This window comes from Elaeis guineensis, chromosome 9 (genome assembly GCF_000442705.2).
Source record: "Elaeis guineensis isolate ETL-2024a chromosome 9, EG11, whole genome shotgun sequence".
Classification (NCBI taxonomy): Eukaryota; Viridiplantae; Streptophyta; class Magnoliopsida; order Arecales; family Arecaceae; genus Elaeis; species Elaeis guineensis.
Window position 1 is genome coordinate 14,632,434 of NC_026001.2, and position 68,212 is coordinate 14,700,645.

The window sequence follows — 68,212 nt, forward strand, 5'->3', positions numbered from 1 at the left end:
TCACGAGCATATCGTCCACATAAACCTCCATATTTCGACCGATCTGCTCCTTGAAGATTTTGTTCACCAGTCGTTGATAGGTTGCTCCCGCGTTCTTGAGGCCGAACGGCATAACCCTGTAGCAGTAAAGGCCGCGATTAGTGATAAAAGCATTCTTCTCTTCATCTTTCGATGCCATTCTAATCTGGTTATAGCCGGAGAATGCGTCCATAAAAGTGAGGAGCTCGTGACCCGAGGTAGCATCCACCAGTTGGTCGATCCTGGAAAGGGGGTAGCTGTCCTTTGGGCAAGCCTTATTCAGCTTTTTGAAATCGATACACATCCTCCACTTGCCGTTTGCTTTCTTGACCAAGACAACATTGGAGATCCACTCTGGATAATTGACCTCCTTGATGAATCCGACCTTGAGAAGTTTATCCACTTCCTCGGCTATTGCCTTCTGCCTCTCCGGGGCATGACTCCGGATTTTTTCTTTTGTTGGCCGATGTTTAGGGTCGACCGCCAGATGATGTTCCATGACTTCTGTGTCAATCCCTGGCATATCCGCCGGGACCCATGCGAAAACGTCCGCATTCCTTCGGAGAAAATCCACAAGATGCGTTCGCACCTCCTCCTCCAGGTTGGAGCCAATTAACACCACATGCTCCGCATTCCCATCATTCAAAGGAATTGGTATTAGGTCCTCGATCGGACCGCCCCTCTCTTCAGTGAGGTCATCGCGCGCATCCAATCCGTCGACTGGACAGAGGTCCGCTTGATCGCTTTTTTGCAGGGCAATATTGTAGCAGTGCCTGGCCAGCGCTTGGTCTCCCCGAACTTCTCCAATCCCCTTGTCAGTGGGGAACTTCAACTTCAAATGGTAGGTTGAAACAACGGCTCTGAGGGCATTGAGGCCGGATCGGCCAAGAATTGCATTGTAGGCAGATGGCGCCTTTACCACCAGGAAATTCACCAAGGCTCTGGACTGCTTTGGATGTTGACCCACGGTCACAGTTAGAGCTATCATTCCTTCCGTCGGAACGGCATCACCAGTAAACCCTATCAAGGGGGAGCAAATCGGCCTTAGGCGACTGCCAAGAGTGGCCATTCTCGAAAAGGCACTGTAGAATAAGATGTCGGCCGAACTTTCATTGTCGACGAGAATGCGACGGACGTCATAATTTGCTATGTTCAAGGAAACTACAACCGCGTCGTTATGAGGGAATTGGATTCCCTGGGCGTCTTCTTCAGTGAAAGCTATGGGCTCTTCAACTTTTAACCGCTTGAGGGGTGCAGCTGACGTGCTGATTGTCCCCTGCCGGGATTCCTCCGAGATGACGTTGACGGAATCCGACGAAGACTGGTCATCCGGCCACCCTTTATCGGCAACCATAGCCGGAGGTAGTTGTGCAGAAACCTCGCGAGAGGGCATCGGATGGGAAAAAGAGGATTGGATGCCGGAAAAGATGGCCGGAAGCGGGTCCGTTGAGCGCTCCTTCAAGAACAAGGGTGCTGCGAAGACACAGGCCCCTTCCTCTAGTGCCAATCCTGTTGGTGTAAAAATCCGCTTGCGCCGGAGAAGCTGGAGTCGGGGAAGCCGCGGTCGCCGCCGGGACCTGCAAGGGAAGTCTAAACCGGAGGTGGGGTTGCTCCGGCAAGACCCTCCGACGCTCAAGTCAGTTCTCTGCCTCAACAAGAATGGAGTGCTCGAACGGAGAATTTAGCAGAGTTTTGAGATAAGGAAGAATGAGCTTAAAGAATAACGTATCTGGGTCCCCCTTTTATAGGCGGAGGAGGCAAATGGATTGATGGCGACGTTTGTAACCGTCTGGTAGTGGGCCGCCCATGGTCAGGAGAATTGATTGCGAAAGATAGCGGGGTAGACCCGTGGCCATCGTCACAGCCCGCCACGTAGGGCCTGCTGCAGGTAGTGGAGCGGCGTCCGTTGCTGCTAGTTGTCAGCGAGTAGTGGGATCGTGCAGCACCTGCCGCAGGGAGCGGAGCAGCATCATACCTGTTGACACAGCCTGTCAGAGAGTAATGGGTCCGCCGCAGGGGGTGATGGAGCCGCACGAAATCCGCTACAGGAAGTGGAACAGGATCATGGTTGTTATCATGATCTGCCAAGGGAAGCGGATCTGTTGATCGAGGCTCGACAGTGGTCGGAGTTCGGCCTTTGTAGGAGTCCGGGAGGAGTCCCCCTTTTGGTCGAGGTCGTGGGTGGAGTCCGGCTCCAGCAGCTGATACTGAGGTCGGAGACTGAGGACGGAGCTTGGCTCCCGTAGGGATCCGGACGGAGCCACCCTGCTGTCGATGGCAGAGTCCGGCTCCTGTAGGAGTCCGGGCGGAGCCGTTCCGCTGTCGATGGAGGAGCCCGGCTCTCGTAGGAGTCCGGGCGGAGCCGATCCGCTGTCGATGGAGGAGCCCGGCTCCCGTAGGAGTCCGGACGGAGCCGTTCTGCTGTTGATGGAGGAGCCCGGCTCCCGTAGGAGTCCGGGCGGAGCCGATCCGCTGTCGATGGAAGAGCCCGGCTCTCGTAGGAGTCCGGGCGGAGCCGTTCTGCTGTTGATGGAGGAGCCCGGCTCCCGTAGGAGTCCGGGCGGAGCCGTTCTGCTGTTGATGGAGGAGCCCGGCTCTCGTAGGAGTCTGGGTGGAGCCGATCCGCTGTCGGTGGAGGAGCCCGGCTCCCGTAGGAGTCCGGGCGGAGCCGATCCGCTGTCGATGGAGGAGCCCGACTCCCGTAGGAGTCCGGGCGGAGCCGTTCTGCTGTTGATGGAGGAGTCCGGCTCCCGTAGGAGTCCGGGCGGAGCCGATCCGCTGTCGATGGAGGAGTCCGGCTCCCGTAGGAGTCCGGGCGGAGCCGTTCTGCTGTTGATGGAGGAGTCCAGCTCCCGTAGGAGTCCGGGCGGAGCCGTTCTGCTGTTGATGGAGGAGCCCGACTCTCGGAGGAGTCCGGACGGAGCCGATCCGTTGTCGATGGAGGAGCCCGGCTCCCGTAGGAGTTCGGGCGGAGCCGTTCTGCTGTTGATGGAGGAGCCCGACTCCCGTAGGAGTCCGGGCGGAGCCGATCCGCTGTCGGTGGAGGAGCCCGACTCCCGTAGGAGTCCGAGCGGAGCCGTTCTGCTGTTGATGGAGGAGTCCGGCTCTCGTAGGAGTCCGGGCGGAGCCGTTCTGCTGTTGATGGAGGAGCTCGGCTCTCGTAGGAGTCCGGGCGGAGCCGATCCGCTGTTGATGGAGGAGCCCGGCTCCCGTAGGAGTCCGGGCGGAGCCGATCCACTGTCGATGGAGGAGCCCGGCTCCCGTAGGAGTTCGGGCGGAGCCGATCCACTGTCGATGGAGGAGCCCGGCTCCCGTAGGAGTCCGGGCGGAGCCGTTCTGCTGTTGATGGAGGAGCCCGGCTCCCGTAGGAGTCCGGGCGGAGCTGATCCGCTGTCGATGGAGGAGCCCGGCTCCCGTAGGAGTCCGGGCGGAGCCGTTCTGCTGTTGATGGAGGAGCCCGGCTCCCGTAGGAGTTCGGGCGGAGTCGTTCTGCTGTTGATGGAGGAGCCCGGCTCCCGTAGGAGTCTGGGCGGAGCCGATCCGCTGTCGGTGGAGGAGCCCGGCTCCCGTAGGAGTCCGGGCGGAGCCGATCCGCTGTCGATGGAGGAGCCCGGCTCCCGTAGGAGTCCGGGCGGAGCCGTTCTGCTGTCGATTTCGGCTGCGGGTATTTTATACCCAACAATAATACTCAAGGAGAAGAAGCTTTTACTGAACATCCTCAAAGAATTCCATACTTGATTGCTGCTGGAGAGTGGTTGGTAAAGTGATTAAATATTTTTTTTCTCTCTTTTAGGACTGAATGAGCTTTTCTCGAATTTGAAATTAAACACTTGCAAAATTTTATGATTTTCTACTTCAACAGAGTATTTATTTTCATCATTTATCCTTGAGAATATCTTAGAATTGGTTTAGAGCCGTTGGAGTATGTTTAATATGCATTAAATGCATCAAAAACAGACTGAAAACTAGTCGTTACGAACTCATCCAAAATGGATCATTCCAGGTGGGTCATCCTACTGTGACTGAAAAGTCCCATGGGATGCCTCATTTGGCTAGACAGAAAGTTCAGCTTTCTATTTTGGTCTCAGAGTCTCAGGGGTCATCCCAGGTGGATCGTCCCAAGTGGGTCATCCCACTGCGTGTCATGAGCCAAAATGAAATGTGCTGGCTATCCAATGAATGAAGTTGACTTAGATGGATCATCCCATTTTGTACCAACTCAATTTTTCATACATTTAAAGTCCGAAACTTAGCAGAACACTTTCAAACGCTTTCAAATGACTTAGACACTCTCAAAAATTTTTGAAAATCTCTCCATCTTATGGAAATTTTAACTTTGGCATGCTAGATGAGTTTTTTTAAACTCAATTTTTTGGACTATCTGAAATATCATAAAAATAATCTCTAAAGATAAGAAATACATTAATAGTCTCCTCAAATGGTTTGTGATAATCAAAATCAATTTTTGGAGCAACAGGGGTCATGGTGATGATTCTAATATCTTTGATGAGGCGATGTCTGATATCGATTTTGAAAAATGATTAGATGTGATGAAGTCAGAAATTGACTCGATATACTTGAACGAAGTTTGGACCTTAGTAGATCCACCTGAGGATATTGTATCATTGAGTGTAAATAAATCTGCAAAAGAAAAATAGATGCTGATGGTAAGGTAGAGACCTATAAGGCTAAGCTTGTGGCAAAAGGTTATAGTCAGCGTGAGAGCATTGACTATCAAAAAATTTTTTTATTCGTAGCCATGCTGAAATCCATCCGCACTATGCTTGCTGTTGCAGCTTAATATGATTATGAAATCTGACAGATGGATGTGAAAACTGCTTTTTTGAATGGATATTTTGAGGAAGATATCTATATGGAACAGTCTATGGGTTTCACGTCTAGTGATGGTAATCACAGAGTCTGCAAGTTACAAAGATCCATATATGGATTAAAATAAGCTTCTCAAAGTTGGAATCATTGTTTTGATGAGGCAATCAAATCGTTTGATTTTATCAAAAATCAAGAGGAACCATATGTATATAAAAGAGACAGTGGGAGCACGATAACATTCTTCATGCTGTACGTGAATGATATTTTCCTCATTGAGAATGATATTCCTATGCTGACCATGGTTAAAAGATGGTTGTCGAAAAAATTCTCTATAAAAGACCTAGGAGAAGCATCTTATATTTTTGAAATAAAGGTCTATAAGGATAGACCTAAACGGATGCTAGACCTATCACAAAAGCTGTACATGAAGAAAGTGCTGAAAAGGTTCAGCATGAAAAATTTTAAAAGAAGACTTCACCTCTTAGGCATGGTATTAATCTCTCCAAGATGATGTGTCCAACCACTTCTGAGGAAGTGCAGCGCATGAGTAGGATTTCTTATGCCTCGATCATAGGAAGCCTCATGTACGTCATGCTATGTACTCGATCTGATATTATCCTTGCTGTGAGTGTTACGAGCAGGTATCAGTCAAATCTAGATAAATAGCACTGGATAGCTGTGAAGAACATCCTTAAGTACTTAAGAAGGATTAAAGATTTGTTCTTGATCTTTGGAGGAGATTCTGAATTGCGAGTCGAGGGGTATACTGACTCAGACTTCATATCTGATCCTGATAATAAAAAATTTACATCAGGATGTATGTTCGTTTGTAATGGTGGCGCAGTCAGCTAAAAGAATTTCAAGCAACCCATCATAGCGGATTCGACCACAAAGGCTGAGTATATCGCTATTTTGGATGCTGCAAAGGAAGACTTTTGGTTTAAAAAGTTCATCGCAAAACTTGAAGTTATGACATCGAATGCCATATAATTTTACTGCAATAATAATGAAGCCATAGCACTTGCTAAGGAGCCAAGGTCTTATCAGAAATCAAAGCACATCGAGCGACGGTATTATATCATATGCTACTATCTCGAAAAGAAATATATCAAAGTACGAAGAGTAGACTCTGCGGACAACGTAGCAGATCTGCTGACAAAGCAATTGAGCCAACTGAAAATGAAAGTCCACTTTGAGAAGATGGGCCTTAGATTAGTGGTCAATTGGCTTTAGTCCAAGTAGAAGATTGTTAGATGTATGTCCAAAAAGTCAATATGGCTAAGATATTGTAATAAATCTAAGACACAATTTTATACTTAATATATTGATTTAATCAATAAAAAAGATAAATTTATTTTTCATTCAAGTGTGATGTATCCTTGAATTGTCTATGAAATTAACTTTCGATACATATTCTCAAAGTATTGAGAATTAGAGACATGCATTTAATTTCTAAATACTCCTGATCATAGAATCATCATGAGGATGGTGATCGATCTGGATAGACCGACACACAGATCGCTTCTTTTGAAATAGATGAGTCTCTGATCTATAGTGTAGAGATACTAAGCGACGAGTGTGGATAGTTGTTAGAGAAGAACTAGTACTAAGCGTGATCACATGATAAATCACTTAGATTTTTATTCATTCATCAATGATTATCTCGATGTTGTAGTTATATGACTGATTTTTTGACCTAAGATTGTACTACTGCTCGTAGTGAGGCTGCTGAAATTTGACTGACACATAAACATGGATCTCAATAAGTCGTTGTAGTGGATGTTGGCGACAGTTGGTCCATTGTAGGAGTAGGATGCACATCAAGATAGGATCTATCAACCTTGATAGAGAGTAGTCCTATGATATTTGAAAGGCTAAATCCAAGAATTTGTAGTTACAATAGTGTAATTGATGAAAAAAAGTTTCTATAGAAATCATAATTGGACTTGTGCTCATCGAATCTATCATATAACTGATGTTGAGGTTTGACGATTTATCCATGATTTGCCATCTAGTCGGGACTCACGATAGAGAGATTGAATCATATGTTAACTACACCTTGAGGTTCATTTTCGATTCTACTGGATTGTCACTATATACTGCTAGATATCACTGATGGATTATGAGAGCTCACTAGAGTTGTTCTGGATCGAAAATTCTTGATGAGTTAGAGTAAAATTATTCCGACCCATAGAAAAGAGTTTCAATGATACTTTGATAGAGATCATTGTATATCTTACTATCCGATAGAATTGAACCTATAGGGTCACACAACAAAGAAATTAAGCTTGAAATTAGCAATTGAGCTTATGAAGTATCAATTGAGTTTAGAGAAATCCGATTGGATTCAAGGTAACCTTGCTAACACATGATTGGATCCAATTTTTTTTTTTCATTTAGATTTTTTATTTGATAAGATAATTTAAACTTAATTATCTTCTAATAATCTAAATGAATAAGATTCATTAGATTCTAATTGTTGGGTATCGAAGGTTTTGGATCAATTGAATTTAAGGTATAAGTTCTTAATTAATTTCTTTGATAGTTATTCTTGGGCGCCACCTTGATTTGATCAAGTTGGACATATCCCATGATTAGAGGGTCTTTTGATTTTATATGGGACATCCCTTGGGTATAAAAGAGGATGTAAAATAATGGGTGCAAGGGCTCCAAGAGTTGGCGCCTAATAGAATTCCTAATGTAAGTTGAATAACTTAAGTTATTAGGAAACCTAATGCAAGTAGGACTTATATTATGAGATTGAATAGGATTTAATCCTCATATTTTTTTAAAGAGACCTCCTCTAAGGTCCCTAGAGCATCCATCCAGCAGCCTACATGCCTCAGAGGAAGTGCCCACACCCTCTCTTCCTCTCCCTTTCTATTTTTCCTTGACGTCCCACATGCCCCACCTTGTTGGGCATCCTACTTCTCTTCCATGCTTAAGCTGTTGGATGTCCCCTCCTTTGCTGGCTCCTGGTATTTAGTAGCAACATAAAGCAATAAAGAAAGGTAAGAGAAGAAGAGAAAAAGAAGATCAAGGAAAGAAATCAAGAGTTGATTGCGATCCAGATTTTGTTCAGATTCAGCAGGCTGAATTTTTTTAGAGAAAAAAATTTCAACTTGATGAGGGCTGTTCCAGATTGATTCTAAGTACATGTCCGTAGAGGTCGAACACTTGTATGGTCAAGAGAGAGCCTCTTCTCTTTTAGATCAAGAGTTGAAGAAAAAAATTATGAAACAGGTATGTGAGTTAATCACGTATTAAATTTTAGCATATGTATAATTTCAGCATATGAAGTAGATCCTTGTGGTTTATATTTTATACATGCATAATATAGATTAAAAATATTTTAATCTATTTTGCCACTGTGGTGTTTAGAAAATAAAATTTTGAAATACATATGCATATCCCAAACCTCAAATTCCAACAGTGGTATCAGAGCCATATGTTTCATATGCATAAAATTGACATATATATTTTGAAAAAAGTTTCAAAATCTGATTTTTTTTAATACATGAGTTGTATAGATGAATTTTTGAATCTAAAATTTTATTTTGGATTTGATTTTAGAACATATAATTGATATATTAAAGCATGCATAGATCTGAATTTTGATTTAGAATGATTTCTAGTTCATGTTCATATGATATGTAGATGCATGCATAAATCTGAAATTTTATATGATCTAATTTATGATTCATATATGAGATATGTGATTGCATATTTAGGTTATAAAATTACTTTCAATATGATTCATGATTAGTATATGAGATATATGATATCATGTATTGATCTGAATTTTATTTAGATCTGAATTTTACATGCATATATGAGATATATGTTTGTATGTTAAATTTGAAAATTATTTTCATGATTTAAAACTTATCTTACAAATAAAGAATTTAGATCTAAAATTTATGTTTGTGCTTGAGGATTTTGGTTATGAAAAAATAAAAAATTAGGTCATGTAATAGAATTGCATCTAGGATTTTTGATTTGAATTATATGGATCTAATTTGATTAAATAATTGATCAAACTGAGTTAAGTATTGATGTGGGTTAGATCAATTAAGTTATATGATCATACAATTATTATTGATCAAATTGATTGAGTCCCATATATAGAATCGATTAATCTAAAGACCAAATTTGGCTCGATGGTTTGAGCCCGATTCACTTGAGTTAACCTATTTGGACCAATTGACCTATTGGTGTCTCAGGCAAATAATTAAGATATGATTATTTAATTAGTTTCGTTAGCTTACCTGACTAATTTATTGGTATCTAAGAAAAGCAACGGGACCCCCATCGATCTCTACTTACCTGATCAATTTGAAAAATTAAGTCTTTAATAAGGTTGCTTAGCGGTTTGGCTTAGCCTTTGTCAATTAGATCGATCATATGATAACTGATTAGATGAGATTTAAATCTAAATCTCTCCATAAATATTAAGTCCATAGGTATTCCATCGTTGTAGATGTGCGAGCTTGCTACCGGTGTTGATTGTTTTCGATTGATCACAGTAGTTCAGTTACATCGAAAATACACAACTACTCTGTTAGCAAAGTGCATGTTGCTCTAGGGTAAAGATGGGGTTAGACCCAATAATTATTAGGTGAGGGACCCAATGGCGGCCTTGCACCTGCTTGTGAATAGTGGGTCAGACTTAACTAAGGAGTGTGGTCAATAACTGTTAGGTGAGCCCACATGATTTAGAGACCTAGTCGCTGCAACATGTTTAGAGAAGTATCTGGGCAAAAAATTGTTTATGCATCGGTGTATATATTATGAATAACTGTTAGGTGAGGTGCATGGCATCGGTGAGACCGCAGCATCCACTAAAAATCTTTTGTCGCATTAGGATTTTTATTTTTCATCCGGAGAGTAGAGGGATCCAAAAAATTAATAGGAGTCATTGTTTGCATCTTAAAATTTTTAGACACAAATATAATATTAAAGTATAAAAGTCTAACTTGAATCTCTACTCTCGTAGTTAAACAATGTCAGCCTCGAACCCTTTAGCCCACATCTTTGAAACCAATCGTTTGACCGAAACTCATTACAAAGACTAGCTTAAAAACTTCAGGATTGTTCTAACCTCAGAAAAATTAAGTTATGTACTCGACTAGAAACCCATAGTATTACCAAACCATCCTACTACCTAGAAAAAAACTTCTTTTGAAAAATAGATGGATGAAGATAGTTAGGTCAAGTGCTATGTGCTGGCATCTATGTCAAACGAGTTACAAAGTCAGCATGAGTATATGCCCATTGTCAGGGCTATGATCACTCACCTACAAGTGTTGTATGATGAGCAGAGCTGTACTGCACGCTTCGAAGTATCTAAAAAACTCTTCAACTTGAAGATGCACGAAGGACAGTCTGTCAATGAGCACTGTATGATAATGATCAAGGACATTGAGGAGCTTGGAAAGCTCGAGCTTGAAATACAAAAAAAATTATCGATGGATTTGATTCTTCAATCCCTTACGAGTTCATATAGCCAATTTATTATAAATTTTCATATGAATAAACTCTATTGCACTATATCTGAACTGATCAACATATTAGTCACTACGGAAGGAATCTTGAAGAGTTCAAGGGATACTGTTCTCGCTGTGGAGCGGACTTCTTTCAAGAGAAAGTCTACTAGGAAGAAGAAGACAAAATTCACTAAGAAGCAGAAGAAAGAGAGCAAGCCAAAGAAGGAAGTTTCTAAGAAGGCCGAAGCAAAGGAAAAGTATTTCCACTGTAATACTGAAGGCCACTGGAGGAGAAATTGTCCACTATACCTGGAGAGCCTAAAGACCAAAAAGAGTGATAAACCTTCGGAAGGTATGCTCGTAATTGAATCTAACTTTACCGTTTCTTCTACTTCTAGTTGGGTATTGGACTCTGATTCGAGTGCTCATATATGTATTTTAATGCAGGGTCTAATAGAAAGTAGGAGGTTGAGAGAAGGTAACACGATCCTTCGGATCGGCAATGGAGCAAAAGTTACGGTAGAAGTCTTTGTCATTTATCCTCTTCGATTACCATCTGATATTAGATTAGATTTAAAAGACTGTTATTATGTTCCTGTAGCTAGTCGAAATTTGATTTTCGTGTCTGTGCTAGCATAGAAAAGTTTTGAAATTAGTTTTAATAAAAACTTTTATTCTATTTATTTATGACATAAATTAGTTGCATGAGATCTTTTAATTGACAGTTTATATCACTTGCATGTGGATGTGAATGTGAATTTAAATGAGCAAATAGTAGGTGCCGTAGGTCAAAAGAGATCCAAAGATGAAATTAACCAGAAGTACTTATGGCATCATAGACTAGGCTATATTGGAGAGGATAGGATAAATAAACTGAAAAGAGATAGAATCCTTGACTCTTTTAACCCAGAGTCACATCCAGCTTGCGAATCTTGCTTTCGAGGAAAGATGGCCAAATTACTCTTTGTAGGATATGAAAAAAAGGCCACTGAGTTACTTATCCTGGTACACATCGATGTGTGTGGATCATTTGATGTGCAGATCAGGAGTTGTTACAGCTACTTCATTACTTTTGTCGATGATCTATCTAGGTATGGATACGTGTATCTAATGAAACACAAGTCTGAAGTTTTTGAAATGTTCAAAGAATTCAGAAGTGAAGTAGAAAAACAAACAGGCAAATTCATTAAGGTTCTTCGATTTAATTGAGGAGGTAAATATCTTAGTCGAAAATTTTTGAGATAACTTAAGGACAACGGCATAGTCTCTCAATGGACTCCCTTCGAAACACCTCAGCTCAACAAGGTATTTGAAAGGAGGAATAGGATCTTATTAGATATGGTCTGGTCCATGATGTTCTGATACTCTAGCTATCCACTTGGAGTTTGCATTGTTATTCTTCATAGGCCTCACACATATATGCTGCCATTGTAAACTTTTTATCATGAAAGTTCTACTATCATGAGTAATGGATGCATGAATTCTCTAATTATATCCTTGATCTAAGCAATGAGCAGTGATTTTTTCAGGTTCATTTTTCACTCTCTTAAGTTCTTACCCATCCAAAACTATATAATCCCTCAATGTATTTTTAAATTCATTCACATGTATAAATAGCTGTCCTTTCTCAAATATATTTGTCCTCCCTCTGCAACCTTAAATGGTTTCGAGCCCTTTATTTCTAATAAGGAGAAGTTTCTTTTTCTTATCTTACAACCGGGCTCCTTATAACTACTCAGGGGATCGATTAATTCCATAGAGTTCACATCACTCAACAGTTCATCACTACCTTCATCCTCAGATTTCTTATCATCACTCCCATCGGTTGAATCATTCCCATCCCCATCATTTGACTCTCCCTCCATCCAATCAGCATCATCTGAATCAGAAAAAGGATAAACCTCCTCTGTTAATTCAGGCACATCATCATCTTTCTTGCCCTCAACCTCTACTCCTACTTCACCTTCAACCATCCCTCCTATCACATCCCCTCCCACATCCCTTTCAGCTTCATCTTGAATTTCATCCTCACTTACATCCCATCCAGAAGGCATGACTATAGAAGGAGTTGAATCATTAACATTATCTTCAACAAACAATTGTATCTCCTCAACTCCTTGATGTGTACTAAACATATGCATCACATCGTTATCATTCTTAATTAAAAAGCCACTGCCACAAGAGATAGTAAGATTGACATCTCTCTTACCAATGAGTTTATAAATATCAGTCACTATTTCTAAATATGAATAAAGATCCTCATCAACATTGTTGATCCAACATCGGACATCCCTATAGTGCACCATCAGATTATGATATGCCATTGCACCCCTGCATGAATCGATCACAGTATTAGTCTATACAAATTTAGCCATTAGGCATTTAATCATCAGCTATTTTCTTGCATCATAAATAATTAACATAGTTACAAATAGATAAATGAGGAGAACTGATATTATAGTAAAATACATCAAAGTAAAATGTGCAGTCAATGGAGGTAAAATACATGAGCTCTTAATTTACCATCATAAGTCATCTAGTAAGTAATTTGTCAGCAAAAAAATACTGTTTTGGCACTATCTTTGACCCCTTACCCTGTATCCCAAATGCATAAGAGAAAAAATAAACATTTTGCCCTATGATATTGGACAATCACAGGGAGAAGGGGATCACAAATGGTGTTAATTTACAATACCGAACTTTATTTACCCATATCATGAAGGGGACCGCATACGGCTAGATTTTTAAAATACTAATCGACAATATTCTGTTTCTACCACTAAAACTATAAAATCGAAAAGAAAACAACAAAATCGAAAAAAAAATAATGCCACTCAAAAAGAATGTTAGGATGTGCATGCATGTAGTTGGAGAAAATGCATATATTATAATTAAAAAAAAATCAAGGCAACAATCTCAAAAAAATTTCTACCGTACACCAAAGAACAAGAAGCTGGCTCCCAGTCGCTTCCAAGATCTTTCTTTCTATAATTTTACGACAGTAATCGCACAAGATGGGTGGATTTTTTTTGAAGAAACCCTATTCTTCGAGAAAATGATGGAGATGAGTGGGAAAGAGGGGGAGAAGATGGTGAAAAGGGTTCTGATAAGTTTTTTTTATTGAGTTATAATGAAAGGTAGTTTTGTCATTTCAAATTTTTGAAATGGTTTGATTAATGATGTTAAATTTTGGGGTGTAAGTGTATCATTTGAAAAACTTTGGGTGTAATTGTAATAAATAGAAACCTAAGGGGGGTTTTTTGTAATTTATCTTAATTTATATTGTGGTATCAGTGATAATTTTCTCTTTTATTTGCTAGTGCTTCAAAACATTAAAACAATATAAGATGAAAAATTTAGGTTGGTTTTTTTGGTATTGGATATAATAATTTTATGTGCTATAATTATGAATGATAAATAACTTTTTAATACCCTGACCAATTATTCAGTGATAATTGCACTCTCTTTTTAGTGGACATATTTTTCATGAAACAAGTGAGAAAATAAAGTATGATTAAGATAAGTAGAATTAGTAAGGAAAGCATAAATACCTTTGAAATGTCAGGACAATTATGTTGAAAAATTTATCCTAAAATCAATCATATGACGATTGTGCTAACTATAATTGTATATGAATTGATAAATAATAAAAGTTATTTGACATTCTTTATCGCAAGGATACATCTTCTAACGAACTCCTATATTGTAATGAAGTCCTTAGGATTACTTTGATCGATAAAGAAGGATTTATCGTGCAGTCTTTAAATTGATTCGTGGTCTAATGATACGCTATTACTAGGATGATAGCGATATCAAGTTTAGGTCGTTGTGTGCCATATGCGTTGGTTGTCTTCATAACCAAATAGTATGAAGATACTGGTATGACATACAGGTGAGATGTAGGAGTACATTATCACTGAACGTGACCAACTGCGGAGCACTCTGCTATCAAGGGTAGCTCACGAAGGGTATAGGTATAAGTGTCCCTCCGATCTGAGATCACCATGATGACTTGCAAGCAACTCACTATACTTTGATATCGGACTAACTGAGTTTCTAATTCAGTGATGAAAGATTTCTGATGCAGTCAAGTACTTGTCAAGTCGGTGCGTGAGTCAAGATAGGATTGATCCCTCCGAATTAGTGAGAGATATGCATCAGTATATTTTAATTTAGCAAAATTTGGGCTCGAATAATCCATGTGATGGATTTGAAAAAGATTGAAATACAATATGAATGACTTATCTGGAATTGATAGTTAAGTCCTAGATCATTCTCGAGCATTAAGATCAAAGGGATGAATTATACAGTAACCATACGCCAATAAATTCTTGAATGTTGCTTCGTCTTCATTCTATCTATTCGGATATCGGGTCATCATTGCTAGATGATTACATCGATTGGTTCAGAAAGGTATTTATTTGCTACCGACTTAGGTTCGAACCTATGGGGTTACACTCAAAATAAATTTCTGACTGATCATGTGGCTGATCAACGATTGAAAATTATTCAAGAGCTTAATCGTCAATTCGATTGATGGTTAACCTTATGCAAAAGTTATAATAAATTAATTCATCAAGTGTTAGTAAATTAATGAAAGATTAATTAGTAATTAAATTATTGATTAGTTTAATTTGATTAAATAAAGAGAATTAAATAAAATCTAATTGAATTAGATTCAATTAGGTTTGATCTGATTAGGTTATGAGATGACCTAATCGCTAAGAAAGAATTATCCCTGATTTGATCAGAATTTTAGTTCAATCAATTTTTAATTTGATTAAAATTTGATTAAAAATTTATGAACCTAATTAGATTAGGTTTTATATTTTATTTGGGCTAAATCTGATGTGATTTGGTTTGGATTTAAATAAGAAAATTAAGAGTCCTTATTGGAATAAGACTCTTTTCCTTGTGCCAACCTAGTTTGCACGTCATATATCTTCACGCACAAAATTATTTTATTTGAGAGTTTTTCATATCAAAGAGTTCTTTTCCTTCTCTATCTCACATCCAAAAATCTAATTTGATTTTGATAAAAAAAAATTTTAAAATTAAATTTCAAAATATTCATTATCAGAAGAATCTGTTCTCATCCAGATCAACCTCTCCATGCCAATAAATTTTTTTCTCCTTATATGTATGACATTTTGAGGAAATTTTTTATGAAAGATCAGTTGGAGACTAATTTATCATAAAAAAATATGAGAAGGGGCATCCCATATTTTTTTTTTATGTGTTTTAGGATGTAGAATTGTAAAGGAAGGTGGAATCCTGTAAGAGTCCAAGATCACTAAGACTCTTCACCCCACCTCCTTTCATGCTTATAAAAAGGGATTTTGTGGTTTCTTTTGTGTGTGTAAGGTACTAGAAGAAGTGTTCTTCATGTGGAGGGATTTGGCGCATGGTTCATGGCTTGAAAAATAGAGAAGAGGGTCCTCTCTCTCGGGGTGTTTGCAAAAATCTGAATTTCAAATTTTTGATTCTAAGGGTTTGAAAAGAGAAAATAAATTAAAAAAAAATTATTTTCTTCTTCATCTTTTTTTCATCTCTTTATCTTCTCCAGAAGTTCATCTTTAATCTTTAAAAAAATTTTAAAGATTTGAAAAAAAGATTCAGATCAGGCAAAAAAAGGTCTTCGCATGAGCTAGACTCCCGAGAAGACTGATCGATCGAGGCTTCGAGTGAATTTTCGTAGAGGTCGGATGCATGTGCGGCTATAAGCAATTAGCAAAGATTCTCTCTATCATATCTCTCAGTAGTGATGATCATCGATCCATGCTCAAGTATCGAGTTTTGAACTCAGATTAGAAGTAGATATGATTTACTGCTCACATGCATGCATGCTGATTTTATCTTCAGTATTTTTTTAGATTTTATATGCAACATATCATGTCATAGATCCTAGAATAGGTTGATTTGATGATTAGATCATGTATATATTAGATTAATTTGATTAATCTAGTTATCTTCTGCTGTAATTTTTTTAAAAAAATTTTGAAATACATGCATGAAATTACCTACTTTCCCCAACAAATTGAACATGACAAAGAGATGACTATTTCATGGGTTTCATATATGAAAGTATATAAGACATATTAATCACAAATATTGGTAGCAAGTGAATCATCTAGGCCACTTAAATATTAGTTCTTATAAATAGATCTCCTCATTTTGAATTTCTATTATCCATTGCAAGCATTATACAATTAGGAGCTAAATCATGGACTAGGTGAAAAATAAACCAGTTTCATGGTCCACACACTTTAAGCAAAAAAAAAAAAAATAGTTTTTTCTTCATTTACTCTATCAAAATGGACAGCAAAGATATGAATTCTACTCAAACTCATTTTGATCATCTCTTGAGAAAGCTAAAGCTAGAATTATTTCTACCTTCTCCAATGGGGAGTCATCCAAGTTGTTAAAGAACAAGTTTAGTTTCAACCATTATTAGTTCTCCTAAGCATTTTATTATATCTCTATTGCTATAGTGGAACTATGACAAACCTACTTCTATAATCTTTTGAGCCTACTGTAATATGCAAAGCCACAATATTGAGAACCCAATCACCAGCAAAATGTACTTTTATTCAAACCAAACCCTTTCCCCCACAAACAAGACCCCAAAGCCCTTAATCCCTGAACAAAAAGGAAACATCCACATTGTTTAAACTGAAATCACTTCCAAAAATTTCTGACCGAAGAAGATCTTGTGTCTTCGAGCCGGTGACTTGTATCTTCGAGCAAGAGAACTCCGCCTTGACTCATCCGATGTTGGCTGAGGAGGTGAGGAAGGCCCTCTGATCCCTTAGAGAGGACAAAGCTCTGGAACCTAATGGTTTTTCTCTTTTTTTTTTTGTAGGTACTGATCGATTGTTTGGAAGGAGATTGTGGAGGCGATTCAGCTGGTTTTTGAGTACAGGGGCATTCTGATGAAGTGGAAGAAAACTCTGATCATTCTCATCCCAAAGTGGCCTGATGCATCATTTTCGAACTACTTTAGATCGATCAGTCTCTGCACCACTTTTTACAAGACATGTGCTAGGATTATAGTCAGCTGTCTGAAGCCAATCATGCCTCACCTGATCAGTCTGGAGTAGGATGCCTTTGTTGGTGGATGGTCCATTACCAACAATGTTCTGTTGGTACAGGAGTTTATGCATGACCTCCAGTATGCCCCTGGTTGCCACAATCTGATGGTGATCAAGCTGGATATGGAGCAAGCATATGATCGGATGAGCTGGTCCTTTCTTCGACAGACTCTTCAAGAGCTTGACTTTGCAGAGTGGTGGATAGGGTGGATCATGAATTGTGTTGAGTCCTCGAGCTTTGCCATTCTGATCAATGGAACCCTGACGGAGTTATCTCACTCTTTTATTGGCCTTCACCAAGGTTGCCCTCTATCCCCCTTCTTGTTTATTTTGTACGCTGATGCTTTGTCCCGAGCATTTAGGGCTGCTGTTCGAGGGTTGAGGCTGGAGCCCTACTGGTCTGCCCCTGGTACCCAACTACTCTCGCATCTCCTTTTTGCAGATGCTTGTCTCCTCATTGGCCGAGCCTCGGCTCAGAATGTGGAGTGCTTTGCCTCTATTATCGAGGCATATTGCCGATCCTCTGACCAAATGGTGAACCTTCATAAGTCTTCGATCATTTTAAACCCTCGGATGAGGACCCAGGTGAAGTAGGCGATTCGGATGAGGCTTGGGATCCGAGAGCAGACTGGGATGCTGACCTATCTTGACGTCTTGATCACGGAGAGGCAACTCTAGAGAGTCGAGTGCAGATCTGTGGAGCAACGGATTCAGGAGTGTCTTGAGAGATGGCAAGCCTCTACTCTTTCATTGATGGACAGGATGACTTGGTGAGGTCAGTTTTGAGTTCTCTTCCAATTTATTCACTAGCAAATACTATTGTACCAATTTTTTGCCTCAAAAATCTGGAGCATCAATTTTAGGACTTTCTCTAGGGCTCGAGTCACGACCATTATGGGATACACCTCCTGGCCTGGGAGATGGTTTGCCAGCCGATGAGGGATGATGGTCTTAGGATCTAGTCCCTCTTAGTCAGAAGGGAGGCCTTGATAGCCAGATATGCAGTCAAATTTTTTATTCAGCCAGATTGCCTCTGGAGTAGGGTGATGAGGGTCCGTTATGGGGAGTGAAGCCAGGGATCCCTGATCCAGTCTGCTCGTGGGTGCTCCTTCATCTAGAAGGAGATCTATGCTTGGGGACTCAGTGTGATGGATGAGATCAGTTGGTTGATTGGGGATGGCCGCTCGATTGACATGACTCTTGATGCTTGGATCTCGAGACTGTCCCTTTTTTGTTAGTTCACCTTTGTTAGCAGTGAGGCGATTGCTCAAGAGCATGTTTGTGACCTGATGTTTGAGGATGGCAGGAGTTGGCTAGTTCAGGAGGTCAACTATTTATTTGGTGGTCCGCTTGCTGACTAAATTCTTACCACTTCGATCTCGATTCATCTCTGAGGGCATGTAAGGGTTTGGGGTCGGTTTTGCTGCCTGAAGATCCCCTTGCGTGACCTGACCCAGATGTGCAAACTGGTGATAGTTAGGAGAATTGAAACGGTCTGAATCTAGAGAGTGACTGCCCATCCCAGAGTGAGGTTTTTTCTTTGAAAGCTTGCTTGGGATTGCCTGTCGATGTGTACCCTTCTCAGAGGGAGGGGCATGGTGTTGGATTTTGGGGTTTGATGCATACATATGTATTTTAAAAATTTTATTTTTCAAATACCGTAGTAGAGAATAAGATTAAAATAATTTTTATCTAAATTTTACATGCATAAAAATATAAAATCACATGATTTATTTCATATGCTGAAATTGATATATGCTGAAATTCAGATTGTGATCAAATCACATACCTGTTTTGCAATCTCCTTTTTCAAAACTGGATCTGAAAGAGAAGAGGCTCTCTCTTAGTTGCACAAGTATCTGACATCTGGAGTATCCACTCGAGATCAACTTGGAACGGTCATCTTTAATCTGAATTTTGGTTCTCCAAAATTTTGCCTGCTAAATCTAAACGAAGCCTGAATCGCGATCAACACTTGATCTTTTTTCTTGATCTTCTTCTTCTCCTCTTCTCTAGAATTTTTTCTTGCTATGTGTTGCTACCAGATGTTATAAACCAGCAAGAAAGAGGCACCCAAACTCTTTTAGACATGAAACTCCTTGGAACGTGCATCCCAAGGAAGAGGTGTATAGAACACCCAAGAGGAGAGAAAGGGAGAGGAAGAGAGGGTGTGGGGAGCGTCTTTGGGTGTGAGGGGCTGCTGGTTTTGATGCTCTAGGGACTTTAGGGGAGGTCCCTTTAAATAGACATAATGATTGAATCCTATTCAATCTCATAATACAAGTCTTACTTACATTAGGATTTCTATTAACTTAAGTTATCCAACTTACATTAGGAAGCTCATTAGGCACCAACTATTGGAGCCTTTACACCCATAATTAGACATCCTCTTTTGCACCCAAAAGACACCCCATATGAAAATTAAAGGCCCTCTAATTAATGGACACGCCCAAATTGATCAAATCAAAGTGGCGTCCTATAATAACTATCAAGGAGATTCATAAGGAATTTGCACCCTTAATTTATGTGATCCATAACTTTAGATACCCAATAATTGAAGTCTCATGAATCTTATTCATGTAGGTTATTAGCAGATAATTAAGTTAGAATTAACTTATCAAATAAGTAATCCCAACGAAAAGAGAAATTAGATCCAACCATATGCTAGTAAGGTTACCATAAATCCAATAGATTTCTCTAAAACCAATTAATACTTCATAAGCTCAATTACTTATTCTAAGCCTAATCTCTTTGTTGTGTGACTTCATAGGTTCAATTCTATCTGATAGTGAGACATACAATGATCTCTATTATCGTATTATTGAAACTCTTTTCAATGGATCGGACTAATTCCACTCTAATTCAACAAGGATTGTCGATTTAGAACAACCATAGTGAGCTCTCACAATCTACTAGTGATACCTAGCAGTATGTAGTGACAACCCAGTAGAACTAAAATAAACTTCTAGGTGTAGTTAACGTATGATTTAGTTTCTCTATCGTGAGTCCCGACTAGATGGCAGGTCATAGATAAATCGTCAAACCTCAACATCGGTCATATGATAGATTCAATCAGTTTAAGTCCATATGTGATTATATGAAAATTCTTTTTTATCAATCACACTTCTATGGCTATAGACTTAAGGACTCAGCCTCTTAAATCTCATAGGACTACTCTCTTCTACTAAGATCGATAGATCCCATCTTGATGCACACCTTACTCCTATAGTAGACCAACTGTCGCCAACATCCACTACAAGGGCTCTTTGAGATCCATGTTGATGTGTCGGTCAAACTCCAGCAGTCTCACTGTGAACAGTAGTGTCATCTCAAGTCAAAAGATCAGTCATACAACTGCAGCATCGAGAAAGTCATTAACGAGTGAGCAGACATCTATGTGACTTCTCGTGTTGGTCATGCTCAGTGCTAGTTATTCTCTAACAACCATCTACACTCTCGCTCCAATGTCTCTACACTGCAGACTCGAGATCCATTTGTCCGAAGGAAGCAATCCGTGCACTGATATATTCGGATCAATCACCATCCCCATGATGATCCTATGATCAGGAGCAATTTAAGAATCAACCATCAATGACATATGCCTCAAATTCTCAACTCTTTGAGAATATGTATCATCATTTTGTTAATCCCTTGGATGATTCATGGATACATAGACATGAATGATAATATAACTGCCCAATAAATATAAAATCATATCCTAAAGGGCATACATCCAACACATGGACGTTCAGATCTCCTGTCCAGTGTGCAGGCTTAAGGAGGAGTCGACCGAGCATGCCATCCTTTACTATCCGCAGGCGAGGCTGATTTGGAGATAGGCCGGCATCTATCCCTAGGAGTCAAGAAGGGACTCGAGGCTGGAGTCCTTCCTACGCACGATCCGACATAATGTGATAGATGGGGAGCACTCCTACGATGGACAGATGTGTTATATAGCTTATCAGATCTGGCTGTTTAAGAACTGCTTGTCTTTGAGGGTGAGATGGTTTCCTCGCATAGGGTGCTGGAAAGAGCATGGTGCCTCGCTACGAAGTACCTACAGTTTGATGCTGCCACTTGTTCCCTTGATACCCTCGTCCACTGGGACTCCTATGCTGCTCCTGCAGCGTCCCGACGGATCTTATTTATCTTCTAGGAGTCTCCTCTCTCGAGATGTATCAAGGTGAACTTTAATGGTCGTGTCAGAGAGAGCATAGGTGGAGCTAGTTTCATCATCCACGGTCCTGATGGTCGGCTGCCTGCGATTGGAGGTTTCTACCTCTTCGAACCCTCAGTCTCGAGAGTGGAGCTTCATATTGCTTGGACTGGCATCATATTTGCTGTACAAGAGCTTCATGCGAAGAGAATCCTTATCGAGATGTCTCTATCATTGTCATTGCCTGAATTTAAGATGGCTCAGAATAGCAAGAGATTCTTTCTTTGATCCATGATATTTAGATTTTTCTTTATCTTTTTTTTGTATCATCTATCTGGCATGTCTACTGAAAGATAAATAATGCAGCAGATTGAATTATTGCCTTTGTAGCAGAATATTCGGAGAATTGAATTTAGAGGTTAGTAGATGTCTGTCCACCAGATCTGCGAGATATTTTGTATTTTGATCGTTCGGAATGCTCTCGTATCAGAATGACAAACAAACGACCACGACCTTAGTAACAAGGCCTTGTGTTACTACGTAGGTTACACAGAGAGATAAAAAAAATGCTTCTAATGGAGTTCTCAAAGCTGCCGGTCGGCTGCCGCGGCGACGAGAGGGAGATACGGCGTCCTCCCCAGGATGCAATTCGCGAGACTATAAAAGAAGCAGGCAGCGGAGAAGATGAAGATGGCGTCGTAGCCGAGAACGAGGAGGCGGAAGCCGAGGCCCCGGGACGGCACGCCGACGACCCGCTGGACGAGCACCGGCAGCACGAGGAGGACGTCGAGGACGACGGCCTGCATGGAGTTGAACCGGACGAAGCGGTCGAAGGCCGGGTTGCGGACGACGCCGAGGTAGAGGGCGAAGAAGGCGACGAAGCTGGCGTAGGGGATGGCGCGGTAGGCGGTGACGAGGGGAACCAGTGGGGCTGCGGCGGCGGCGGCCGCCGGGAAGCGCGCGAAGAGGAAGCGGGCGTAGTGGAGGGAGTTGAGGAAAGGGAGGGAGTAGGCCAGGGCGGCGAGGAGTCGGTTCGACGCTGGGACTGCCGGTCGGTATGACGCCGATATGGTGTTCGATCTCGGGATGGAGCGGATCGCGGCCGTCGATTTGAGGAGGAGGGGGATTTGGACGGTGGGAGATGGGAGGAGGGGGCGAGATTTTGGTAGGGTTTGGAGTGGGGGAAGAGGGGAGAAGCGGAGGAGAGAAAAAGTTGCCATTTTTATTTTCCTCTGGTTTTGGATCTGGGAGAGAATTAAATAGGAGGCATTCTGTGTGAGGTGATTATTGGCCGTCTGATGATTAGAAAATTCGATCAGAGCCGTTGGAATTGTGGATTTGGAGTGGATGGTCTCTAGGATCTCGTTGGCGGGATCGGGACACAGATAAGGGTGAATGGGTCGCCATCGAGAAGGGAAAGGGGGATAGAGAGGCAAGGCCTCATCTTTTGGGGCTTTCTTCTCCAATTTTGTGTTATAAATTTGTTCTTTTCCTCCCCTAAAAATGGCGATGAAGGCTTCCTTGAGCGGGTTGAGCTTGGCTTCACCCTCGTCTTCTTCTATGGCTGCTTCTTTGCCGAGGGTTCTCGTCTCTAGACGACGGCTCGGGACCTCATTTTTTAATGGTGGAGGTAATTTCTCCTGCCTTGTGTTCTTTTCGAGTTTCTGTTCTCTTGTTGGGCTGTGGCAAATATCAATCGACTCTGAAGCATCTGCTTATCTTTTTGTGTTTTAATTTAGTTTTCTGTATTTGGTTAGTGTTGAATTATTTGATTGTCTTTGGAGAATAGCAGGGGACTTGGGTCATGAATTTGCTCAAACAAAGAATGGTGAATATAGTGTTAGAGAATTTGCTCAAAAAGCGTAGTGTTGACCTTATTGTTTACCTTTCGGATCTCCAGTCATGTATGTCTCTTCTGCACAGTTCCTAGGGACTTTTTCAGAGGAGCTGCATTAGCATTAACAGTCGGTCACCAATTGATGAATAAAATGGATACCATTGATCTACTAGAGCCTGTAGTGCTACTGCTATGATATATTGTACATCAAAGCGAAGTCTCTCTCTCTCTCTCTCTCTCTCTCTCGCGCGCATGCTGCATGTATGTGTGCATGCTTGTGCGCACGGGTGCATGCATGTGAATTTCTATGTGACAGGGATTTCTAGTGCCAGTTGGAAATGGTTGCAAATGATTCTACAGACCTAAACTTGATTTAGTTTGAGGCTTAAGGTTTATGAGATTGGTTTGAAGATAATAAGATGACTAGATATTAATACTTGGATTCTTTGGTTTGAAATTTAAAATGGGACCTGCCATGTTCCATTGAAATTTCTTTTTGTGAATTTGCTACATTTATCAATAGTAGATCATTAATTGTGGACATTCCAATGTCTCAATTTTATGAGGCATAAAATTGCATTTTCATTTTCCAGATCAGTTGTGCATCCCTTATGAGCTTGGTTCTAATTGATTTAAAGTACATTTGACTCACTAAGACATGCTTTTTATCTATTAATGAATACTGAATAGGTTGTGCTATGCATGGAAGCAGGCTGGTTAGGTTCAGCAAATGGGTTACATGCCCTGGTCTGCCTTATGTATGTTAGTTCAAGTTAATGCAACATATGCATCCATGTTTTGGATTTTACAGCTTGCTAGTGGTATCTGAATTCTTGCTTCATGTTTATGCTTCACAGTGGGAGCATTGAAGGCCAAGGGAGTACCAACATCCAATATCAAAAGACCAAAATGTCATAAACATCGTGGTGGTGCCCTTGGTGCACAGATGAATTTATTTGATCGGCTCGCTAGGGTAATCAAGGTAAGATTAAGAAGTCGCTGTTACATCACCATGTGATATTCCATGGTGCTTTTCTTTCGTTGCTTGTCACTGGTAGAAATAATTCAGTGCACCCATTTCTGTTGCAAAAATATAGTCATATGCAAATTCAGTCTTGAGTTCCTTGGAGGATCCAGAGAAGATGTTGGAACAAGCTGTGCTTGAAATGAATGATGACTTGACAAAGATGCGCCAGGCCACAGCACAGGTACATCACTTTATTTCTGGTAGTAGAGATGACTATTTTGCTGTTGTAGGCACTTAGGGCAGTCCATACAAGCGTATACCTGTCCCTGATATGATATATTTTCTTTCTGGTTCCAAGTTGTAGATCAATTTAATTTTTTTTTCACCTACACAGCTGCATTATCATCCCTATAAACTATTTGGAAAGATTTTTGACCATATCTGAACTAATTCATGAAATTGCAAGGAAAGAACCTGACTTCCTTGCAAGGGAAGCCAAGCCAAGGCTAACCATCCAAGGATGGAAAAGTTCTTCTTTTTTTTCTTCTTCTTCTTCTTCTTCTTCATTTGATACTGAAGAAACTGAGAGTCCACTCTTACTAGTATTGCATTATCCATGACTTCAACGTAGAAGGATAAAAAGCTCTTGAGATATGTATCTTGCACATCTTGTAAATGAAATACAGTTGCCTTTGGACTCTAGTTTTATACATGCATAAAAGGTACATGCGTGCCTAGTGTGATGCTCATATGTATTCTGTCCTGTTAAAGAAAGTATGATGGTCTGAAGTTTTGTACACACATGCGAGACATTCATGTGCAATATAATTCCAATGCGAACTGTATTTCCCGTTATATTATATTTATATTAAGGACTTGGTACATTATTTTACCAAATGCACCCTCATTGTGGTCTTCTAAGCAGCCAGGTGTTTCAATCCTTTTTGATTGTACAAATTTGGTTCAATACCCTATTCATATTATTAGTCATTCCAACTTGTGCCCTTCAAGTGTCATGACACTAGAGTGATGGGACTAGAGCATGAGATTGTAATTTTCACAAGCTTCAAAGATCTGCCACATGAGATCATCATCAAATCCTTCTTCAATTTCTCTGCCATTAAACAGCCAAAGAGCTAATGTAGAGTGACCAATGGTCATTTTGGCCTCCTTTTCTATCAACAAGACTTTTATTGCTATTTTCTCACTAACAAATTGGTTTATAACTAAACCAATCCAGTTTGATACAAGTTGCTGCACTTGATAGAACTTGCATTCTGCTTCAAATCTTCAAAGGGAATCCTCATTAGAATTTAACATCCTCTCCATCCAATTAGTGGCCTTTTGTTAAGCTTTTCATTTCTTTTTTTGGCAATCATGTCGATTGGTCTTCAGTGTTTTTGGTTGCTGGATTTTTATTCTAACATTTAGGCAATTTCCATAGACTTTCCTATCATGCCCCAGCATAGGGTGCTCCTGTAGCCTCTATGGGGTTTCCAGGCAAAAGTCTTGGTTGGATGCTATGTATCCACTGGGAGGACTTCCCTCTATTTGGTTGATAATCCATGTTGACATTTCGTTGGCCGCAGTAGAGAGAATCATTCCTGCAGGTGGGAAGGAATTTCTCTTTTTTGGGGATGGGCAATTATCTGCACTTGACTTTATAGGTACAAGTAAGGATGCGCTCAAGGGTTAGATGGTTGTGAGGGCATGCCCTGATCCTAGATGTTTGCAAGATAACCAGCTGCTAATGATCTTATTGGCCTGATCTTAACCTTCATGCTCTCTTTTTAGTCTAGTTGAGGAACTTGAGGTCATCTTTCATCATTTTTGGTTGACCGAGTCTTTGATACCCGGTCTCTTTCACTTTTTGTATTCGTATGGATATTGTTGCTTCTGGGCTTCAACTACCTCTCTAATTGATAAGATGCACTTTAGGATCATCATGGGTTGTTTTGCCCTCCACAAATTAGAGATGGCTTGTTTACCTTTGTTTATCTTTATCTTGCCTCATCAGACTGAGTAGGTTGCTCCTTTCCTAGTTTTTGAATTTGCTTTATTCCAGGGCCTGGCTAATCTTTGTGATCGTTGGGTTTAGGGCTGTAAATAAAATGGCTCTGACTCTTAGAAAACTCATTTATCATAAATCAGCAAACTCAAGTTGCATGTCAAGGCTCAGCTTATGTACAAGCCATGTCTGAACAACCTCCGACGTGCAAATTATGCAGAAGGTTGATTTGGATTAAGAATCTTGTTCAAGGAGCTAGTTAGCGAAGATTAGACATTTATTATTGACCTTAGCTCAAGGCTTAGGTATGCTTGTGCTTGAGCCAAGATAGAACACCCATTTCATACAACTGGGTCAAGCCCAAACAGCCCAAAGATCTGCTGGGCTTGGCCCATTGTAGCCCCAGTTAATTTGACACGTAAATTCATATGCCTCATTATTATAATTTCACATCTCATAGGCCTTCCTTAGACTTAAGCTTTTCGATGTTTCTTGAATCAACCATCTCTTCTGGTTCATATATCTTTTGTTGATGAACTTTCTGGTTCATATATCAGTCAGCCTATAATTTATCATGTTTTGTACTCTCAGTCTTAGCCTTTACTTGGAAATTCTTGCTTGTAATTAGTTGTTTGTTTGTCACAATAAATTTTGAATCTGCTAACCTGCAGATTATCTGAATGTTGTAGTCTTTCTTGGTTCATTACTTGATGGTTGCATTGCCTTTTCATTGTTTCATGTCTCATTTCCTCATACATGGTAGGGTCATTGCAATTTCACTTGTCTCGAGCATCGAGTGGGTATCTCAGTCATCAGATTTTCTATCTGTTCATATGCCATATGTTGCAAATATTCTACCTGGAAATTCTTTCCTCATCACAGTGCATGAATCTTCAATTCCAGCCATCTTTGCTTCATGTAAATAAAATTTCACTCAATCACTGCTTCCATCCTGCTTCTTTCTTGTGGAGTTCTCTCCTGACAAAGTTTGCCTTTCGTTTTGCATTGCTACTCCATAACTCGTATGTGGGCGACTTGGCGATGATAGTCCTTCATTATCTATTTGACTACATTAACTGGTTCATGGTGCCATTAATCTGCTTTAACAATCAGGTCAACTCTTATAAACACGGTCTATTGAATTTTACTCTGCTTCCTGGAGGTTGGAATATGCCTTTAACCACTTCTATTATGTTGCATTCATTGCTACATGCACCATGCTTTATATAGCTTTGCTCCCTCTCATTTTTACTAAACAACAGACCTGAAACTTCACACCTTTTCACATTTGCAGTTGCACTGTTGGTTCTCCCAATGCTTGCTTTCTAATTCTCACCAACTGCTATCTAGGCACTACTGTAGCTCATCATGATGACATGAACAGTTTGGCCACCTATCATCCTTGAATCTTGGCTGTCAAATATTGTCCTACTGGATGATCTTTCCTATGTTCCATGGTCAGTCTGTATATCTTGCTACATACTCTTTGTAAAATGTCAATATAAGTAGATATTTGGCATAACATTATGAGGCTGGATTGCTCCATTACTTCTTAGGTTTTATATCTTAAACCATTCTGGTATTCTTGTCCTTTAAAAATTCACTAAATGCAGAATAAACGGTTTGAGAAAATGGTGACAAAATGCAAAACGAGCATTGCTCTAAAGTTTCATTCATTATGTAAGGGATGCTCTCACATATTTTGCTGCTGTACCAAAAGCACGAGGTTATTTTGGTGAAAATATGGAGGTGTAATGAGATATATTGCTTCGATCAGGCTGGCTAAGGTGTTGAAGAAGATATACCTACCTATGTTTTACAGTGGTTCATGTTGGAAGGCATCATGGCATATTGATCAATTATGGCGTGTTAAATGCAATTGAGCTTTACAATCAGTAAAATATTTTGTAACAAGTGTTTGATGGGTATGGATATGAGATTTGGATTTGGACATATCCAAGTGTTTGACTCGGTTAAAGGAAAAAAGAGAGAGGGATACATGATAGGATGACATATAAATTTAACTAAATTATGTATGTATACCTTTATCTATTTCATTATTAAAAGAAGACGTTAAAAAGATATTGTTGGTCCAGATCTTTCAGTATACATATATCTCATTCAAACTTACCAATTAAGTATATTAGCAAAATAATATTTTTCAAAGTTGTTTCAATATCTACATCCTTAACAAATCTCAAAATGTAGCAACTACTCACTCATAGTATGAGATTAGAGGATCAAACTTATTGTTGGAACTTGGAAGAGTTGACCTCAATTCATTATTGGAAGAATTCAACTCTCTTCTAGTCTTTAAAAGTGGCAATCACACTTCTTAAGTATTCAAGTATCCGATATGTATCTGATACGGATATTTGAAAGTCATTGTCATTCCTTGTCTTTATTACCCAAAACATAGGTTGAGGTAGTCTGAAAACAACTTCGATTACTTAGGCCCAAGTAAATTGATGGGCAAAGGCTTGATGGTTTATCCTTCCTGATCAATTTTTTTTTTTAGTGGACTTTCCTGATCAAATTTTTATAATGGTCATCGCAAGCTTACATGTTTGTGCATATGTTTACATGTATTTGAAAATTTCTACCAAACAAACCTTTTCTTACACCAAAATATTGATAATAATCAAAATTCTTATGAATAATTGGCATGTTCAAACTAGAGCTGTATGATTTACAAATTAGAAACTTAGGATGGATGATGTAAGATCTATTTAGATTGACTAAAATTATTAAATATTTGACATCTAGACCCAATATTTCTTTTTTTTTTTTGTAAATACATTTTTGTATGTTAGTATGCACTTAGAGTTTGTTAATGTGCATATAGGTACATATATTTTATGCATTTCCACTACCTTCTTATATCTTGTTAAACAAATCTTTTCTACTTCTCCCAAATATTCAAGGTTATAGCATCTCAGAAAAGGCTGGAAAACAAATACAAAGCTGCACAGCAACAATCTGATGATTGGTAATGTTACCTTTGAAGTGGAGTTCTACTACCATATAAGTAACTAAATATATCGCATGCCAAAAACCTCTAAGTCTTGTTCTGGTTGCAGGTATCGCCGGGCACAGCTTGCTCTTGCCAAAGGAGATGAGGATCTTGCCCGTGAGGCCCTTAAGAGGCGTAAATCTTATGCTGTAGGTATCTCCTAGAAATTCTGGTCAATTATAATTTTCACATGCACCACTTTTCATTTACTAACATTGTTATGAACAAAACTTACAAGAAGGTGTCACAAAATTGGTCATATGTTATGTTTTCTATACTCTCATGATATTTAGTGATCAGATGCCAGCTTCAATTTTTTTTCATCACAATGAAGAATATTTTTGGATCTATAAAAGTGAAAATCATGCTTCTTGCCAGTTATGGAAATTTTATGGTCTGATTGTGGGTTTTTCTTTTAAATTGTTTCATCACCACTAACTGCTAATAAAAAGAGAGAAACAGAAGTGTTTAACCAACTACCTTGCTGTTCTGATTGAAATTGGTCTGCATTGTTCCAGTCCTAGGTCAGGTAGTCTCCCAACGAGTCACATTTTCCCTCAAGCATATCTAGATCCCTGTGGAAAACATATGCTAGTAAGTTGTTTATTAGTATAATCTATTTATTTTGTTAATCATTTTGATCACTTCTAAATATTTATATTTGAATTGTTGATTATTTTCTTTTAGAACTGGCTAGGCATGGTGCTTCCACAGCCACTGCTGCAAAGGCAGGTGGTTCAGGATGAAATAAGAGAGGCCTGTGAGAATTCTTGTGTTGAATCTTAAGATATGTCAAGTTTTAAGTTTTTGGATGAAGTGCAATTTATCCCTTTTTGGGAGATGTATTGCTATATGCTAGCAATGGCTCTGTGGTTGTCAATGGCCATGCTGAGCTTAGCAGCCAAAGGTCTGCCCTGAAAAATTTCGAGTCCAGGTTCAAGACTTTGGCATATTCAATCAAGAACCTTGAAGCCTGAATTATTTAAGACTAGTCTCAGGCTTAAACTTTCCATAGAAAGAACTAGGTCCGTTTGAGCTGGCCCGAACCTCCAAAGAAAAAATTCCCTGGACTTGGGTCAGGCTCGGGCCTAAAATTTCAAGAATAGGTTAAACTCAGCTGGGCCTGGCCCTTCTCATTGACACCCCTAAGTGGCTAAATGACTAACCCGTAATGAGATTTCAAAGAATAGGAATGTATGAACTATGAAGGAGCACTCACGTTTGAAACACTGATATATGGCAGTATTCTGATTCTACTCTTTTAATCATGTAATTTTTGTAAAGTATCTTACTTGTTGCATTCCTAAATAATTTTCTCATTTTTTCCTGCTTTCTCTCTTTTTCGTTATCCATGGCTGAATCTGCTGTATAGTTGTAGGATTTCCTATTTTCCTCAGTATGGTAGATTGTTGATTTGCATTTTTGGTTGATTGTATTAAATTACTAACACAAGAGCCAAGAGAAGTCGCTCATATCTTCTCCCTCTTTGACTGGGGCAATACATCATTTTCTTACATGCCAGCATATGTATAAGCACGTGTATGAATTTGTTTGCATATTTGACTCCACTGTGCATGTATAAAGGTTGACTGCAAGCTTCAATTGTTTTAACTATAAAAAGAGACACTGACATATAGTTTTGTAGAAAAGAAATGAGTAGGGGGTAGGTGTACACAACTCTTTTTAAACTAACATCCATCTAATTGCATTGATTTTGGAGACCTTGATCTTCAAGTGTGATGAGGAAGGTTTGTATACGAAAGAATATGTATAAGCATGTGCTTATGTTTTATTTTAATGGAGTAATATGATAATGCACAAACTTAGTTACTCTATAAACAGTTTTCTGATATTCATGCATGGCAGTTTTTTGAGCATCTGATTGTTTTAACCATTCATTATTTTTCAGGATAATGCAAGCTCTTTAAAAGCTCAGCTTGATCAACAGAAGAGTGTGGTTGACAATCTTGTATCCAATACTCGGGTGAGTTCAGTATCTGTTACATAATTCTGTTACATAATTCTGTTACTTGTGAACCTGTGTTGCCACCTCTGCACCAGCCTTCCACCCCCCTGCCCCACCCCTGCCCTGAAACTTATTCATCCTTGCATTTATCTGATATTATTGAATTTAATATTTGGAATCTTGGATGGATTAAACTGTCTTTAACAAGAATGACCTAGAGTATTTTTGTAACCTTCTCATCTAGCGGTTCCTTGTTATCCTTTTTTGTATGCCACAGTTTTCCTATGCATTATCTGCTGCCAGGCTGAAGGATGCATCTCATTGGAACATTCTGACAAGCTCTGCCTTACTGTATTTGCAAATCTATACCACTGGGGATCAAGGGCAACATCTTAGGATGCCCTTGAACCAGTTGTGTCATACTCCTGTTGACATGTGGTGAATGTGCAATCTAATGGAACACTAGAAAAAGATTGCCTCTGTTAATCTCATTTTTGCATCATTTTTACAAGTTATGGTTGAGTGGTCTATTCAGAAACTTCAATGCCATAGTTTATTTGATGGAAACAGCTAATCTCGAATGTTTCCACAAGGGGAAGAGTAAAACAAGGACAAATAGTCCTATATCTGATGTTCTGTTGAGTATTTAAGGTCTACACGTGTGAGACGATTCGGCTAAAATTATAGTTATTGCTTCCTAGAGCTAAATCTGTGTGGGGGAATTTTGAGGAAACTTTTTCATGGGTTTAGATCGGTGGTGTGTGTCAATTAAACTTAACTAATTGAACTTTCTCTACCCTTTCTGATTACATTGTCTTTTAGTTTATCTGCTGGTTAATTTCCTCTTATTAGTGGACAAAATTTCTGGTTGCATACCTCTGAGACATGCACCTGAATTAGCTTTTGTTCTAGGATTTTGACCAAGATCTGGCTTTGTTTACTCGGGGCATTTTGGTTAAAATTAACGGTATGGATGAATTGCAATTGAATAGAGTTTTGTTGGACAGACCTTACATTATGAATTATTTTGAATAAAGTCTAGTTGATATGGGTTAAATTTTAGTACACGTACACAGCTGATTTGGAGGACTAGGTCTGATTTTAGGACCTATATACAGCTCAGAAATTCATATTTTAGTTATGGCTTACATTCAAATCAAGTTGAATTTAGGTTGCTTCCTGTAAGACCCTACCTGCTTTCTTCCCCAAAAGGATCCTCATCTTCACAAGAAGATCCCAGTCAAGAAGCAAACTCGCTTTGCTGTATTAAGTGCAATTTGGAAGGGAAAGATCCTACTAATCTTTTACTGTCTCTTCCACTTGATCTAAACATGGGATTAATTCTTTAATGCCTTGTTTTCTTATGGCCATGGCCTGTTTCTTATCTTAGATTTTGCATGGGGAAGGAGTACGTTCCTTTATTTTCTCCATTCCTTCTTCCTTTTTATAATCGTTTGTTGGGGAATCAAGGTCATATGCCCCTTCATTATATGTAAGCTATCTTTTATTTCCTGGAATTGCTCAGAAATACTTATGGCTGGGACAAGAAAAGGAAGGATCCCGTATCAAGTGGATGGTTTATTAACATATACAAAAGGATATAAGCAAATAAGAAAAATGCGGGATCCGTTCCAACATCTTTCAAGCATCTGTTTTTTGGGACTGTGCTTTTTTATTCTCAAGACTATATTCTTTGTTCATGCAGTGAGATTTTCAAGGGGCTTGAAGGTCATATTCTCTTGAAGAAGATTTGATTAACCTTCAGGTGGAAAATGTCCAAACCAGCACTTGATGGAAAATACCCTCTGGCAGCACCTTGGGAGCTACTCTTCTCCATTCTGAGAGATATTGTTGTAATAACTGCAAAGAAATGTAAACTTTTTGATACCATTTTAATGGAATGCGCGGGTTGGCTAAGTAGCAGCAAAGAAATGTAAGTTGATATCAATTTGGTGGAATACGTAAAGGGGTGCCTGGTCTTTGGGTAACTTTAAAAATTTGAATTTTGCTTCCAGATATCCCACCCTTATCCATGATAATGAAGTCCAGTGCAGATTGCTTTTTCTTCTTCTTCTTCTTGGAAGATCACCACAGATGGCAATAAGATGTAGCAATTTCAAGATCATTACATGCACGTGTACCATATGCCAACTTGCCAAGATTTTGCTGAGTGTTCACCTATAAGCCCAAGAAGCTTGTCTAGGGAGCGGTTATTAGTCTTTTTGATAGTATAGAATTTCAATCGCTTGAATTGTATAAGATGTCACCTGTGATGTGTCATAAAAATTTTTTGATGAGGACTATGAGAAATTTGCTTCATGAAAATTCAATTGTTTTGATAACTGTTTTCAGTTTTGTAATTCTAATATCTGGTTTTGGGTCATGCATTATATTGATGATTATCTGATTATAATTACTCTGCTACTGTTTTGTGTAGCTTTTAGAGAGCAAGATACAGGAAGCCAGGTCAAAGAAAGATACTTTGAAAGCTCGTGCACAGTCAGCAAAGTCTGTTCTCTATTCTGTTCATGTTGGTAGTATTTAATTTATTTCTAATTTGATATGATGCTTAAAAATTCATCTTTTGCCTTAGGACTGCAACAAAAGTGAGTGAAATGTTAGGAAACGTCAATACAAGTAATGCTCTTTCAGCATTTGAAAAGATGGAGGAAAAAGGTAAGCTCTTTGATCTTTTTGTAGAATCCTTACGGTAAATTATTTATCACTCTTCATCTGTGGGAAAATGAATTTTAAAGTCAAAACTTCAGCTACAACTGAGTTTAATTGATTAGTTGATACAGTAAGCAAGAGCCTTGACAGACTTGCAATTATAGTGGAAGTTTGAACTTGAGTGGAAGGTAAACTATGTTTACCATGGCTCGTTAAGTTGACAAAAATCATGCAAATCTGATATCTGAGGATGAAACCCATCTTACCTGTCAAATTCAGATTTCTGAGTTTCATACCATCAAGGTAAGAGTTTAGGCCTTTTAAAAGCTGAAAGTACTCTCCGTCCTTTCTTTGCATGGTTATTTGGCCTCATCAACAGTGCCTTTCTTACTTTTTCCGATTTTCTTGGGGAAAGCAGCCTCTATTTTGGTTGAGACTGAAATATTTTTCCATCGTATGTTGAGAATTTGTACAGCCACTGATTTCATGCACCTCGAGGTAAGATAAAGGCCATAACCATGTTGCGGAATATAATCCTATATGCTAGAAGGTTTGATATTTATACTGGCTCGAGTGTTTCTCCGGATCCCTTCCCATTCGAGGTGTTATGTTGGCTGTATTGCTAAAATTGACACTGCCAAATTTCCTTGGGTCATTGAAAGGGGAAGGGGTACTGAGAGATAATCTAGGATCCTAAGGCCTGTCTTTTAAGTAGCCGTGTTCAGGGAGGGCCTGGAGCTTCCCCATGCATGATCAGTGCATGGAAGTTTGGAGTTTGACTGGTGTCCTTGGAGGAAATTATCTGACCTTTACTTTTAACAGTTATGGCTATGGAGTCCCAAGCAGAGGCTGTTGGCCAATTAACTACTGATGATCTAGAAGGAAAGGTAGTTTTTTTCCCCCGGGTACAAGTCTTAGTTATAGCCAGCTCAAAGTTATTTATATCTCTAACGCACCCTTTTCTTGTTTGTAGTTTGCATTGCTTGAGAACTCGTCAGTGGATGATGATCTTGCAAGCTTAAAAAGGGAACTTTCAGGGAGCTCACCGGTAAATTTTACTTATCTTGGATCATGTTATGCTGAAGAATTCTTCAAAGATCTTTTCTAAATAAAACATACAGTTCTTGGTCTCAAAAACCTACTAGATTGCAAGGTTGCACACTTTCTGTTACAGTTCTAGTCTTGTTGCTAGATTTTTCTTTTTAAATATTCCTTGCAAATTGCGAGCATTTGGTGCTATTATTTATAGTATGCTAGTAATTGTGCATATGCAAAAAATACATGTTTAAGGTAAGAGATAAGAAAGCAAGTGATTGAGTCCAATCAGTTTAGGAGACAGAATTCAAGAATCCAATTGATTTAAGAGTTGAATTAATCAAGGAAATAAATCGAGTCCAATTAGTTTGGAAGTTTTATGAAATAGGTTCAATTTGATCAGGAAAATAGAAAGAGTGCGTGTGGTAGTTAGTCATGCCCAGGCTAATGGGGTATTTAATGTAGTTTAAAGATAAATAGAAGGGGTATTCTGGATATAAAATTGATAGATGAATCAGGAGGAAGATTGCTTGATTTCAAAACTATCATTGTTTATATATAGTATAGATATTGAATGCTTTGCTGTAACTATTACACACTTAAGGCTTCTTTGGATTGTTTGTATTTTTTAGTTTTTGTTTTTAAAAACAAAATCTCATAAATCAAGGCAAAAACATGTTTGGCACTATTGTTTTTACTTTCAATTTTTAAAAATTATTTTTATTATTTCTAGAAAATAAAAGTAAAAAAAAAATCTTATTTTCACTATTTCTAAAAAGAAGAAACTCATTTTTTTACTGCTACCATCGACACCATCATAGCCATCACTGCCACTGTTGCTCCTATGTCATCTCCACCACCATCGTTGTTGCTACAACGCACTTTTTTTCTGCTAACACCCTTATGTTCGTTGCTGCTGTCATCTCTGTCACCATCACTGGCGTTATCGTTGATATTGCTGCAAATGCTACCACCATCACCCCCACCATCTTTGCCACATTGCTGCTATCACCAAGGCCTTTGCCACACCCCCACCATCATCATTGCCGTTTGTAGGAAGTCCAACTTCTGGGATATGCATGCAGATATCAAAATATGCAGATTTTTAATTTTTAAAAAATATGAATGCAGTGAAAATTGAAACTGATCTAGATTTAAAATTATTTTAAAAAATTTAACATGCATAAAAATTATAGATCTAATCTATACACGTCAGGAACGTTCACATGCTGAAATTAAGATATTAAAAATAAAAATTAAATTTAGACTTTTATCTTTATGTGGGTAGATCTTCATCGCGATCGATGGTCCGTAGTAATCTGATGAGGTTCCTGCAGAGTCGCACATGCGTTCGGCCTCTACGGGTATCTACCGAGACTGATCTGATCAAGAGGATTCGATCTCATCAGGGTGCTAACTTTTTTGTAGAGATTGCTCTCTGGATTGTCGAATCGGATAGATCTTTTGATTATCTTCTTAAGAGAATCAAATCGATCTATAGGAGGATTATGAAATCAGATCAAATCTGATTTCTTTTCCACTTTTCTCTTCTCAAGAGAAAATAAAAGATCTATTGAGGAAGACAAGTGATCTAATCTCTTTCTTCTTCTTTTCTTGTCCAACCTTTGGACTAGATCTAGGAAAGGTAGAAGAGAATTTTTTGTCCATCTCATGGATCAAGAGGAAGAGAATAAAAATCAGATCAAATTTGATTTAATCATGTCCAACTCTTGATCATGTTTTTGAAAAAAAGGAAGAAAGAGACATGTCCAACTTTTGGACAAAGAAAGAGGGAGAGAGGTTACCTTCAACAACTAACTTGGTTGTAAGAATTAAAGGATAGGAAGAAGTGCCCATCTTTTTCCATGTTGATAAGCCTCACGCCACAAAATCTTGGGCATCCCCTTTACTTCTCCACGCCAACCTCCTTGTGTAGGGTGACCAAAAAATCAGATCTCATCTATTTGTATGCCGCCCCATCTAATCCCATCTATTTAAACTCAAAGGGGCTAGGGTTTCTTAGGACATATAGATAGAGTAGGACTCCTCTTAGTTGCCGCCCTTCCCTCTTGTGCGCCCACTTATTTTTCCACGCCAACACTTTTTCTATGTGAAACCTATTCCATGGTAAAGTCATGGGGCGTGAAAGCCCTTGGGGCATTGGGCTTTCTCTTGGATAAGGATCTAATCCTAGTCCAAGTCCAAATTGAATTGGGTTTCCAATTAGGTTTGGATTTTATCATAAGTCAAACACTTATTAAATCTAATCCTATTAGATTTATGAAACTCAATCTAAGTCTAACTTAAAGCAAATCTCATCAAATTAAATCTGATTTAATTTGACTAGGATCCAATCCAAATCGACTTTGATTTCCTAATTTAATTCTAATTTGATTCAAATCCAATTCGAATCTAGTTTGAGTCAAACTCAATTAGGAATTAAGTGCAAATCCTATTTAGACTAGAAAATCCAAATTAAACTAAATCTAATCATATTAGATCTGATTTAATTCAATGCATATTTAATCAAATCAAATAATTAGTAACATTTGCAATTTAGTCCTTCTATAACTTACTAACTCTTAGTAAGTCCTCAATGTATCTTTTATATTTTAGTCTAATCATCAATCAAATTGATAATTAAGATCACTTGCGGTTTATGATTGAAAATCACGATTCGACAGTCCGATCAGTCAGGACTTCTTTTATGTGTGATCCCATAGGTTCTATTCTGTCTGGTAGTGAAATATTTAGATTTCTATCAAAATATCATTGAAATTTTTTTCAATTGAGTAAAACGATTCTAACTCATTAATTGAGAATTATTGACCATCAAAATAATTTTCGTTGGTCTCACAATCTACCAGTGATATTTAGAAGCATGTAGTGGCAATCCAGCAGAACAGAAGGATGAACCTCTAGATGTAGTTATTGTGTGATTTAGTTCTTCTATCATGAGTTTCGACAAGACGAAGATTATGAAAAATTTATCAAACTCGATCGTCTGTTATATGTAAGATCTATTCGACTTGAGTTCATTTGTGAAATTTGATGAAATTTTTTTTTCATCATTCACACTGCTCTGGTCAAGGTCTTTCAAACTAAATCTCATAAATCATATACGACTACTCCTTTCTTACTAAGATCGATAGATTCCATCTGGTGCACACTCTATTTCTACAATAAACCTACTGCAGCTAACATACACCTCAGGGTTCCGTATAGCTAGGAGATTGAGTTATGATGCAGTCAAATTACAGCAATCTCATTATGAATAGTCGAGGCACCGCAAGTCTAAGAATCAGTCATATAATTACAGCATCGAGAATATCATTGACGAGTGAGTGGACATTCAAGTGACTTCTCGTATTGGTCATACTCAGTACCGTTGTTCTCTAACCATCTGCACTCTCGTTCCAGTGTCCCCACACTGTAAACTCAAGACTCGTCTATCTTAAGGGAAGCGATCTGTGCATCAATCTTATCAGATCAAGCATCATCTCCATGATGATTTTTCGATCGGAAGTAATTTGAGAATTAACCATCAATGATATATGTCTCAAATTTTCAACTCTTGAGAATATGTATCATCTTATTAATTCTCTAGATGATTCATGGAACATATACTACATGAATGAAATTAATTGTCCTAATCAATTAGATCAAGTATAAAATTATGTCCTAGAAAGGATTAATGTGTCAACCTGATTGGCTTCTAGGGTATACATCTAACAATCTCTCATTTGCATTAAAATCAATCTGCCACAAACCTAAGCCCCATCTTCTCTATGATGTGTTTTGGTCTTGGCTGGCTAAATCATTTAGTCAGTGGGCCCATCATGATTCCATGGGGTCTACTCTGATCCTTGAAGTCTTACTTCTCGGAATAATCGTGAATCATCACTCTTATGTGCTAAGAGCTCTGGTGAGACTTTGGCTTCTTAGCTAGAGCTATGGTGCCATCGTTGTCTGAGAACAGTGTTGTCTCATCTCATAACATTACACCTAGTTTTACAACATATTAGAGTATTCTCTTAGCTACATCATAAGCAGTGACATACTCAGCTTTTAAAATCTGTAATGATCGATTATTTAGAACTCTTTCAATTTACCGAATCATATTGCATAAAAAAATACATCTTGATGTAGATTCTCTACCATCAATATTGGACTTAAAGTCTGAATTGTGAATCCTTTTATCCTCAATATTTCTTCTCCTCCCAAAGATTATGAACATCTTAAGTGCTTCTCAAGTATTCAGAAATAATTTTCACAGCTATCCAATACTCTCAGTCTGGATTTAATCGATATCTGCTCGTGATACTCACAGCAAGGACTATATCAGGTTGTATGTATAGCAAGACATACATGATGCTCCCTTTAATTGAAGCATAAGAGATCTAGCTCATGTATTGAATCTCTTCAAATGTGTCAGAACACATCGTCTTGAAGAGATCAGTCTCATGCCTAAAGGATAGAAATCCTTTGAGGAGTTATCCACGCCGAACTCTTTCAACACCTCTTCTATGCACATTTTCTGTGAAAGATTTAGCATCCCCTTTTGGTTTATCTTATAGATCTAGATCTATCTCATAAGTTTTTATTGGATGTTTCTCGAGGTCTTTTATGGAGAATTTGTTTAGACAACCAAATTTTAAACCAATGACAGCATAAGAATAAATTTTCTAATCAGGAGGATGTCATCCATGTACAATACGAGGATCGTGATAATACTCTCACTAATCTTCTTATAAATATATGTTTTCCTCGAAGAACATTTGATCACATTAAAAGCATGTTCCTTATCTCCTTCTAAAAACATTTCCTCCATGTCCTCTGTCAAAATACCTAAGCATCTTTGAGTAGGATTGGAGATTATAAGATAAAGGAGGGACTGCATGTATTGGCTCAACATGAATAGGTTCTATGACTCGTTGCTCTTAAGAGGCTTTCTCTTTGAGCTATGTTTTCCTCCTATTTCATCTTGGACAAATTATTTTTTCAAGAACATAGCATGTTAGGTCACAATCATATTGTGATCCTTAGGAAGAAATATAGTATTCTTAAAACTCTTTAGGATATCTTGAAATGAGTCTCATCGATCTAATTCTAACTTGGTCCACATGTCAACACTTGACATGAGTCGAACATCCTAAACATGCCACATCTCATATGGCGTGATAGGAAGAACTTAGAGAAAACTCTATTCATTAAGTTAAGCTTATTCCTAAAGAAAATAAGTGATGATTAGTGAAGTTCATCATGGATCGGACTATATCAAACAGAGTCCAATTTCTCCTCACCAACACCCCATCAAGTTGAGGTGCACCACGTAGAGTCTATTATGAGACTATGCCGTTTTCTTGAGATAGGTTAGAAACTTCCACTAAGGTATACACCTCTTCAATCTCATCGAAGAACTTTAAGAATTTTTCAATTAATTTCTTTACTTCATATCCAAATTTTTGAACTTTTCAAAATTTTCAGATTTGTGTCTCACACATATACCCATACTGTGAACAATCATCAATATAAATATTGTAGTAAAGAGAATCACCCCTTATTCAGCTCATCAAATAGATTGCATACATCAGAATGTATCAGGACAAGTATATTAGTGGTCCTCATCTTATGTCTCACGATGGGTGGTTTGACCATCTATCCTTGAAGGTAGAATCCATAAATCGAAAATGACTCAAGAGTCAATGAGCTTAGGAGCTCACATTTTTCAAATTTATTTACTCCGTCCTCTCCAATATGGTCAAGCCTGAGATATCACATATATTTCGGATTTATCTCATATATGGATCTCTCAGATCCTACAGCACTCACTATCTTCTCATACCTTCTGAAGGTATGTCCTTTATCCTTTCCTCTAAATTCTCCAAGTGTACAGGAACCCTTCTCCTTGAACTTTTCAAGGTCCTATTGGTAGTCACCAACTCAACCAAGATGCAATCAAATTTACTCGTGGTAGTTTGCTATAAACTTTCATATGGATTGATAAGGGATTGCAGGATCAAATTCATTTGTAATTCCTTATGTTTGAACATATTGAGCTTCTCAAGTTCATCTAAGTCCTTAATCATTGTCAAACAATGATGATGAACTGATAGCTTTTTGGTCAATATTAGACTATTTGATGACTCAAGGATATCCTGGTTAGCTCAATTTTTCGGAACTTAAAATCACTTTAGGTTCCTGAGCCAGTCTTTATAACTTGATCGGTTAAGTCAATTGGTTCTAAGTTTGTGAGGATTGAAAGCCGATTTTAATTTTATCAGAAAGTAGAGATTCTAATTAAATATTTGTATTTGATTTTATATTTATTTTAGAGATTTAAACAAATATGCTTCCATTAATTTTTTAGATCCCAATGCTCCTGAGGTTGGAAAGCAGAAATTCCTTCGTGAGTTAGGGTTCCTAATAGGTACTGCGGTCCCACCGATTGGCACACCACCTCACCTGACAGATCTTAGTGAATGTGTCAATCAATGAGTGGACAACTCTTGTCCAATGCTTCTTAAGTAAATTATAGTAGACTTGATTTCTAAGTCCTGAGACCTCACTTGATAGATCTTGGTCTCGTTCCTTAGTTAAGTCAGACTTATTATTGAGCGCGAGTGAAGCCATCATTGGACCCTCACATGACAGATCTTTGGCCCAACCCTATCTACACCCTGCATATATAGTGGTTGCTTCTCTCCTGATGTAACTGAACCACTGTATCCAATCGAGAACAATCAACATCGGAGAGGGCACAACACTCTATAATGGTGGAAGACCCCTCGACTTAATATTATTAAGAAGGTTTTAATTGAGGTCTTTTTAATCCTTTAATTGCTAATTTACATCTCATGTAAATCTATAATTACAATGGATCTAATCTTAATTAATCATAACTGTTATTACTAACCCTAAGGGCATGGACGATCTCGAATCACCAATCAACCACATTAAGACTAATCAACCAAATTGACTAGGTAAGTATAAGATCGATGAAGGTCTCCCTGTTGTTTTCTTTAGACACCAAGAAATTGGTCAGATCAGCGAATGGAACCAATTAAATAATCACCTCTCTTTAAATCACTTTTCTGAGACACCAATAGGTCAATCAATTTCGAATAGGTTAGCTTGTGTAACTCAGACTCGAGCCACTGAGCTAAATCAGATCTTTAAGTTAATCGATTCAACATGAGGTTGTTAATTGATGTGATCAATCTATAACTATTGAGTTGATCTTGAACACTCTTGATCTAATTTTAATCAACTCTTGATTAGGTTGGGTTAACCGCTCATCTCGGTTGAATCCTACCATGTACAAATTGATTATTCAAAAGTAATCGAATTATTAGACTTAATTGAACTATCCAAATCTAAACCCTCATGGTTTATGCTTAAGATTAATATCTTAAATTTTTAATTTTAGATCCTTAATTAGATGTATTAAAAACATGAGGTAGTTTAGATGTCGAAACTACTTTCATATCTAAACATTTAATTATGTATCCCATACATGAATCTAGGATTTTAAATTAAAGGGTTTCATCTCATATCATTTTAGGACAATCATTCAGCATAATCTCCATTATGTAAGGACAATCTTATATCTCAGGATGATTTTGGTTAATCCAACCAATTTAGATCCAATCTAAAATAGGTTTAATCATTTATACATCTCATATATATTTAGATCTCATAACATGCATCTTATGCAATGTCAAATCAGATTATGTATCTCATACATAACTACATCTACACATATCATATGTGTATATCACTTATACATCTCATGTATAAATAAATCTAATACATCACATGTATTTATATTAGATCTAATCTAATTTACTAAATTTAATTTTCAGATCTAAAGATTTAATTTTCAGATCTACACATATCACATATGCATATCACTTATACGACTCATGTATAAATAAAATATAATACATCTTATGTATATTTAAATTAGATCAAATCTAATTTATTAAATCTAAAGATCTGATTTTCAGATCTTAATAACATGCATGTGAAATAAAATTATGGCTCTGATACCACTTGTAGGAAGTCCAACTTTTGAGATATGCATGCAAAGATCAAAACATGCAAATTTTTAATTTTTAAAAAATAAAAATACAGTAAAAATTAAAACTGATCTAGATTTAAAATTATTTTAAATCTAATATGTATAAAAATTATAGATCTAATATATACATGTCAAGAACGTTCACATGCTGAAATTAAGATGCTGAAAATAAAAATCATATTTAGACCTTTATCTTTGTGCAGGTAGATCTTCACGATGATCTAATGGTTCGTGGTAATTTGGTGAGATTTCTGTAGAGCCGTATACGCGTTCGGTCTCTACGAGTATCTACCGAAGCTGATCTGATCAGGAGGATTCGATCTCATCGGAGTGCTAGCTCTCTTATAGAGATCGCTTCTTGGATTGTCGAATCGGATAGATCTTTTGATTCTCTTCTCAAGATAATCAAATAGATCTATAAGAGGACTATGAAATCAGATCAAATCTGATTTTTTTTTCTTCTCAAGAGAAATTCAAAGATTTACTGAGGAAGACGAGATCTAATCTCTTTCTTGTTCCTTTCTTGTCCAACCCTTGGACTAGATCTAGAAAAGGTAGAGGAGAATTTTTTATCCATCTCATGGACCAAGAGGAAGAGAATAAAAATCAAATCAAATCAGATTTAGTCATGTCCAACTCTTGGACATGTTTTTGGAAGAAAGGAAGAAAGACATCCAACTTTTGGACAAAAAGAGAGAGAGAGAGAGGTTACCTTTAACAACCAACAACTTGATTGTAAGAATTAAAGGATATGAAGAAGTGCCCACCCTTTTCCACGTTGATAAGTCTTACGCCACAACACCTTGGGCATCCCTTTTACTTCTCCATGCCAACCTCCTTGTATGGGGCGACCAAAAAATCAGATCTCATTTATTTGTATGCCACCACATCTAATCCCATCTATTTAAACTCAAAAGGGCTAGGGTTTGTTAGGAGATATAGATAGAGTAGGACTCCTCTTAGTTGCCGCCCTTCCCTCTTGTGTGCCCACTTATTTTTCCACGCCAACACTTTTTCTACGTGAAACCTATTCCATGGTAAAGACATGGAGCGTGAAAGCCCTTAGGGCGTTGGGGTTTCTCTTGGACAAAGATCTAATCCTTGTCCAAGTTCAAATTGAATTGGGTTTCCAATTACGTTTGGGTTTCATCATAAGTCAAACACTTATTAAATCTAATCCTAATTAGATTTATGAAATCCAATCTAAGTCTAACTCAAAGTAAATCTAATCAAATTAAATCTAATTTAATTTGGCTAGGATCCAATCCAAATCGACTCTGATTTTCTAGCTTAATTTCAATCCAGTTCAAATCCAATTCTAGTTTGAATCAAACCCAATTAAAAATTAAGTCAAAATCTTATTTGGACTAGAAAATCCAAATTAAACCAAATCTAATCAGATTAGATCTGATTTAATTCAACGCATATTTGATCAAATCAAATAATTAGCAATATTTGCAATTTAGTCATCTTATAACTTACTACTTTTAGTAAGTCCTCAATGTAACTTTTATATTTGGGTCCAATCATCAATCAAATTTATAATTAAGATCACTTGTGGTTTATGATTCGAAATTACAATTCGATAGTTCGATGAGTCAGAATCTCTTTTATGTGTGACTCCATATATTTTATTGTCTAATAATGAGATATTTTGATCTCTATGAAAATATCATTGAAATATCTTTCAATGGATTGGAATGATTCCAACTCATCAATCGAAAATTATTGATCATCAAAATAATTCTCGTTGGTCCCACAATCTATCAGTGATGCCTAGCAACATGTAGTGACAATCCAATAGAGCAGAAGGATGAACCTCTAGGTGTAATTACTATATGACTTGGTTTCTCTATCGTGAGTAACGACAAGATGGAGGTCATAGAAAATTTATCAAATCCCATCGTTTGTCATAGGTAAGATTTATTCGACTTGAGTTCATTTGTGAATCTCGATAAATTTTTTTTATTATTCGCACTGTCTTAGTCAAGATCTTTCGAACTCAATAAATCATATAGGACTTTTTTTTCTACTAAGATCGATAGATCTCATTTTCATGGACATCTTATTCCTATAATAAATCTACTGCAGACAACATACATCTCAGGGTTTCGTATGGCTAGAAGATCGAGTTATGGTGCAGTCAAACTACAGCAACCTCATTGTGAACAGTCGAGGTCCCGTAAGTCTAAGAATCAGTCACATAATAACAGCATCGAGAATGTCACTTACAAGTGAGTAGATATTCAAATGATTTCTCGTATTGGTCACGCTCAGTATTGTTATTTTCTAACAATCATCTGCACTCTCGCTATAGTGTCTCCATACTGTAGATTCAAGACTCGTTTACTCTAAGGAAAGCGATCCTTACACCAATTTTACTGGATCAATAATCGTTTCCGTGATGATCCTTCGATTGGGAGCAATTAAAAATTAACCATCAATGACACATGTCTTAAATTTTCAACTCTTGAGAATATGTGCCATCATCTTATTAATTCTTTGGACGATTCATGGACGCATATGCTGCATGAATGGAATTAATTGCCCTAATCAATTAGGTGAAGTACAAAAATTATGTCCTAAAAAGAATTAATGTGTCGGTCTGATTGGCTTTTAAGACATATATCTAACAAGTTCATCATAAGTGTGCATATTCTTTTGAACTCTTATGTTATGATGGAGTTCTTAGAACTATAATATAATCGATAAAGAAGGATTTATTGAATAGTTCTTAAACTTATTCGTGACCAAATGATATGTTATTAACGAGGACAATAACGTTTATCGAGTATAGGTCGTGTGCCATATAGGTTGATTGTTTTCTTAACCAAGGAGTATGAAGACACTGGTATAGCATACAGGTGAGATATAGGAGTACATCGTCACTAAATAGTGACTCATCTGCGGAGTGCTTTGCTGTCAAGGACAACTCGCGAAGGATATGGGCATAAATATCCCTTCGATTTGAGATCACTACGGTGATTTGCAAGCAACTCACCATACTTTGGTGTTAGACTATCTGTATTTTTAATACAGTAATGGAAGGCTACTGGGTACAGTCAAGTACTTGTGAAGTCGGGATATGAGTCAAGATGGGATTGACCCCTTTAGTTTACAGGAGTTAATGCATCACTGTATCTCAATCTAGTAACATCTTGGACAGGATAATCCTTGTGATATGTCACAGAATTTAAAAAAGATTAAAATATAATGTGGATGACTATTCTAGGATTGACAGTAAAATCTTAGGTCACCTTGAGCATTAGAGTCAAAGGAATAAATTATGTGGTAATCATATGTCGAGGTTCTTGAATATTGCTTTGCAATTATTCGATCTATCCGGACATCGGGTATCATTGCTAGATAGTCACTTCGATTAGTATAGGAAGTGATTTTTATACTATCGGTTTAGTGTTCGAATCAATGGAGTCACGCACAAAGTCAAATGATGTAGAAAAGAATTGATCGGATATTTATATATTTAATTTAGAAATATGAGACTTGATTGAACATATAGATTTACTTAATTGAAAATTAAGTTATAGGTCATATGGAATTAAACATTAATCATATGCAGCTAGTACTGCACATGAGGCACAGGTTTGATTTTGGAGATGAATTTGATTAAATATATGATTCGAGAAATTATAAGAGTTTGGATTCAAGTCCTAATTATTTTAGATCAGATCTAATTTAATTGGACTTGATTTTATTGAGGCTAAATTGGGTTAAATATCTAAGTTGGATTTGGACCCAAATCCTAATTAGATTAGGATTAGCAGTCTTTTTGAATTTGATTTGATTTGGATTCGAATTGAATTCGAATTGAATCCAAATCTGAACCAAATTGGATTCGGTGCACTTAGCTATGTTTTTTATGCATTCTCTCATCCATATGGCCGACCAAGATGGAGGAGAGGGCGCTGGAAACAGCCCCCTCTCCTTGGGCATGCGACATGGTGAAGGAAGGTGCAAGTTGGTGTCTCTCCTATTTCCATTAGAAAACTTTATGATTTAGGAATTTTGGATTTGATTCAAACTTGAAGAGTTCTATTCCTAATCCACGAAGGTATTTGATTTGATCTAGAACCTCTTGTTTATTTGAGGACGGGTGTGGAGATGAGAGAAAGCAATCCAGCAATCATCAAGGAGTCTCTTTTTCCTTAGGCATCCCCTCTCTATGGGCGTGTCTTCCCTTGGGCGTCCTCTCCCTCTCTCTTGGGTGGCGTGTGGAGTTCTCCAAGATTTAGAGATCAGATCTCAAGGCCTCCTCTCCTCTCCTTCTGAAGAAGAGCTTCATCCCTCTCTTCTACGTTGGTTGGTATACGAGTGAAGTAGAGAGTCTGGACATCTAGATCTTGCGAAGCAACAACCTTTAGGAATTCTTCAAATCAAGGTGAGATTTCATAAACATTATGAAAATTTTAATTGCTAATCTATTCAATTTTTCTCCTGGCATCCGATGCGATCAGACAATTTTTCCTTCAAGTGGTATCAGATTCAGGCTGTATGTCATGACCGCATAGTCTAATTTTTAGATTTTTTAGATTTTTTTTTGATTTGATTTTGAACCAGAATTTTTGATATGACTAGACCTTGTTTTGATTTGATATTCTCTGTATTTTTCTGATTTAGTTTTGACCAGATTAACGGATCGAAATCAGCCTCTGAAATGATATGTTAAAAATCTATTTTAGCAAAATTTTCTGTGTAGATTTTTATTCTGATTTAAAATCTAATTATGCATGGACTTAAATTTGTTTTGGCAGTTTTTCTGGATGTATTTCAATTAGAGAATTGATGTTTGAAACAGGCTCAGATCTGAATCTGTTTGACAGAGTTTCAAATCTGATTTGAGCAAAGTATCTATATATATTTGATCATATCTCAAATCAGAATTTTTCTATGCAATCATACATATATTTTGAATAGATTTTTTTGTTTTTTCAGATCTGAAATTAATGATTCATGTGATGATATGATTAAGGCTCATTTAATGTTGTAGTAATGATCTAATTAGATTAGATAAAAATTCTGTATGTTATCATGTTATGAATATGATATGAACCAAAATTTTTCTTTACATATGTGATATGTAGTGTTGAATTATTCTTAGTAGCTAAGTACTCGAAATTGAGTTGATTACCATGGCCAGCCAGTCATAAGAAGTAGGGATTAAATTTTCTTTCTTGCCCAATCAATGGGTTCTTTTATGACGTGTATAGGTGCCGATGTGATTATATCTCTTGTAGAAGAAAGACGAAAAGAAATCTTAGAATTGTTCAAATCATAAATAAGTTTAGATTAGATTTAAAAATTTTATGTTTTATTTTTTTACTGTTTTATGCAAAATATTCAAATCTGAAAATTAGTTTCATAATTTGAAATTAATGACATATGATGTAACATTTTGCATGAAAATTTTTGTAAAATAGTTTTACAAGTTGAAATTGTTTCAATACAGAATTTTATATACTAAATTATGAATTAAGATATGATTATTAAAAGATCTAGATTTAAGAATTGAAGATTTTAAAGACATCTCATAAACCAAGGGGCTATCTGTTAGCTTGAATCAGGACATCTAACTGGGTTAGATCTAGGGTTAGTAACAAATATGGATCAAATAGAGAAATTGATTAAATCTAATTAATAGTTGAATTAGATTAGGTCAAGATTTTTTAAGATCAACTTCAATAGTTGTAGTTTGATCAAGTCCATATTTTTGACCATACCAAATGGATATGATTATAGCTCAATGGTCGAGTCCGAGTTTTTTGACTGACCAAATCGAAACTAATCAATCAATTGATGTCTTAGGTAAGTTTGACAGTTCGATTGGTGATTTTTAATTAGGAGCGTGGTTACTTGGCCTATATGGTATTTAAGGCAAGCATTGGCTATCCTTTTATTGATCTCATTTATCTGGTCAATTTGGTAGATTATATTAAGATTAGATCACTAAATGATTCGAGTTGGCCCATGTCATTAAGGTTAATCAGTGTGACTGATTCAGGTGTTCTTAAGTCAGTTTGGTTCTAGTCCTCTTTGATGACTTGGTGAAGTCAGTGGGAGAATCATTGAAATGCTGGTTAATCTCTTCTCTTTATTCGTAAATTAATTAATTAAATTTTTTAAATTATTAGATCCTTAAAGTGACATAGTTATAGGGATAAGTAGTTCATAGCCTTCCATTAAGGTGCATGATAATGGATTTAATATTCTAAATAAGCACTGGAGGCGCAAATGCCTGATGTTTATTGGGTATTGAAATTATCATTCATCATATGATGATCTTATTGTATTTTTCAAATCAATGGTCAGGTTGGTCGAGCAAAGTTGGGTCTGGGCATTTGTTTGTTAGATGCACTGGGTATAGTCATGTTAATGGTTGGACTTAATCAGGATTTTTAGTGGAGGCACAAATGCCTACTGCAGAGATGCCTGGGGCAAAACATTACTAAAACTTGTTTGGAGAAACAATTGGTTAAGAATCTACCCATACATGCACAGGGGTTGATCGAGCAAATTCGCGCTCGTGTGTAGTCTATGTGGATTCTAGTATCTACTAAAAAATTAATGTAATTCCTTGAATTGAAGGTAGAGGCTATCAATTCATATAAAATAGTGGGAGAATCTTTAGGCTAAAGTCCAAACCTTTAGGATTAAATAATTCATATACTAATGGATCTTGTATTTTTTTTCAGAAATGGCTAATACTTTATTGTCCCGTTTGCTATTGGACAGCGACAAGCTCACTGTACCAAATTTTGATAGTTGGTATCGAAAGCTCAAGATTGTCTTGGAACACGAGAGGATCTTGTATGTACTTACAGATCCGGCATTTGAGGAGCTCGTCCCGAATGCTCGTGGTGCAGTCAGAAACACTTATCGAAAGTGGCTCAATAATCGAGTCACTGTACGTTGTATTATGAGGACAGTTATGAATGATGAGTTCAGCCGAAAATTTGAGGATGCTCAGTTGGAGGAAATCTTTCAAATGTTGAACGAATCTTTTGGCACTCCTGATGATGTTAAGAGGTACAAAACATCTTATGCTGTCTTCAACGCATAGATGAGGGAAGGGGCATCGGTCACTGATCATGTATTGCACATGATCGAGCAGATCAGACGTCTGAGCAAACTCGGATTTCTCTTGCATGAGCAGCTAGAGAAAGATGCGATCTTGAATTCTTTGCCCAAGTTCTATCTATTTTTTCTTAGTCATTATAGAATGACTAAATCTGTAGTAAACTATCATGGTTTACTAGGATTACTGCAGACCTTTGAGAAGGATAACCAGCTTCAAAAGGAGCCGATGAATATAATGGGTGGTTCTTCTTCTGGGCGTCGTCCCTTTAAGAAAGGAAAGAAGAAGAACAAGAAGAAGGTGCAGCGTGCTGGGGCTCCAAAGCCCAGTTAGAGCAAGAAGTCAAAGGTTAACAAGAGCCAGGCAGAGTGCTTCTTTTGCAAGAAGTTGGGGCATTGGAAGAGAAATTGTTCTCAATATACAGCCTTTCTCAACAGGCCGAACAAGAGAAAGCAACAATTTGTTACTGGACAAGATATTTATATGATAACTTCTTGTAATTTCTCTATGTGATATTACTACCTGGTATTATTGGATATCGAAAGTCCAATTAATATTTGCAATTTGTTGTAGGGACTTCAGGTCAGTAGAAAATTCAGAGATGGTGAACGATTTCTGAATATTGGAGATGGAAACCTTATTTTAGTTCTAGCTCTGGGAACTATTCAGCTTGTTTTTGAGTCTAGGGTTGTCATGTTAGATAATTGTCATTATTGTCCTTCATTTTTTATGAATGTCATCTCTATAGGCCTTTTGATCAAAGTTGGTTTCAACTTTTTAATAAAGGATAAATTTTGTGATATCATTTTGAATGGTACTACAATATTGCGTGGATAATTAAAACATGGTATATACCTACTATCACAGCCTATTAGTATAATATACATTTTAATAAACGCCCTAAAGTAGATAATGTCGACGATGCTTATCTTTGGTATTGTCGGCTAGGTCATGTGAACAAAAATAGGATAGACAGATTAACTAAAGAGAGAATCCTCGACATTGGGGATTGTGAATCGTTATTGACCGGTGAATCTTGTGTTCTTATAAGATAACAAAGTCATATTTTTAAAGAAAAAGATGAGCGAGCCACTGATGTTCTAAATCTAGTACATAGTGATGTATGTGGACTCATGAGCACAAGTGTCAGAGGTGGGTATAATTACTTCATTACTCTTACTGACGATCTATCTAGGTATGAGTATGTTTATCTTATAAAGCATAAATCTGAATCATTTGAAGTGTTCAAACGATTCTGTGATGAATTAGAAAAATAAACTAAGAAGAGTATTAAAACTCTTCGATCAGGTCGAGGAGGTGAATATCTTTTCAATGAGTTTCTGACATATCTAGAAAAGAATGAGATTCTTTCACAATGGACTTCTCCGGAGACGCCGCAATATAATAGAGTGTCAGAAAGGAAAAATCGAATACTATCAGATATAGTTCGATTCATGATGGGCTTTGTGACTCTGTCAATTTCTTTTTGGAGATACGCTTTAGAAACTGCATGCTATATACTGAACAGGATTTCAAGCAAGTCTGTAAATAAAATTTTATATGAGATATGGACAAGACGTAAGCTAGTATTCTTACATTTTAGAGTTTGGAGATGTCCAGCTTATGTCAAATATTTAAAGACAGATAAGCTTGGATCCAGGTCTGACAAATATTTATTTGTAGGATATCCAAAGGAAACAAAAAGATACTATTTCTACCTTGCTGAAAAACAAAATCTGTTCGTCAGTAATAGAGTAGTTTTTTTGGAAAGAGAGTTTCTTAGAGAAGGAACTAATGCCACTAAGATTGAACTTGGTGACGTTCGTAAGGTAAAAAATCAGACACCTTTGAATAGGAATATAGTACCAGATTTGATTGAAGAATCAAATCCAAAGTCTGTCATAGATGCGCCATTAAGGAGATCTGGTAGAGTACTGCATCAACCGGACAGATACTATAGTTTTTTGATCCGGAATAATGATCCTGTCGAACTAGATGAGAATGATGGGGATCTGATCACCTATATGGATGCCATGTAGAGGTCCAATTTTGAAAAATGACTAAAAGCCATGAAATCCAAATGGAGTCCATAGAGGTCAACGGTGTATGGATACTTGTTGATCCATCCGAAGGGATTAAATCCATTGGGTGTAAATGAATCTTCAAAAAAAAAAAAGGAGCAGACTGAAAGGTAGAGACCTATAAAGTCCGTCTAGTTGTCAAGGGATATCATCAATGTTATGGTAGACTATGATGAGACGTTCTCTCCTATGGTAATGTTTAAGTCTATTCGGATTATGCTCGCTGTAGTGGCACACCTGGATTATGAGATTTGACAAATGGATGTCAAAGTTGCTTTCCTTAATGGAGAGTTGGAAGAGGAGGTGTATATGATACAACCTGAAGGGTTCACATCCACAGACGAATCTAAAGTGTGTAAGCTTCTCGGAGTTGGAACATGCATTTTGATAAGACGATCAAAACGTATAGCTTCGTTAAGAATGGAGATGAGCCCTGCATCTATAAATGGGCTAATGGTTCTGTAGTCATCTTCCTTGTATTGTATGTAGATGACATACTCTTAATAGGAAATGACATCCCTGCATTATAGAATGTGAAACTCTGGTTGTCATCACAGTTCTCCATGAAGGATTTGGAAGAAGCTTCTTACATTCTAGAGATGAAGATCTATAGAGATAGATCTAAAAGAATACTCGGACTATCTTAATCTACGTACATCTATACCATGTTGAAACAGTTCAGTACGAAAAATTTTAAGAAGGGCTATCTACCGATAGGTCAAGGAATTACTCTCTCAAAAAAGGATTGTCCAACAACTCCTCAAGAGAGAGAGCATATGAGTAGAATCCAATACGCCTCGACAGTGGGATCTATCATGTACGTTATGATATGTACGAGACTGGTGTGGCCTACTCATTAGTAGTAGTGAGTAGGTATCAGTCTAATCCGAATGAGAACCATTGGAAAGTTGTGAAGACAATCTTTAAGTATTTGAGAAATACTAAGGATTAATAGTTAATTTATGGAGAAACAGATTTTAAACTTGTGGGATATACTGATCTCAGTTTTCAGTTTGTTCATGATGACAGCAAAAGTGTGTCTGACTGTATTTTCACTTTATATGATGGAGCGATCTGCTGGAAGAGTTTCAAGTAGCATACAGTAGTTGATTCGATATGCAAAGCGGAATATATTGCGGCATCCAATGCTGCAAAGGAAGTTGTTTGGTTGAGGAAGTTAATCTGCAAATTTGGAGTGGTTCTCTCAATTGAAGGTCAAGTTCTACGATATTGTGATAGCACTGGTGCCATCGCTCAAGCTAAGAAAGCCAAGTCCCATCAAAGAACCAAACACATTCTGCATTGTTATGGTTTGGTTCGTGAGATTAACGATCGAGATGATGTTGAGCTGTTGAAGATTGATGGAAAGAAAAATTTGACTGACCCCTTCACTAAAGCTCTCGGGACCAAGGAGTTCGATGACCACAAGCAGAAGATAGGTATTAGAAACAGTCCTGATTGGCTTTAGTCTTAGTAGAAGTTGTTGAAAAATGTGTCATAAAGTCAATTGTCTATTTATAGACAATTAAGCTCTTTGTAATTTATATATAAATTATTAATAAATAAAAAATATTTTTTAGCAAGTTTATTATAAGTGTGCATCTTCTTTTGAATTTTTATGTGGTGATGAAGTCCTTAGAACTATAATATAATCGATAAAGGAGGATTTATCGAATATTTTTTAAATTTGTTCGCGGCTAAATGATACGTTATTAATAAGGATAATAACGTTTATCGAATATAGGTTGTTGTGTGCCATATGGATTCGTTGTCCTCTTAACCAACGAGTATGGAGATACTGGTATGGCATATAGGTGAGATGTAAGAGTACATCGTCATTGAACAGTGACTCACCTGCAGAGTGCTCTGTTGTCAAGGGCAGCTCGCGAAGGATATAGATATAAGTGTTCTTCCAATTTGAGATCACCACGTTGACTTGCAAACAACTCACTGTGCTTTGGTGCCAGACTATCTATATTTCTAATACAGTGATGGAAGGCTATTGGGTACAGTCAAGTACTTGTGAAGTCGGTGTATGAGTCAAGATGGGATTAACCTCTCCAGTTTACAGGAGTTAATGCATCACTGTATCTTAATCTAGTAAAATCTTGGTCAGGATAATTTTTATAGTGTGTCGCAGGATTGGTGTCCTCACTACCATTATTGCTGTCGCCACCACTTCGGCCATTATCATCAAATTTTTGTTTTTAAAAATCAATTTATATTTATATTTAAAAAAATCAGGATAACAAAATATTTATTTTTTATTTTTGAAAATAAGAAAAATAAAAATGATGTCAAGTGGGATCTTAATTTCATAATCCAAATTCTGACATCAGTGAGTTGAGATTAATTCCACAATTATTCATGTCAATCTTGTATTGCTCCCCTGCATCTACAATAATTTTTTTAAAAAAAGTGGATATAGAAAAATACGATATTCCTGTATTTCACCATTTGTTTTTGCTTGTGTATACAAGACCATCTAATAACCTCCAGCTTGTTAGCCAGCCAGAAATAAATATGTTATTTTTATCATCATCGCCTTTCCCAAATTGCACCTGGCATTGAGATTTTATGCCATCTTATTGTGAGCATGCCTGTGACCCTGAGCAGTAAGCAGTCGATGATTTAATAAACACCAACTAATTCTGTGCTGCTTTTGTTCCGTCGAAATCAAACATTGCATTTATTTATTTTCATTATTTCTGGTGTACTTTTGTATTCCCTTTTTAATCATAGAGCTTTTCTTCCTAACCAAGTGAGTGGTATGCTACCATCTGTTTACCTGATTCAGTGGGTTCCCCCTTTTTCAATGTATCAGTAGGATATTAAATTATTCCTCATGAATTGCAGAATAACTAAACATCACTGTGTGCGTCGAAACTTTTTTCCATGTTTGACATTTTGTGACGCATGTAGCATCGTTCCCTTGCAAGTTGTTCAGTTCTGGTGTTCTAAAGTCATGAATCATGCAAGGCTGCTTTCTTCCTTAATTGGTACTTTAATTCTTTTTTCCTTTTTCTACAGAAAGGGGAGCTCCCTTCTGGTAGAACTGTTAGCAGCTCAAGCACGGCATTGCCTTTCCGAGACATGGAAATTGAGAAGGAGCTTAATGAGTTAAGAAGACAGGCCAAGGGGTCCTAGTGTTCTTTTTTCTTTGTCTGGGAAGCCTAGCGTTATTGCTCTTTAATTAATCAAACTCATCATCAAGGAACCCGTCTTTGCTCCACTGAAGTTGGGAAGTGGAAGATCTCAATATCTCTGGGTTACCAGAATTGTGGATAACTTCGTTTTCTGTTTCCATAATTAAATGATGTATACGTGGAACATATTTATGTACATTATTCTATGTTTGACATTCTGTATTCCCTCATTCGGTGGTATTGTAGATATTCTAGTATGTAATATGTAGTTAATACATTTGTTTGTTCTAAGTGCTATATAGTATCTGTTTATGTTTCGCGAGTTCGTGTTTAGCAGATCCATTGGTGCTAGCTACGTGGGAGCTGCCGCTTTTTGGGCAAGGTATTTCTTCCCACTCATGTGGCCCAGTGTGAGCTGTTGGAGGGCATTGGAAGAAGGGGTTGTAATCGACCTAAATAGCTGAAGGTTTGAGCATAATTTGATTCAAAATGCTTAGATTTGAAATTAATCAAATTCGAATTGATAAAAAAATAACAATACTCAATATCGATTCGATTCGAATATCAATCGAGCTATACTTATTTGAGCTTTGATCATAATTAAAAGATATAGTTAAAATAAAACATAAAAAGCAAAAAATAGTTTATGTATTATATGTTTATTTGAGTCGAATATTTTGTTTTGATTTAAATAATTGTTAAAACTATTCGTACTCAATTTCGGTTTGATGGTGGTTGAGTTTTTGCACGTTTAACTGGAAGCCTTCATGAACCTTTCCTACGTATGAACCAGACCTACAAATTAACAATGGCACAAATTAGGTCCAGATGAGCATGAGTGCAGCAGCAGTCAGGTACAACAGGAGAGGAGACCAACAACCTATTCCCAAAAAAAAGCATTTGCTGTGGCGGTGAGAACTGGCAAGATCTGCCGTCCTATGAGGAATCATATCTGTTGCGGTCAATTTCTTCATCGTCTGATTGTCAGAAACAAGCACCTGCAAAAGAAAGTCCACACTGATCGGAGGCAGCTCCGGTGGGGATCCTCCGACGGTCAAGTCAGAGAGGAGACTAGGCAACAGTGAAAAGGAGACAAGGAGCTCTACGGAGAGAGAGAGAGAGAGCAAGCCTGAGCATTTTTTTTTCGGAGCCGCCCCTAGCACTGTTGCCTTCTCCGATTTATAGTAGGAGGTGGTAGGGCTCCGTCGTCGGTGATGTAGACAACTGGAGAGTTGTCAAATCGTCGGAAGTTGTCATGCCGTTGACAAAGTTGACAGGTCCTAGGAATTAATTCTCGTCCTTAGCAGGACAGCGCCCCAGGCTTCCTGATAGGGTAATGCCCCCTGGCGTCCGTGCGGCGTTTACTTGATGGGACTGCAGCCCACGCCGCTCATCCGGCATCTAGGAGGGCCTGTAGAGGTGGGACGACAGCCATCCAAACCGATAGTGAGTCGTCGGCATCCCATCCGATGGGAAGTCGGTGACGGGGGGTCGGCCCTCAGGCGATCGGAGGCGACGTGGGGCCGCTAGGCCGACCCATTCCGGTCGGGACGCAATCGATAGTCGCTGTCGGTGTCGCCCACGGTCGGTCGGATGGAACCGGTCGGTCGGATGGAGTCGGTCGGTCGGATGGAGTCGGTCGGTCGGACGGAGTCGGTCGGTCGGATGGAGTCGGTCGGTTTGTCGGATGGAGTCGGTCGATCGGTCGGATGGAGTCGGTCGGTATATCCCAACAGTTGCCCCCCCACTCCTGAGCTTGATGTCGCATCGGCCCGCGTCTCCACGCAGGTAGGACGTTGGGCGAAAGGAGTGGATTCCTTGCTGCGTCCTGGACCGAGTTTGCCGACCTCACCGGCAGATGGTCCGGTCAAGTCGACGTCAGGTGTCTCGTCGTCGGGACGTCAAATAATCCGGTGTCAGGCGATCGGGTGTCGGACGATCCGGTGTCAGGCGATCGGGTGTCCGGCGCCTTTTGGGGAACGCAAACCGCCGTCCGACGTCGGTTCTGGGAGCGCGGGTCGCTGTCAGGCGTCCCATCGGGGACGCGAATCATCGCGGGCAATTCAATTCCGAATCGCGGCCCTTCCGCCACGTGTCGGGGGTCGTTGGGCCGGCGTCCTTCGCATTTAATGAAGGCGGCGTGGCCTTTCCGGGATGGGTGCGCCGAACCGCCGGATCGAAAGGGGGCTCGGATGCCGCCACATGTCGCCCATCCGAGAAGTCTCGATCGGCGCGGTGTCATCTCGGCCGTCGAACAGCCCTATATATATGGGGCCACTTGTATTCGAAGCTCCATTTCTGACGATTTCGCTGCGGAGACTCTGCCCAAGCGGTCTCTCAGTCATCGACGGCAGCTGCGCCCACCCCTACTCCCGTAAGGGTTTGTTCGGAGCTCCCCCCTCTTCTGTTTTGCTTTGGTCTTCTTTAAAACCTTTTCTTTTCCTTCTCCTTCTTCTTCGGTCTTGTCTTCCCCTTGGTTTTGGTGTTATGGCCAGAACCTCACCTCAAGAGGCTCGGTCGGAAAACCCGACCGATGACCTTCGATCGACTCCGGAAGTTGAGGTTTCCTCGCTTTCGGGGCTGAATGTGGATCGGCTTCGGGATCAGTATCATATCCCGGAGCAGTTCCAGCTTTCCGCCTCAGGGGCCGGCGGTCGGGTTAACAACCCGCCCGCGGGCCAAGTGGCACTGTACGTCGAGGACCTCCGGGCTGGTCTTCGACTTTCGATTCCGGAGTTCGTTCGAAACCTACTAGATTATTACGGACTCTGTCCGGCGCAACTGGCGCCGAACTCAGTTTGGCTGATAATCAGCTTCGCCCTCTTGTGTCAGCTCCTACCGACCAACCCTCGGATTTCTCTCTTTCGAACATTTTTTGTCCTCCGACCCCACCCTAAGGCCCGAGGGTGGTGGCTCTTCAACCCCCGGAAGGGTCTTTCTTTCATCACTGGCCTTCCATCCTCCATTCACGGATGGAAGAACCAGTTTTTCTTTGTTTCCTCTTCTTCTCCTTGGGGCTTCCCTTCTCACTGGGGCGTGCCTCGAACTGAGGCAAACGAGAACAGCCGAGTGGAGGTGGACGACCGGGAGGACTTCCACCGTCTCAAAGACATGTCGGTCTCGAAGCAGAGGGAGCTTGTTACCGAACATGCCCTCTATGATGCTGGTCTGAGCCTGGTCCCCCGTCTAGGTATCCCCTAATCCATCGGTTGTCTTTTTTATTTGGCATTTGTTCTCATGCACATACTGATCCTTCTGTCGGCATCGCAGGGACACCGCCGAGGATGAGGCCGACCGATGCTGAAATCAGACAATATGCGGTGAGGAAAAGGCCTGCGTCGGGGGCCGGACCTTCACAGCCGCCGAAGAAACCCTCCACAGTGGCTCCGACCGTCGCAGCGTCGGCGACCGATCAGTCGGAGCTGGTGATTGCACTCTCAGCTCCGACGACGCAACCGGAGGAGCGGCCGACGGAGGTAGCAGCTGAAGGAACGTCGGCGGCTTCACCGACGGGAGTAGCGTCAGACGCCGTTCGGGAACCCGAACATTATCCATCGACGTCTGCAGCTGCAACGGGGGGTGCTCAGTCAAGCTCGAGCATCCTCTCCTTACCCAATCCACTGGCTGGGGCGGCCGATCGGGGGAAAACCCCGATGGACCCTGCTGACGACACAAGGTCGGGGAGTCGCACCGCGCCACCTGGCGCACAGGTTCCCGAAGGAGCGTCGGCGCTGGCCGACCACAACCTGGCCAGGAGACTGTGCCAGGGGATCCTTCTCCCAGCCGACGTGGAGGTGCTGAGGTCTCGGCAAGTGACCGAGATGTTATCTTCGTTCTACCCGACCATGGTCGGGGTAAGTTTCACTTCGTCTCCTTCCTTTTTAGTGTTTTCGTTATTTCGCTTTCCTGACGTAGCGCCCACGTTTGCAGCTGATCTATACTATGTCCGAACTTGAGGCCGGGTACCGAAGGTTTGGGAACGTCCGGGCGGCCTGGAAGGACAGGGTGGCGGCCGCTGAAGCCGACAGGGCGATGCTGGTCGAACACCTGAAGCAGTCGACCGACCGGGAGGCGAAGCTGGTGGACGAGGTCTCTCGTCTCGGGTCCGAGCTCAAGTCGGCCCGAAAGGAGGCCAAGCGCAAGGGTCGGACTGCACACCGTCTGCGACGCGAACGGGACGGCGTCGCCGCCGAGCTCGAGGCCGAGCGCGAGCAGCTCCGGATCAGCCTGGAGAATCTCGCCAAGGCTGAGGAGGACTTGTCGATTGCCCAGGCCGATGCCGACATAGCGAAGGCAGAGGCGGAGTCGGTGAAGGACTCTCTCGATCGGGCGGAAGCGGAGGCGAGGTCGGCGAAGGAGTCAGCGGGTCGGGCGGTGGATGACTTCCGTGGCTCCGACCGGTATCGAGAGGAGCTGCTGGAGTCCGGCTTCGCGTCGTACCGGGTGGGGTACGAGGATGGTCGGGATGCAGTCCAAGCTCTGTACCCGGAGCTGGACCTCAGCGGCATCATTCCACCGGGGGTCGAGGACCAAGCCACGGAAGAGATGGTCGACCCGTCGTCGGGGGGAGTCGCTGCGGCTGGAGAGGTCGTCCCGAAACAGATTGCCGAAGGAGGGACGGCCCTGACTCCTGACCAGGCTCCGACCCATGATCCGGCACCGACCGCCGGTCCAGCACCGACCGACAATCCTGCCTCGGTCGTCGACCCAGTGCCGATCATGGTGGATACACCGGTCATCCCCGAGCTTCCGTCAGTCGAGGAGATTGACTCCGAAGGATGATCGTGGCCTCATCTTCCTTTATCATTTTTGTTTTTCTTAGCACACTTGTAACCGGGCTTCGGCCCGATTTTGTAACCAAATGAACTTAAAAAATTTCTAGTTCCTCTTTCGACTTCCTTTTAGGCCTATTGGGATGTACTTGTAATCATGGGGTCATAAGGTCGGAGAGCCGCAGCCTTGGCGTGCCGCATTAGGACACCCAACGTTATCCCGAGTCGTTAGCCGAGATAGTCGGTGGTTCGGTATAGGGTAAGCGAGACGAACCCCGACCAAACATCCATCGTTAGGTCGTAAACCGAATGCCAGAGTCGAACGTACGTCGTCCTGGCGTGAGTCGGGGGCCGACCGACTTCCAGGCACGAGTCCGTTGAGTCGGTCGTGCCGGCAGAGTCGAAGGTCATTCGTGGGGAAGAAAGTCGACCGACTTTCGGGTGTACCCGGATGACCCTAATGTCGTCTGATGCGATCGGTCGGACTGCGTTTGGTACGTCGTCGCACACAGTCGATGTGTCTGGTCGGAAAAGCGATGGCAAGTCGAGTTCTCCTTACTCAGACTTAGGCCGGGTGCTTGTGTAGCGCTGTGTGATAAACGATGGTAAGCCGAATACCCTTCGACCGGCCTCGACCCGGTCGGTAAGTCACGAACGCGGCGTTGGTTGCGTTGGCGCTTTTGCCTTTCCCGACCGAAACCGGATCGGCGAGTCGGCCGATCATTCTGCCCGAACGTTCTAGCCGAAAGTTGTAGAAGGAGTGTAACTCCCGTTTTCGCAAGTGCGTCGGTCCTTTAAACGTTCGACGAATCACCGGCGGCCAGTCCGATGGCCCGCAGTAGAACGTTAAGTCCGTGTCGGGATGTCGGAGGCTCGCATTCCTTGGTGAGCATCGAACCACAGTCGAAGGGTCGATATTCCAGACTCCGAAGTTTAAACTGAGTTCGTATTCCAAATGGGGGAGGTACAAAGTTTACTGATAGTACAACCTCAGATTGTCGGCGTTCCAGGTCCGGGGAATGGGTTTCCCTTCCAGGGTTTCCAGTCGGTAAGCTCTCGGTCCATAGGCATCGGCTACCTTGTAGGGTCCCTCCCAGTTTGGGGATAATTTTTCCTGATCCGAGGGTTTTGAGACCTCCGCCTTCCTCAAGACTAGGTCTCCAGGTCGAAAGAGCTTTGGCTTTACCCTGGCGTTGTAATATTGGGCCACCTTTTGTCGGTAAGAAGCATACGAAGTTGTGCCTCGCATCGGAGCTCGGGCAAGAGGTCCAAGTCGACCCTCCGACACTCGGAGTTATCCGGCTCACGATATTGCTCGACCCTAGTTGATGGCAATCCGATCTCCAGCGGGATCATGGCTTCCGTTCCATAGGCCAAGCTGAAAGATGATTCTCCGATCGGGATACGTGGTGTCGTCCGATACGCCCATAGGACAGAGTTCAGCTCTTCGACCCAGAGGCCCTTGGCTTCATTCAGTCGGGTTTTGAGCCCATGCAATATGGTCCGGTTGGTCACCTCGACCTCGCCGTTAGACTGTGGATGCCCAACCGAGGTTAGTCGGTGTGTGATTTGAAATCTTGCGCAGAAGTCTCTGAAGTCCTGGTTGTCGAACTGTCGCCCATTGTCGGTAATGATGGTGTTTGGCAGTCCGAACCGAAAGATGATGGACTTCTGTACGAAGTCTTCCATCTTCCGCTCAGTGATTTGTGCTAAGGGTTTGACTTCCACCCATTTAGTGAAGTAGTCGATCGCGACGACGATGAATTTTCGTTGTCCGGATGTCGGGAGAAAAGGTCCGAGTATGTCGATTCCCCACTGGGCGAAGGGCCACGGGGCGATAACCGGAGCAAGCCGGCTAGCGGGTCGGTGTTGTACGTTGGCATACCTTTGGCACGGTTCGCACCTCCGAACCATCTCGACGGCGTCCTTCTTCATGGTGGGCCAGTAGTAGCCCTGTCGCAGGACTTTGTAAGCTAAGGACTTGCCCCCCAAGTGATCGCCGCAGATTCCTTCATGTACTTCCCTAAGGGCATAGTCCGCGTCGGTGGGCCCCAGGCACTTCAGCAGGGGAAGCGAAAATGACCTTTTGTATAGTCGGCCGTCGATCATCACATATTGGGAAGCCACCCACCGAAGTCGCTTGGCTTCCGCAGGATCTTCGGGGGTAGATCCGTTGGTCAGGTACTGAGCGATCGGATCCATCCAGCTCGGCTCCGCCGCCAATTGCAGCACCTCTTCGACCCGATCGATGCTCGACCGTTCAAGACTTTCCACGAACGTCCGGCCCAAGGCGCCATAGTCGGATGTCGCGAGCCTGGAGAGCGCGTCAGCCCGAGCATTTTCCGCCCTGGAGATGTGGGAGATCTCGAAGTACTCGAAGGGCGCCACGAGATCTTTCACTTTTCGATGGTATTTGACCAGGATCGGATCTCGTGCTTCGAACTTGCCTTTGATCTGCCCAACGACCAGTTGAGAGTCGGAGAAGGCTTTGAGTCGGTTAACCCCGAGCTCCAATGCTAGTTTCAAACCCGCGACGAGCGCCTCATACTCGGCCTGATTGTTGGAGACCTTGAAGTCGAATCGGAGGGCGTGCTCAGTAACCACCCCCTCCGAGTTGGCGAGTAGGAAACCGGCCCCGCTCCCTTGAGCATTGGAAGCTCCGTCGATGTACAACACCCAGGCCGAATCGGGATCACAGTCGGAGGTCCAGACCTCCACGGGGCTTCCCTCCCCCGATGGTAGGTCGGTCGTCGGGCATTCAGCGATGAAGTCGGCCAGAACCTGAGCTTTGAGGGCAGGTCGTGGCCGGTATTGGATGTCGAATTCGCTCAGTCTCACAGCCCATTTCGCCAGCCGTCCCGATGTGTCAGGGCGGTGCAAGATGGCTCTCAGGGGCTGGTCGGTGAGGACCACGATGGCGTGTGCTTGGAAGTACGGACAGAGTCACCGTGCCAAAATGACTAGAGCGAAAATCATTTTCTCTGCCTTTGAGTACCGAGTCTCAGCTTCGTGGAGCACTTTGCTGACATAATATATCGGTTGGTGAATCCGATTCTCGTTCTCTCGGATGAGCACCAAACTAACCGCCTCCGGAGACGTAGCCAGGTAAAGGTACAGGACCTCCCCGACCTCCGATCTCACGAGGAGTGGCGGAGAGGCCAGGTACCTCTTCAGTTCCTCAAAGGCTTGCCGGCACTCGTCCGGCCAAGAGAACTGCTTGGCTTGTCGCAAGGTTTTGAAGAACGGGAGGCATCTCTCAGCCGACCAAGAAATGAATCGGCTGAGCGCGATGATCCTTCTGTTGAGTTGCTGCACCTCCTTCTTGGTGTCCGGATGTCGCATATCGACGATGGCCCTGATCTTCTCGGGGTTAGCCTCGATTCTTCGTTGTGAGATGAGGAATCCTAGGAACTTCTCCGAAGTCACTCCGAAGGCGCACTTGGTCGGGTTCAGCTTCATCCGATGTCGTCGTAGAGTGCGGAAGGTTTCTTCGAGATCCTGTTCATGATCCAAAATTTGCGCACTCTTTACCAGCATATCGTCGATGTACACTTCCATGTTGCGCCCGATCTGGTCTTTAAAGACCTTGTTGACCAGTCGTTGGTAGGTGGCGCCAGCGTTCTTCAGTCTGAACGGCATTACTCTGTAGCAGTAGAGGCCCTTAGCGGTTACGAAGGCGGTGTGTTCCTCATCTTCGGGCGCCATCCGGATCTGGTTGTACCCTGCGAAGGCGTCCATGAAGCTGAGCAGTCGGTAGCCGAACGTCGCATCCACCAACTGATCGATCTTCGGAAGTGAAAAGCTGTCCTTTGGACCAGCTCGATTCAAGTTGGTGTAGTCGATGCAGATCCTCCACTTCCCGTTGGCTTTTTTCACCATTACAACGTTGGCGAGCCAACCGGGATAAGTGGTCTCCCTGATGAAGCCTGCCTCGAGCAGCTTATCCACCTCCTCGTCGATGGCCTTCTGTCTTTCTGGAGCGAAAGATCTTTTCTTCTGCCTTACCGGCCTCATTGACGGGTCGATGTTGAGTCGATGGGTCATCATCTCCGGGGAAATTCCCGGCATATCCGTCGCCGACCAAGCGAATACGTCGGTATTTACCCTCAGTAGCTCTGCCAAATGTCGCCGCTCGGGGTCGGGTAATTGAGACCCGACCCACACCTTTTGGTCGGGGTTCCCTGCTATCGCGATGGGAACGAGCTGTTCGGCCGGCTCGCCCCGCTCTTCTTCCTCCCGTTGGTCCAGCTTATCGGTCGTCAGGGGGCCTTTCGATTCGTCGCTTTGAGCGGAGATCTGAAAGCACCGACGAGCGAGGTGTTGATCTCCGTGCATCTCTCCGACGTCGTTTTTGGTCGGGAACCGAACCAGGAGATGATACGTCGAAACTATCGCCTTGAGGGCGTTCAGTCCGGGTCTTCTGAGTATGGCGTTGTAGGACGAGGGCACCTGGACGACCACGAAAGTCAGGAGGACCGTGCTTTGCCGTGGTTTGGCTCTAGCCGTCACGGGTAGGGTGACCTCTCCTTCCACTGTGACAGCGTCTCCGACGAAACCTATTAGGGGCGTAGAGACTCTCTTGAGTCGGTCGGCCGATAGTAGCATCCGTGAGAAGGTCGAGTAAAACAGAACGTTCGTTGAACTTTCATTGTCTACAAAATTTTTTTTTACATCATAATTGGCTATTGTTGCCGAGACAACAACAGCATCATCATGGGGGATTTGGATGCCCCGAGCATCTTCTTCCGTAAAAGCAATTACATCGTCCGAGCGTGGCTTCTTCATTGGCTCCCCCCAGCAGACGTCCCCGGGCCCAACCGTTTGGAAATCATATTGATGATCCCGACCATTGATCGGTTATCAGTCGCCTCTTCAGTCGGCTGGGGTCGGCGGTCGGCAACTGGTTGAGCCGGCGGGTTTCTTCAAAATTTACCGAGATACCCCCGACGGATGAGGGCTTCGATCTCATCCTTAAGCTGAATGCATTGCTCGGTATTGTGGCCGTGGCCCCGATGGAATCGGCAGTATTTTCGTCGGTCGAGGCCCTTTGCCTTCAAAGGCGGAGGCCGTCACAGGTACTCTTCCCCTTCGATCTCCATCAAAATCTGCGCACGAGGAGCAGAGAGAGGAGTGTAGGAATCGTACCTGGGGCGTGTCGGCCTCGGGCTTCGACGTCGGGGTGACCTCTGGTCCCGTCGTGGGGGTGATACATGACCGTCGATCGGGGGCCTGCCAGGCACAGCTGGGTCCCGACCCTTCCTCCGCTTCTCCTTCGGGCCCTTAGGCTCAGCCAGGCGTCGGTCGGAAGCTCCCTCGTCTGCGCGCATGTACTTATACGCGCGCTCCAGCAACTCAGCGTAGTCCGGGGGAGGGTTTTGTCCAGGGAGTAGGTGAACCGGGATGCCCTCAGCCTGCGCTTCATGGCCGAGATGGCCATGTCCTCATTGAGGTCCCGAACCTCGAGCGTTGCCGCGTTGAATCACACCACGAAGTGTCGGAGCATCTCATTTTTCCCTTGTTTAAGAGAGAAAAGGCTGTCCGATGTTCGGGGCGGCTTTCGGCTGGTGCTGAAGTGGGCCGCGAAGGAGTGGATACTCCTCGATCGAAGATCGGAGTATCAGGCCCTGGCAGCTTTGCGTAGCGTGGTGGGGAAGCCGATGCAAAGAAGAGCGTCGGTTGCCCCTTGGATCGTCATGAGAGCTTTGTAGCTCTCCAGGTGATCGATGGGGTCGGTGGAGCCGTCGTAAGGCTCCACGTGCGGCATCTTGAACCGACTGGGGATCGGTTCGTCAAGGACAAGTCGGGAGAGAGGTGGGGTGGTCTGGAAGTCAACGTCGTTTGAGGACTTCTGTCCGTCCACCTGCAACCGAGCAAGCCGATGGTCGATCTCGTCGAACCTGCGTTCGTAGTCGTCGATCCGTCGGTGCTGGGAGACCCCAGGAGTTGAGTCTCCGGAAGAGTCCAAGAGAGAGGCGGATGGCGTTCGCGGTCGCTTCTCCTTTCTCGCTCGTTCTAGCTGGGAGGGAGAATGCCGTCGGGGCCGATGGGTGTCGCGCTGCGGCCGCCCCTCCTCCTCTCCGTGGGAGCGCTGTGGCAGGTGCTCCTGCGGAGGCGACGAAGATCGACACGGGCATCGACGGCTGCTCCTGGAGGGCATCGGACGTGCCGCCGGTTGCCCGACCGGTGATGGCGGTAGCTGGACCGGCTGTTGCTGAAGGCTTTTGACCGCGTCCGTCAGCACGGTCATCTGCCGCACGATCGCCGCGATCTGCGCCTCCGTGGTCACCACGGGGTGCGGAGAGCTGGATTCCGTCGTGGAGGGTGGAGCAGAGGCCTCTTCCCGGCGGGAAGAGTGCCTCGCCGATCTGGTGACCCTCGATCGTTGAGCTCTTGTCTTTGTCATGGTGTACTTTTTCTCTTCCTGGCGCGCCAATCTGTTGCGGCCAATCCCCTCGTCGCCTGGTCGCCGGGAACAAGCGTCTGCAAAAGAAAGTCTACGCTGACCGGAGGCAGCTCCGGCGGGGACCCTCCGACGGTCAAGTCAGAGAGGAGACTAGGCAACAGTGAAAAGAAGACAAGGAGCTCTACGGGGAGAGAGAGAGAGAGAGCAAGCTTGAGCATTTTTTTTTCGGAGCCGCCCCTAGCACTGTTGCCTTCTCCGATTTATAGTAGGAGGTGGTATGACCCCACCGTCGGTGATGTAGACAACTGGAGAATTGTCAAATCGTCGGAAGTTGTCATGCCGTTGACAAAGTTGACAGGTCCTAGGAATTAATTCTCGTCCTTAGCAGGACAGCGGCCCAGGCTTCCTGGCAGGGTAATGCCTCCTGGCGTCCGTGCGGCGTTTACTTGATGGGATTGCAGCCCACGCCGCTCATCCGGCATCTAGGAGGACCTGTAGAGGTGGGACGACAGCCATCCAAACCGATAGTGAGTCGTCGGCGTCCCATCCGATGGGAAGTTGGTGACGGGGGGTCGGCCCTCAGGCGATCGAAGGCGACGTGGGGCCGCTAGGCCGACTCGTTCCGATCGGAGCGCAATCGATAGTCGCTGTCGGTGTCGCCCGCGGTCGGTCAGATGGAACCGATCGATCGGATGGAGTCAGTCGGTCGAATGGAGTCGGTCGGTCGGACGGAGTCGGTCGGTCAGTCGGATGGAGTCGGTCGGTATATCCCAACAATATCAATTAATTGGCTGGTCGGCAGGTCAAAAATCATATGGTCCATGCTAGCTGAAAATGATCCGATTATCTCACTGCAACTATATATGTGTTCTCTTTATATGGAGCTTATTTCCATCCAATATCTTGAAGCATTGCATGTCTGGACTAAACACCTCGGAGCGCAAGTGATCTAGTTTTGGTAGCTACATGCTTTCCATCTAATTGCCTATCCTTGAGATATGCCATGGGTGATACCAACCTTCTTCTCCCATTGATCACACCAACCTTCTTCTCCCATGGATGATACCCCCCCCTTCTCCGCCCCCCCCACCTCCCATTTTTTTTTTTAATGATAAGATGGAGCTACATTGTAGGTATGAATACAACAAAAAAAATATCAAAAAAATAATATTCTAAAAATGCTCGTGGCACCTCAGCCATGTCAATCCATACAACTTCTCCGGAGTGCTCAGCCATGAAAGAGGTTATCCAATTGGCTGCACTATTGCTCTTACGGTAAATATGCTTGATTTCAATCGAGAAGCAACCTTGAGTGAGGTGTCAATCGATGACCATGACTGAATTACCCTCCACAACCAATCTCTCTACCCACAGTCGCAACCTCACGAAGGATATACTAGCCTAGGCAATATGTAGCTCTACTGTAAAGATAGTGTTATCAAGAAGATGACACTCACCGGCGGCCATAAATCTGGAGTCAGAGCCGCAGATGATAAAGCCCACGTTGCTCTCAGAACTTCTTATATGATAAATACCATACGGATCGCCACCTGAGCG

General features: G+C 41.0%; 2 protein-coding genes across 3 annotated transcripts; one reads left to right on the forward strand and one right to left on the reverse strand.

Moving 5' to 3' along the window:
- Positions 1-21,992: 21,992 nt before the first annotated feature.
- On the reverse strand, positions 21,993-22,801 carry LOC105051468 (protein TIC 20-II, chloroplastic-like). Its single transcript, XM_010931934.3, has one exon. The coding sequence runs from the start codon at positions 22,799-22,801 to the stop codon at positions 22,166-22,168; it is 636 nt and encodes a 211-aa protein (XP_010930236.1). The 3' UTR covers positions 21,993-22,165.
- A 69-nt stretch (positions 22,802-22,870) lies between these two features.
- LOC105051466 (membrane-associated protein VIPP1, chloroplastic) lies at positions 22,871-55,797 on the forward strand. 2 transcript variants are annotated; one of them, XM_010931932.3, is made up of 11 exons: positions 22,917-23,211; positions 24,276-24,400; positions 24,516-24,626; positions 29,318-29,382; positions 29,474-29,555; positions 31,316-31,390; positions 33,810-33,880; positions 33,966-34,048; positions 34,865-34,929; positions 35,016-35,090; positions 55,365-55,797. In XM_010931932.3, exons 1-11 carry the CDS (start codon positions 23,085-23,087, stop codon positions 55,479-55,481), a joined length of 996 nt encoding a protein of 331 aa, XP_010930234.1. In that variant the 5' UTR covers positions 22,917-23,084; the 3' UTR covers positions 55,482-55,797. The 2 variants fall into 2 exon arrangements, with proteins under 2 accessions (XP_073099310.1, XP_010930234.1); XM_073243209.1 differs by lacking the exons at positions 29,318-29,382; positions 29,474-29,555 and having other exon boundaries at positions 22,871-23,211.
- Positions 55,798-68,212: the final 12,415 nt, after the last annotated feature.

Coding starts and splice junctions, on each gene's coding strand:
- LOC105051466 (XM_010931932.3), top strand. CDS start 23,085: ATGGCGATGAAGGCTTCCTTGAGCGGGTTGAGCTTGGCTTCACCCTCG. Junction 24,401..24,515: donor GGCTCGCTAGGGTAATCAAG/GTAAGATTAAGA, acceptor GCAAAAATATAG/TCATATGCAAATTCAGTCTT. Junction 29,383..29,473: donor CAGCAACAATCTGATGATTG/GTAATGTTACCT, acceptor TTCTGGTTGCAG/GTATCGCCGGGCACAGCTTG.
- LOC105051468 (XM_010931934.3), bottom strand. CDS start 22,801: ATGGCAACTTTTTCTCTCCTCCGCTTCTCCCCTCTTCCCCCACTCCAA.